At 39.6% G+C, this 72,089-nt stretch overlaps 2 protein-coding genes, 2 long non-coding RNA genes, 1 other non-coding gene and 1 pseudogene across 5 annotated transcripts; 3 read left to right on the forward strand and 3 right to left on the reverse strand.

The window, feature by feature from the left end:
- The first annotated feature begins 1,679 nt into the window (after nucleotides 1-1,679).
- Nucleotides 1,680-3,579, forward strand: LOC141620849 (uncharacterized). Its single transcript, XM_074437611.1, has 2 exons — nucleotides 1,680-2,094; nucleotides 3,125-3,579. The coding sequence occupies exons 1-2, from the start codon at nucleotides 1,680-1,682 to the stop codon at nucleotides 3,577-3,579; spliced, it is 870 nt and encodes a 289-aa protein (XP_074293712.1).
- A 6,912-nt stretch (nucleotides 3,580-10,491) lies between these two features.
- LOC141622186 (uncharacterized) lies at nucleotides 10,492-11,638 on the reverse strand. The gene is made up of 3 exons (XR_012532892.1): nucleotides 11,557-11,638; nucleotides 11,098-11,211; nucleotides 10,492-10,552 (listed from the first exon to the last, which is right to left on the reverse strand). It is a non-coding gene; the product is annotated as an uncharacterized LOC141622186 (long non-coding RNA).
- A 12,124-nt stretch (nucleotides 11,639-23,762) lies between these two features.
- On the reverse strand, nucleotides 23,763-24,170 carry LOC141620850 (uncharacterized; annotated as a pseudogene).
- A 9,425-nt stretch (nucleotides 24,171-33,595) lies between these two features.
- TRNAW-CCA (transfer RNA tryptophan (anticodon CCA)) lies at nucleotides 33,596-33,669 on the reverse strand. Its single transcript has one exon. It is a non-coding gene; the product is annotated as a tRNA-Trp (tRNA).
- Nucleotides 33,670-39,350: 5,681 nt separating this feature from the next.
- Nucleotides 39,351-41,227, forward strand: LOC141618605 (small ribosomal subunit protein uS4m-like). The gene has a single exon (XM_074435702.1). The coding sequence runs from the start codon at nucleotides 39,499-39,501 to the stop codon at nucleotides 40,108-40,110; it is 612 nt and encodes a 203-aa protein (XP_074291803.1). The 5' UTR covers nucleotides 39,351-39,498; the 3' UTR covers nucleotides 40,111-41,227.
- Nucleotides 41,228-49,780: 8,553 nt separating this feature from the next.
- Nucleotides 49,781-51,263, forward strand: LOC141622189 (uncharacterized). The gene is made up of 3 exons (XR_012532893.1): nucleotides 49,781-50,002; nucleotides 50,452-50,519; nucleotides 50,875-51,263. It is a non-coding gene; the product is annotated as an uncharacterized LOC141622189 (long non-coding RNA).
- The last annotated feature ends 20,826 nt before the right edge of the window (nucleotides 51,264-72,089 follow it).

A 72,089-nucleotide genomic window follows, 5' to 3' on the forward strand; every position in this document is an offset into this window, starting at 1 on the left:
CAAGACTAATATCGTGCAAGACAATTCATGCATGATTGAGCTTAAGTAAACGAGTTTATTAAGTGATTTCGTTTTTTACTTGTTAAAGATGAAATCATACTACTAACATACAATTAAAAATGTATTTCGCAGTCATTATATAATTTACGTGTTAGTCTTACAAATGAGATCGTCTTTTTTTAAGCAATGGATTGATAGGCTAAGGTTAGTTATCTAGATTCTATTTAAAGTTTTGTTTGATGAAGTTAATAAGAAATGGGTGAAAATGGTGATTAAAAGAGCCAACTAATAAACAGCTTTACTTCATTTAACTCTGTTTTTTTTCTGGAATAAAGATCCATTTTCTCGAAATTAAAGAAAACAAACAAACACATGCTTAAATTGCATTGATTAACAGTAAACACGATTGGTTAATTGAATAGCTCAAGATATATTTTGTTACGTGATCACTCGATTATGTGAGGGTGTTATTTATTGGGCGTCTTTTGCTATTCCAACTTCAGAAAACCATGTACATTAGTCAACACACCACCCACCAAGTAATTATTATTGTGTGAGACGGTCTCACGTCGCTCGCTGTGAGACAATTTCATCATTTAAAAACACAATTAATTTATAGAAATGGATTGAATTGTCACATATATATGAATATTTGATATCGTCTTATTTTATAATTTCTGTCACCCATAATATTCGGAATGTCGTTAATTCAATATTAAATATTTCGTACTACTATGTGACTAACTCAAATAGTAGTATTATATGCTAACTCAAATACTCATATATACGCCGTTCGATCGATTATACATATCGTTGTGTTAAGTCTTGTTAGAAACGGTTTTAAATAGAATTTGCAAATTAATAGTCCGTTATTTCGAGTTTCTTACAACTATTTCTTCCAAAATAATCAAATTATTATACTCTTTTTATCCAGTTCAATTCGACCTATATGATTTTTGCACGACCTACATCGCTACATACAACAAAGCCATCACATACGGAGTATTACTTTCTTTGATTGAAAATACTCCATATAATGTTACGACTTACGAGCATATTTACATTTTTGCATACTCCGTATTCTTTTAACATATTCACGGTCAAGCTCGAAAACTGAAAAGTGAAGCTAGTAGAATAAATTTTATAAAATAAAGTACTTTTAATTTGCTAAAATTTCCTTGGATCAATTAATTATGTAATTACTACTAGCTCGTAAATACTTGTAACAACTAATTCTTGAAAAACTATATTGTACAAACTACAAAGCAATTAAATTAAAAAAAAAATTAAATCTTAAACACACAAAACCCTTTAAACTTCTTTTTATCTCTCTAGGATAAATAATTATAAATATTAATTACTCGTATAATTATAATCTACAATGTAAAATGTGATACGTAAAAAACTTAAATTCCCAAAGTCATAGGCCTTAACACCTCCATACTACATCATCATATAGCACCTATATTCTTGGACACATCTACCCTTCCTTTGTCTCTAACCTTTTGTATCTCCTCTTCTTTCTTTCATTCCCAAGGGCCAAGACACCTTCCTTCCTATGCATTTTCCCAAGGGCATTTTCGTCTTTTCACTCCAATACACCTCCCTATATATATACCCACAACAAAAACTCACACCCACATAACAATAAAACCCTTAAGACCAAAAAAAACTCAAAAATGGACGATAATAGTAACAACAAGAGTAATGAACGACATCGTTCTGATCACGATAATCGTGGTGACGATGAGGAGATGATGAGGGAGGAGGGATCGGGTGTCGGAGGGTCGAGGTGGAATCCAACAAAAGAACAAATTGAAATGTTAGAAAGAATGTATAGTAATGAAGGTGTACGTACACCAAGTGCGGAGCAAATACAACATATTACAGCACGTCTTAGAGTGTACGGTCATATTGAAGGAAAAAATGTTTTTTATTGGTTTCAGAATCATAAGGCTAGACAACGTCAAAAACAAAGACAAGAACGTCTTGCCGCTGCTGCTGCTTCTGCTAATAATAATCGTAATCATCATTTTAATCTTAATGTTAATCTTAATTACCATCATAATCATGGAATGATTAATCAGTTTGATAGTAATAGGTTTCTTGGGCCTCCTACTCCTCCACCGTTACATCATTATATTAATCTTAATAATAATAATTATAATAATCAAGGTTTTAATAATAATAATAATAATAATAATAATAATAATAATAATAATAATAATAATAATAATAATAATGGTGTTAATCTTCATCATCCTAATCCGATACTTCCTGCTCCTCCAATTGCTCATTACTCTTATCCCAATGGTACGTACTCTTCTACGTTTTATTTTCCGGGTTTTATATATGTCATCTTTACTTTCCGAGATATAATTTTCAATTGCACCAAGAATAATTGAAAAGCTTGTACTAGTAGACCTCTTTTTTTTTTGTTTTTTTTTTTGCAATGAAAGCATAGTTTTATTTGTTTTTACGAGTATATTTTGCTAGTGGATAGTTATACATGAAGCATAATATTATGTAAGTCTTAAAATCTTTATTTTCAATGGAAATTGGGAATTTGTATTGTCATACTAAAACATTAATGCTATGAGTATTTTTCTTTATGGTGTGAAAATTAATCCTTTTTTTTTAATTACCTTGCATACATTATGAACATTATAAATATTTAATAATGTGTGTAGAAAATGTTGTAGTCGTGTGTGTTTATTTTTAGTTTAACACAAATTATATAATCTTACTAGTACGTCTAATGATAATACTAGTAACACAATACTTACTACACACGTAGTGATTATACTTCCTTCGTCGCATTCATTTGATTACTTTTTCTTATTCTTTAAGAGGAGTCTTTTATCAAAGGTAAATAAGTGATTGGGACGGAGGAAGTATTGCTGTTTTAGATCACCAATGGTTTAGCTGCACAAATGATTCTGATCTTAGCTAATAATGTAATTCGTTTTAACTTCTCCAAAATATATGAGTGATATTATGTCATATTTACAACATTTTCTCATATCGTAAATATTAAATAATGTTTCATTTAATAAAAACGTTTTATTTTAGAATTTGTATTGTATCGATTATAATTTGTTAAATCTCTTTTTGTGATTGGCAGTTATTCCAAGCCCATATTACAAGCTTCCACAAACAACCAACGACCTAAGTTACAATCATCATCATCATAATGCCCTAATGAAGAGATCATCATTATCAACAAATAATTATAATAATGTCCATAACCCTATTATGGAACTGCCACCTGGCAATGGAAGGGTCCCACATGGGTCAACGTTGACTGGTTATTGTGCTGCTATGATGAATTGTCACTATGAAAATAATCAAGGTCGTGAAACGATGATCAATTGTATGGGGACGAGAACTCTTGATCTTTTTCCGGTACATCCTACCGGAATTTTGGAGCATAAGCTTGGTATGAGTAGTACTAACAATTCGACCGTGAATTCTCCTCGGGATAGCTCGTCTTCGGATACTAATACCTTTGGGGATGATAAGCACCAAAGGGTGTTTGATTTCTTTTCTAGTGGACATGCTTCTTGTGAGAGCAATTAAGGTCGTTATCGACTTAGTTAAGTATCTTAGGTCTTTTGGGGATTAGAATTTATTTAGTTTTTCGTGGTGCTTTACTGTTGGCTTTTCTAGTTTTGATTTGTTCACGACTCACGGTGAACGGGTGATAATTATTAGTATACTTGTTAAAATCAACTAACTTTGGTTATTTTGGAGTAATGATTAATTAAGGACTTTGTCTTTTGGAATACGTCTATTAATTTCATGCTCTTAATTAGGGTTTTATAATTTAATTGTTATTCAATATTGCATTTGAGTTTAATTTTATTGTTTGCAAATTAAACTTGTTATGTTATTATATTCAATTTTATTTACTTTTCTTAACTCATTTCATAATGTTAGCGACTTAAATATTTAAGTGATTTAATTTGTGAATTATGAAATATAAAATGTAATAACACAAATAATAGAAATCATTGACTTACAAAAAGACGATCCATGTACAAGAAATTGTGCTTCAAATTAATGTTTTCTCTATTAGCACAAAAATTCTTATTTGTGACAGTTAGAAGCTTGTAATTACTCATTGTTAAATTGAATAATGCAAAAAAAAATGTTATAAAATGTTACAAGTATGTGACTATCACAAATAAGATGGGAAAGATCATGGACAACATGACTATCACAGTTAGCTTTGACTAACGTGCATGTTGATCAAAATGGGGATTTGTCAAAATTGCAATCTTTGGAAAATGGAGCTAAAATAGGTATAGCTCACACAAAGAATGGCGAATAGCAAAGGCTCCTTCTGAAATTGGCTGCACATTTGCATGGTGTTTTGGTTTTCTTGTTAATACGTATTCTCTTTAAGCAATTGGAAGCGTGTCAGAAAAGAAACAACATGAATGGCCATAGCATTTTGAAATACCCAGAATGTTATTTATACTCTTATAGACTTTGTAAAAAGTGTTTTCATCTTTGATTCTTTTATGGAAATTGTAACATACTTAGATAATAAAGTGATTGAGCACAAATTGCATAATGAAAAATCAGTAATTATCATGTGAAATAATCTTATGTTGTGAGACGATTTCATTGTGTAAGAAAACAAATCAGTTATTAACAATAAATGAATGTTTTTTTCTACAAAAATAAATTGTCTCATATATAAGACCGTCTTACTTTATAATTTGTGATTTTTTTATTCATATCGTGGTTTATTTTGACGTTGTTAGAATATATTGTTTGAATTTGCCTAATGTACACGTCTTCAATTTTCTAATACGTATTTATTCTCATTTTTTTGTGATAACTTTTTGATTTGAGTTTATAAAAGTTTCCATTTTTTAAAAGTACACCATTACATTAATGAAGCTCGCTATTAGTCAATTACATGGCCCGAGCTGAGATGAATGAGATTATATACGGAGTATAATAGTTTCAAATTACGGATATTTCAGATAATATTTATTTGGTATTTATTTATAATTTAATTTTTCATTTTCTTACCGAACTAATAGTTTGATTCATTACTTTAGTTCTATCAAAAAAGGATAAAGTAATTTATCTCATTTGTGTGAAAATAGGCGTATTTACTACATTACTACACACTCTTGCATGAGTCATTTTACGCTATTTATAAAATACATCATCTCAGCTCGCATAATTTAAGTGTCGTTTTCTTAAAAACAATTCTAGTTATATTTAATAAGGAAAACGGACCAATAGTGAACAAGTAGCTCAAAGTCTAGCTACATCATCATATCATATCATATCATAATTTTGTTGTTTACGATTAGATATGGTGCATGATTATAGATTTATACAAGTAATGTGTATAACCAGGGACGAAGCACAGTACTGGCCCGCTGGGCCATGGCCTGGGCGGACTTTTGGAAAAAAATGAAAAAAAAAAATAGGGATTCTTCTAATCTTCTCCTACAATCTCGCACTGCGTATCAAAGAAAGAGAAGCTTAAATTTGGAAATTAACTATAATATAATTACCATAGTTAAAAAACAAGAACTTTCTATATTATGGGATAAAAAATTATACTAATTGTTACTACTATTTTACTGGAAAACAAAGTAAAAAAAAAAAAAAACAAAATTACTATAAAAAGGGTTATTTAACATGAATACTCCAAACTATCGGTCACCTTCTCAAAATACTCCAAATTTTAATTTAACTCACAATAAAACTAACTATCAACACCCCCTTCTCGTATTACACTAAGTAACCGGCTACCTGTTTAGCAAGTAGCTTCCCTCTTATTTCCCTTACTAACCCACACATGAATCATCCTACTCTTATCATCACCGACTCGCCACATTACTAACACCCGACACAATCGTCTTCATCCACCCCTAACCACCTACGCTGGCCACCTAATCCCCAACTCACTACCATCACAACGACCACCTCATAACCACCCAAACACTTAATTAATATTTATCCCCAAATCGATTTGGGGATCTAGGGTTTCTGTAAAACGACATCAATTGAAACAGGGGAGAAGAGGAGGCAACATGCGTCGGTGTACTCCATAGTGGTGCCGAATAGCAGCGGAGAAGCCGAGCTTGGGTTCTACTGATTTGAGTTCACGCTTATTGGTGCTTGACATTACCGCTGCTGCATCTGGGCTCATAATTACGAGAGGTTCTGGGCAAAGTTCGGTGCCACTGGGGTGTATATTGGTTTTCATGAGGGTTTATGGTGGTTCGATTGAGGGAGTGACGGAGGTGATGTAAGTCTGGGCTGGTGGAGAGGCGCTCTTGTGGTGATCGGAGAGAGGAGTGTGGTGAAGCGAGCGTGGTGATGGAGATGAAGTTGAAATGTAGCTATGGTCCGAATGGTGTTGAATTTTGAATGATTGAATGTTGAATTTATTTAATGAGTAAATGAAGGAAGGGTGCAGTGTTGATGGTGGATTTTAGTGTTAATTGTAGAGAGAATGGCGGTTTAATGGGCAGAAGATGACGACGAGATGGTGGTGGCCATGGTTGTGACTTGTGAGGGTGGTTGAAAATGGTGTAAATGAGAGAAGGATAAAGTTGAGAGGGTGATGTAGTGGTGGACTGGTGGTGATGGATCCACTTAACGCTTTACCTGATTTTATAGGTTACAAAAAGTCTCGAGTATGATACGAGAAGATAAGGTCAATAGTTTGGTTTATTGTGAGTTAAATTAAAGTACAGAGTATATTGAGAAGGTGGTCGATAGCTTGGAGTATTTCTGTTAAATAACCCTTATAAAAAAACCTCAAATCGTGAGTTTCTGCCGTTGATAGATCCAGACTCCAGAGCGCAAGATCAATTACAAATTACAAGTAATTTCTCATCTAATTTATTGTTTTCTTTCATTAAGCAATAGTACTTGAAATTGATAATTGTAAATTCATTTTTATTACCATTATACTTCGTATCTGCAAATTGCATTTGGATGAGAAAAAAATAATAATAATAAACAATATTGGCTAATGAAATTGTATTGGTGATGACAAAATCGAATTCGTAATATGAAATTGGTGCTTAGCTGCTTGCTAATTTGGTTTGTAGAAAATGGTAGAAATTGGGAAAAGGAGTTTAGGTGTTTTAGTGGAATACTGGGTTAGGGGAGGTGTTTAATTGTTTATTAGGTAGGACTTAGAGTTTGTCTATTTGTGTTTCTCTAGAATCCTAAGAAGGGATTTAATTTTAGTCCATTACTAGTTGATTTAGTTTCTTTCGATTTTTTTTTATTTAGAAAAAAGTTTGAAAGTTATTTAATAATTGAATTAGTGTAGTATATTATTTTCTATAGTTGTAAAATTTTAATGGGTAAAATCCTATGATAATTGAGTTTTTCAAGAGAAAAAATGGTCAATTTCGATAAATGAGACAAATGAACCATCGCCAAATACTACAACTAGTGAGGATAATGAGACTACTCATGTTGATAAATCAAATATAATGAGATCGTTGGAACCTTTAAGGATTTGAAAGCTCTATTATAGTTATATCATGATTATAATTTTACGTTTTTTTAAATTATTGTCACATTTTTAATGTTTTCTTATGATTATTTATGTTTATAGTCGTATTGCGGATGGAATAATATTTTATTATATAAAGCCATCGTATAAAGTTAATTTACAGTGAACTGGAAAAAAAAATTCGGCCCTGGACAAAATTTAGTCCGAGCTTCGTCCCTGTGTATAACCAACCTATGCTTTAAAACTGACAAATACAAACAAGCAAAATATAATGTCAGTGATAGCTCTAAGCTGTGACCTAATTTAAAGCAACCACTACTAGGTCACGCTTTACGTAGTTGGAAATTGTGTTCAATTCTGCATGCTTTTTTTACTTAATTTTTTTTTATTAATTTTTGGAAAATGAGTTGGCGTCACCGAATAATACCCAACCTAGTCGACACCCTCTAACATGCAATAAGTAAAAACCCTTACAATAATAGATGCATGTGAGAAGATGACACTCAATCTTAACACCACCGTCCACCCGATAACGCCTTATCATTTGGTACTATTTTTTTTTTTTTTTTGACAGCCATTTGGTACTATTTTACATGGTATGAGTGTATGACTTTCTATGTTGAGAAATGATAAAGAAATCAGGAGGGTGTTTGTTTTGTTTGTATTGTCCTTTAATGTCAGTTGTGTGAAATTTATGTAACCTAATCTAGCTACTGTCTAATGTGACAATTTTATCACATTTCTCAATGGTGACTTATATTGTTATGTGGTTGACTTAAATAGCTATTTTATATAATAACACAAATTACTCTGTATATAATATGACAGGCACAGGCTTATACCATAACACGGTCCTTCCTTTATGTAAAAGCCCATTTATTTATTACAATATATTAATGGATGTTTTTTTCTACAAGGAGATCGTCTCACAATGTAAAATCGTCTCACACTATAATTATTATTGGTTTTGTGAAGGTATCCACTTCAAATTTGGCTAATTTTAAACATAGGCAAGCTTAAGGCTTAAGCTAGTGAAAAGTTTGTTATTTATCCCAAGGGATTTGTGTGCTTACTGGTTAACTATACGGAGTATTTAATAGGGAGTAACTTAACTGATTCATTTTTGATGGAGTTGATAACATCAGCTGCTCAATTAAAACTGTTTTTTTTTTTTTTTTTTCAAATGAGGGAAGATGATACACTTACACATGTTGTATAGAATTTTCATACACAAATGAATAGCAATATGACACGTGGCAAACCATAGTTATCTATATTTGATTAGTTTAGGGTTAGGTTACTCATTTTGCAATTATAGTTAATTCATTAACTACCCTTGTTTACATCATTTAAGGTTAGTTTTTTTTTTTATTTATTTTTCACTTTTAGCAATTGTAATTAATAAAAAATGAATTTCCTAATTTGTCTAAATATTTTAATTTAAATTGGGGTTCATCCAAAAATTGAATTAGTATTAAAAATAATGAATTTCATCAAACTTTTTTCCCCTAATTTAATTCGTTCCAAAATACGACTAAAATTTTTAAGCCGTTCAAACATAGCCATAATTTACCCATAGTTCAATTACTTAGAAAAATCGATTCGTCAATTGATGATGATCGATAATTGAATTCGTGAATTTGATGATTAACCCTAATTGATATCGAATTCTTTTTATCAATAATGATGAACCCTCACTACTACAAAAACCGTCATAGACATCCGACTTTTTCATCAATAGGCATCGGATTTACAACTGATGCACAGTTGACACATGTATATTCTTTATGCTTATGCATCAGTCTTAAGTCTGATGTCTATTCAAAAATAGACATCGACTTTTAGAAATCCGATGTCTATATGTTATATAGACATCGATTGTTTAAAATATCCGATGTCTATTCAACACCATAGACATCAGATATCCAAAAAAACCGATGTCTATAATTATATTTTTCATAAAAAAAAATATTGCGATATTGTTGCCCAAATACATTATTAATCATACACATGATCACATATATAACGAGTAAGCTTTCATGCTCCTCTGTTTATCACTTCTGTTGTGTGTGTAACAACAAATGATTACAAATTACACCACCAAAAAAGCAACTACCCAACCAACTCTCTTTGATCAACCCATGTAGCATCTTCTTCCTCTACTTGTGTGTGTTTGTTCGAACAAATGTAATCCATATTTCCCTATCCTCGACAAGCATTTGTTGGGTATAAGTCCTTCGGAAATCTTCAAAATACTACAAAACAAAAATAAGCATATTGACTAAAAAACAATACTAATATTTGTGAAAAAGGAGAAAAATGGCAAAACGATAAATTAGACCACATGATAAAATTACGATAACTTGTTTGAGATAGAAAAAATTATGCTACCTTTTATAAGTTATCCTTAAAGTTTACTTGAAGAAAATATTCTTAAAAGTAAGATTCATAAGTAGTACATCACAATTGTGCGATAATCCGTATTTCCAAGCAAGCGTCTAAAACTAAATGATTCAACGACTAAACCTCAGGGAGTACTTTACAAATAGCTAGCATATTCTCACACGGACAATCTAAGTCATTTGGTTTGCACAAAGTGAATAATGAATATATAAAGCTTCAATTAGTAAACCAAGAGAGACAACTAAAAAATGAAAACCACGACGCAATTCCAAGCATTAGTGATTAAAACATCTCTTCGACGTAAAATAAGTAAATTATAAAAAGATGGATATCGTACCATGGACCTTCCTTCTCAGTACATAACTCTAACTCAAAGTGGGGAATAGCTTCATCGTAAACTCCGTGCCTCGTCCTCGTCCTGCAAAAAATGATATTTAGGACTATATGTCGTGAAGGGTAACAAACTGACCAGGCCATGGATCAAGAATTCAAGATGGAAGATTTCGTTTGGTTTGTTTTGTAGTACTCCATAATAGTTACTACTAAAATTAAACAGCTTACCCGATTTAAAAAAATACGAAGAGACCAAGATGCCAATCCATAAACCATACCCAAATTCTCCACTGCACCATCTTTAATCTTGCAATACGGGCATGACAGACCAAAATTAGTGCTTATATGACAAACCAACCTAACTAGTACGAAGTATAATGCACGACATTACCTGCTTCTAGCAACAAAATCATACCTTATGCTAAGTAAAAGAGACCTCAAACTAAAATTAATGATGGTACCAAGAGAAAAATACTTGATCCGGGCTCTTGAGCACAAACTGGTCATGGCACAAAAATAAGGCAGAAGAATCACTTAACTAAAAATTATGTGCTTTCCATCTTAAGGAAAAGGGGAGACTGTTCTAAATATGCGGTTGTGGTCGAACAAATATATTTTTTTAGAATATACAAGCACTACAAAGATGATCAAAGCCCAAGTGTTAAACACAACATGCCAACTATCTAAGTTACAACTAAATGATGAATTGCACTATTCTTAATTGCACAAGCAACAGGTGCATAATATACCACACAACGGACTCAAGGTGCAAGCAAAATTCTTCTTAGTTTCTCATACAAACAAGCTCGATACTAGCAGCACGACATAGAAGTATGTCATGTGAAAGGTACCTTTGCCAACTTCACCAATGTAGTTCCTTTCCTTGTCAAAGCCCTGGCTACCATCTTGTGATCCGACCGAAGTTCCCTCCCTCTTTCCACAGTTTGGTCACAGTCCTTTATGCACTAATCGTACGATCAAAAAAGAATCAAATTAAAAACAAGCACAATAATAAAACAACCAACCTCTTTTTTATTCGACAACTACAACAGAACAAGTAGTACACAATCATAATTCAACACCATACTATACTCTTATGGAATATACAAACCGAAAATCAATCGAAAGCAACTTTACAAACCAAGTACTCATTGAACCGTCCACAGTAATCATAGACAAACAAAAGAATCACGAAGTTAGGAATGATTTAATCATTCAAACGATAATCAAGTCCGAAAAACATGGTTAGCTAGTGAAATTAGTAATCTAACCCCGATACATGTAAAGACTGAGAGCAATTAAGAGGATACCAACAAGACCAAATTGGAGAAGAGCATGGACCATAATAGAAGCACCACCAGTCCTAATACTCCCAAATTCAATGCACTTGTGTCCACCGGTACCGAAATACTATCGCAGGTGTTATGACGATATATGGGAGAATCCGAATAACACTATGACATGGTAAAGTGGAGATAAATCTGGGCCGACCCTATTTACACACTGAAATCGAAACTAATAAAAATTGGGATGAAGAAATCAAAAATTGGGGATTCAAACAATCAACTAGCGGAACGATAATAATACCAGAAAATGAATCGCATACACCATCAAATCCAAACGAAAAATCCCTAATTTGGTATAAACATAAACCTAGATCAAATTAAGCTAAAATTAAATAGAATACAAAATAAGTAAACTTCTTTGAAACGGTACCCACAATGTGACGGAGCAGTAATGATGGCGGCAACTTGACGTCGTGGTGGTGTTGGCGAACGATTGAGCGAGTGACGGAGGTGAACGATTGAGGGATGCAGACTTGGGTGTTGTCGGAAGTCATGGAGGGCGGTGATGGTGACTTAGGCGGCGGCGGCGCAGTCTTTGGAGGTCGGCCATAGTGGCGTAAGCGGCGGATGTGAGCTTTTGAGTGATTTGTAGATGGGGATTAGAGAATAATGAGGGAGAGTAAATTGAGTTTGGGTGTAATGTTCTATGAAATATGAATGAAAGCGCTAAAGTACTAAAAAGTTGCCGCCTATAAATTTTTAGATTAGATATACATCGGTTTGTAAATGCTCTAATGTGTATAATGTAAGTTAAAAATACATAAATGAATAGGCATGAGCTTTTGCAAAACTTAGATGTCTACATAAATGAATAGACATCAGATATTTGCAAATATCTGATGTATAAACATATACATCAGACTTTTTGAAATATCTGATGCCTATTAAGAGATGTCTATTACGTATTTTGTAGTAGTGCCTAATTCAATTTTTGGGTGAATTGCATATGTTAGCGTGGAATTAGGGTAAAAATGAAGAAAATTGAAATCTTTAAAAAATGTCGTGAATCTGATGATTAACCCTAATTGAATTCTATTTTTTTTATCGGTGACCCTAATTCGAATTGTGGGGAAAATGAAGGAAAAAAAAAAGAATTTAAAAAATATGTTGTTAGTAAGGTTCGAACACGCAATGTATTAGTAGGGGGTAAGTCTTTGCATTTATATGCGTAACCAATTAAGCAAGGGGTATCAGCACAATTACTAACCAATTTCATTTTATTATATAACTTGTTAAATAATTTTTATTTATAAAAAGTCAAAGTTTCCTATTTAGATGCCCTAATTTTAGGCCAAATTTCTTTCCATTATGGCGATGTTTTTATTTTCCTTAATTAAGGAAAATAAATAACAAGTTATTTAAGGAATATTTTTTGATACCATATTTTTCAATTTATTCTTAATTGATTGGAAATTTCATATTTATATTATATTTATTAATTCTTTATTTTGAGATATCAAATCCGTATCTTTATTTTTGAAAATTTATATTTCTAAATAATTCTGTTTTAAAAATCTTATTTTTTTGCTGAGAGTTTAGGTAATAGGTTTCAAAAAATATTTTATTTGATTGTAGTTGAACGTGGAAGTTGAAACAGACATACAAAGAGATAATATTTTTTGTAAAAAAAAAACCAATCGTTAACTAAAAGATGAATTTCGAGCTTAATATGCCGTGGGAAGACGAAATTCATGATGACAACGATATTGAAGATGATCTTGATAATATTAGGTTAGATGATGTTGATAATAACGGGGAAGATCAACAGGACAGGAATGACGAAGAGGAGGTTGTTAGCTTTAATGACTTTAGCTTAGATGATTTTTTTATGACGACGGCGCTCCTGTGAATAATCAAGCTCACGTCAACGATGAAGTTGTCGGCGACGATGTGGTTGTTGAAGAGAGGTCCTACCTATTTCTAGATAGGATGGGAAGATTTACTTCTCTATCTCTTCTCTAATAGTATAGTCTGTCTAATGGACCAGGACAACAACTTCGGAAGCAGACAAACAAGGCAATTACTTTCCTTGAACTATATATACATACGCCTGCCTACCTACACCAATCATCATTGCTCGAGAAAGCAAGACAGGGCGCATTTTAGTAGCAGATGAGGGTGCGGCTGATGATGGGAATTATGGCTTTTACCCCGAAAAAGGCCGGTTTTCTTAAAAAATTTCATTTTTCAAAACAAAGACGCGATACGAGACAAAGCTAAGACTTTCCCATGCTTCTCGCGAACATGAAATCTCTTCTGATTGGGTTGGCCCCCTTTTTTATGGGCTTTCACTCGTTCCACACCTTTCCGGGTGGAGGAGCCTTATCCAAGTAAAACCATTAAAAGTAGGAGAACATTCAAGTCGAGGTTTTTATAAAAAGAAACGTCTCCTGAGAACACCCGTGTTTTTTGAAGCAGAAAGCATTGGAATGAGATCCCTCCTTTCAGTAAGGGAGAATTTCTTAATTAGGAATAGGCGTATTTTAGCAGTAGGAAGGATAAAGTATGCAGCGTTAATGTCTGCTCGTGTGCGGACATATTCAAGGGTTTAGGCCCTTTGTTTGCAGGATTGGTCCACCAGTTAGGGAGCCCATACTAATATGGCATCCTGTGCTCAAGGCTCAAGTACTACTTTTCTCTCTAATATAATATGATCATCAACACGGGATTAACTTTCTTAATCAAAACAGGCTCGTGAGTCTGTTCACAGGACATTAGAACTAAAGTAAAAGCCGTTATAGCCTACGCAATCTATCGCTCTTTCTCTTTTAAATTCAAAAAGATGGCTTCGCTCCTTGGCTGCGTATAAGCCCTGTTTTCCTGCCCAATTTTTTTTATTCCTATCCCACACAATAAGACAATTTAGCTTGAAACGGCCAGCTTCGGTTTACGTCTAAGAAAAGGCTTCGTTCGAGGGTGGAAAGGAGCACACCATTACGGCTTGTTTTCTCTTTTCCTTTTTCCCTGTTTTTGTGAGGAATCCACGTAGTTTACGTTCTGGAAGAGCTCGCCCGTTAGGGGGAGGGAATTACGTGTTGGAACGAGCATGGTTTCCACGGAGTTATTCTCCTTTCCTTGACGAGTAGATGGGCGGTGAATGTCTTTCCTTCCCGCAATGGGATTACACGAGCTCCTTCGCTTCGGAACCCCTCTTATCATGATTTGAATGAATAGGATTTTACCAATCTAAATAGGAATTGCTTGATAGGACAATTTCAACCTGATCAAGAACCCGATCAAGGACATTTTAACCAAAGGTATTTCAACCCGGTAAGAGTCATATCACGCACGTGCATCCCGAGATGCATTCCCATCATGCCGTCGTTTGAAGGCGTAGTCGTATCGACCCAAATCTTTTGAAGGAAAGGGCTTCGCGCCTTTAATAAGAGTCCTAAAATTCTTTATCTGAAATAAGATTAGTTCCTCCTGCCTCGTATGATTTAGCTGCAATATCACTATCCGTAGAATCGAGGCTCCCAAGGCATCGATGAAAGATCGATCGTGTAAACACCCTCAAAACAGCTTACTTCGAATCGACCTTTCCTTTCCAAAAGCTAATTCGGACAATAAGTTAAGTCGGGTATCTTCATATGTTAACGTTCTCTCGAAAATGACTAAAAGAGCCCTTTTTAAAATAGAAATCCTGGAACGGGTGTCTTAGTGGATGAAAAATGCACATTTGACAAGGAGCATGCGAATTCTTCTTCTGCAAGTGCAAGTAAGGTAAGGAGGATAGGCCTTTAGTATTCCAATTCAAGAAGGAGTCTACGTATGGGTTCGCGCCGACTACGCTATCAAGTGAACGATTCCACTTAAACGACCCATTAATTAAGGTAGAATGCTTATCACTATTGGCTTTCCCCCGAGCACGTGGATTAAATTCCTTGTCTCCGTCGATGATCTGTTCCGCACTGGGCCTCGATTTAGGAGAAAAGTCTCGGATCGAGAGTAGTCTTAGAAGCGAGAATGTTAACGAGTCTACCCTCGATTTAGCGATTAAATTTCTTAAGATTTTAGTGAGATCTCGGTCAATATAAGAAGATATTTCCTCATTTATAGTATAGAGTAAGAATGCTTCATCAAGTTGCATTATTTGGTTAGGGAGGAACTTTCTAAAGAAAAACCGGCTTTAGAGTCGCTTCCTTTATGATTCCCAAAATAAGGTGCAAAATGAGTTTCAGACGCAGCAATTGATCTTTGAAGTAGCCTTAGCCTTTTTAAATGGTAAATGAAGCATTAGAATCCCTTCATCGAGCTCGCACCGATACTTAAAGGTCTAACTCTTCCGCCTATGACCTCGCATACCTATAAATATCGGATTTTTTTAGAATGAGCATCCTGGAAACGTGGATACGAAACTCATTTCTTAGCGACCAATGCTTCAAATGCTTCTTTTGCATCTTCACCATCAAAAGGTTCTTTTTCTTGCTCACCTTGAAGACCGACCTTTCAATACGAGATTTATGTTGAGGTAGAATCTTACTATTTGACAATTTGATCTGAGATCTCCTAATTAAATAAGCATTCTCGAGGAGCATTTTTCGGGGCCGCACTCCCTTAAGGGACAGGGCCTAATCGCTTTTCTTGAGCTTATTTAAGTCGGAAGAAGCTCGTCTTTTCATGTTATTTAAGAGAGAAGGCGGCTCCTTAACCGCGAGGTAAACTCGTCGTTCCTAGATGCATTCTTTACTTAAAGTACTCGACCATTCCTGTAGAATACAGCTTTAGACATAAAAAAGGCCCCCCCATTATTCATGCCCTTTAGATAGATAAATCTTTCCGCAAACTGCCTGCTCCTTTCGAATACGTAACTCGCTAACAAACTAGTTTCGAATACTACACTCGCTTATTATAGAGACGTAACACAAAAGAAAAATTATTAATAAAGAAATTCTTAGAAAGATGTAAGTAATGAAAGAATATAAAATTATTAAGAAATGAAATAATATGTATTAAAGTAAAGAAAAGAAAGATTAAATGAAAGAAAGACGAGAAAGAAAAGAATTAACAAAGAAAGAGAAGAAAAAGACAGGTGCAAGTTTAGTTATTGAGAAAGAATATATATTATATAAGTACTCTCATATATAGAATATTCTTATTAAGATGAAAGTTCTTAAGTATAAAATACAGGTTTGAATGGCTAAAAGCTTTCCGCAAACAACCAACTCGTTTCGAATACTACACTCGCTTACTATAGCGATATAACACTAGAAACTTCTTAAAGAGACATTTACATAGTTGATGTTCCAAGCAAGGCATTAAGAGCTTGTTTTCTAACTAAGTGGTTAGTTTACGTATCGCCCTCTCTCTTAGCTCTCAACTAAGCTTACAGAGCTACGTAGTTAGTTGTGTTACGTAGTTAAGTAGAGACTCTTGTTGAGATACTTTTCTTAGTTAATTAGTGAGACCTCTTTCCTACAATAGGATTAACCCAAGGCAAGGGTCTTTGCCACATCAAATGAGTGAAGGTTATTCATAGCTCTTAGCAGCTGGCTGGCTCGCTCGCTACTTCTTTCGTTTCGACAAGTCCTTTTGTTGTTGCGTATAGATCCCCGGGAAAAGTCTTAGGAATGAATGCACATTAGCAACGTAGTTTATATATTAAATAAAGAACCCCAGGAATAAGATTACACTATAGTACCTCTTTCCTTGGTTTCAAATATGCTCTAACTAGAGTCTCAGAGTCATCAACAACAAGAGTAGTAGTCTCAGTGTACCTGGAATGGAACTATATCCTTAGCATCGATAGCTGCCCCCTCAAGCTGCATGCGGGGTTGCACCGAGAGCTTCCTACGAAGTTGTAGGAGGGGATGTCTCTGTCTCTTTAGATATAGTAGTAGGCGGGGTCTCTTTTCCTTCCCTTATTATTAATTTTAATTAGATTAAGTCGTCGATACGACGCCAACAACAGTATCACCGCTTTCCCTGGCTTATGCTTCTCCTGTGTCTTGTATGTAGGAATGGCACCTTGTTAACTATTAGACTAGGAAGCTCTTCTGTTATTAGTTATTGTATCTCTTGCGCTTGTGAGTTACTTCTTTGGCGCCGAAGACTTGTTTTCCATATGCTATATTCTTTATCATAGGAACATAGTTAAAAAGGCACATTACAGGTCTGATGAAATTGCAAATCTCATTAACTCTTTCTACCATGACGGGTTTAACGATTAGTACCTTCTCTAGCGTCTCTTTCTATATAAGATCTATCTACTCCCGGATATGAACCGCCTGCAACCTCAGTTTACCCGGCATCTTTAATCTTACGTTTGTAATGTCGAAGCAGAGCATCTCGTCGGGCTGGGGGGCTTACTTAAGTTGAGGAAGATCTTTTCCGCCTATGATAGCATTCCCTTACTTTTCCTATAGGGAGCTAAGTCACTGGCAGGTTAGCAGCAGGCTTATTAACCGACCTCCGGAATAGTCTTCGTATCACATCTACTATGGTTTGTGAGAAAGGTGCCTTAATCCTATAGATGAACCAGTCTATCTTCTTACATGTCGCTGCCTAGAGTTAGAGACTAAGGATAAGATAATAAAGTAAGCGTTCCCGTTCTAGAGAGTCATCTAGTAGTTTATGAATAAGTTAACCCAGAACGGGAGTATCCTTTCTTGTGGTATTATTTCTCGAATGCCCTTACTTAGTTGTATTCCTATAGTTTCTAGTTATATAGGGTAGAAGAATCCCTTGTTCTTATAGAGCGTATGCCCGGGATGAACCCGTCTATCTTTTATATTATATAGTAAGGGAGGAGTCTGTTAACGTCCACGCTGATGCAGCATCGTCTTTCCTTGTGTTTATATGTGTCTTCCTTCATAATCTATCTACTGTTCCCCTACCTTTTGTGGGATGCGTTGACACGAACCCTTTCTTCTTTTTGTTGAATGTAATGTCATCTCTTGTTAACTATAATGTGGTACGCCTATTCTTTAACTTCAAACTGGTTTTTTTTATCTAGTGTATAGCTTTCTATAGGAGATCAAATGACTACCAATCTTATATATGCTGCCATTAGAAGACGTTCTATTTTCACTTAACACCCTGTTTCCTTTGAATTTGTTGTTGCCAAGTGCTTTTGCTTTTACTATACAGGCTATTTTAACTCTATTTGCGGTTAATTCATAGAAGTCTAACTAGTAGTAAAGGGATCGTTTAGCCCGATCAGAAAGCCTTGCTTGTACTCTTTTACCTGCGACCTGCCTATCGGATGACAAATAACTTGAAAAAGTTGCATTATACTAGCAGCTTATAAAGTATTCATCAGTAGTAGTAAGTAATTCTCCTATGCACTCAAGTCTTACAAGAGCTATATACTATAAATATAAAAAGGAATGCGCCATCGTCATATGGACTGTCTCAATCAAGTATTCCACTGGCTCCTCTAAAGATCCACCAACTCTTATTCATGGTGAAACACCTTACATAGTTGCTTAGGAAGCTTCTTCTGTATTGTAAACGCCCAATGCCATGGTATCTGTACCGGATGTATCTGATATATCTTCTGTTGTACCTTGAGCTGTCCCTTAAGATGTCTCTTGAGATGTATAAGGAGTTATTGTTTGTAACTTGCCTTCTTTTTGTTAACTAGGAAAAGCAATCTCCTAAACCCTTCCTTTCAGCTAAGTATAAGGGCGGTCGTCCCCTGCTGGAGTTAATGGTTGAATAATCCGACTAAGCTGTAAATAGTGAACGAGATCATCACTAGAAGCACAGATTGATCTTATATACTATAAGAGTTAGTTTCTTGTTTGCACATATATATTAAGCCGAGCTTTCTCCGGGACTATAGTTAATTGGTTGGGCACGCCCTAAGTTCCCAAGTAGGATTTCTAATCTAAGTAAGGTCCCAAATTCTCATGTTATAAAGAAGCTAGTGGAACACTTTCCCATTCATTCTTTAACGTCAAATAGGTTTCACTTATCTGTAGTATAGTAGGGAAGTTGCTGTTCTAGAAGAACCCATTGATAGGGCTACTCTTTCTTAGAGTCTTTGGGCTGCTGACGCTTCATCTATTCCCGGTGTAGTATCCGCTAGTGCTTTCTACAGGGAAAGTAATTGCATCTTCTACTGACGCCGGACCTGCCGTAGCTTGTGTATGAAGCTCTTTTAATTGCGTATATAATGATGTTACTAAAAAACGTAAAGTGCTTAATCTCTTTTTACAGCTAAGTAACCTCTATATAAGAAAGATTTAACCTATTTTAATAGGTCTGTCCATTCGTCGATATGAGTTAGCTTTCGAATGAAATATAGCCAGATATGTCAAATTTAAGAATTTTAGATACCATCTGTGATACAAGGTTTCACTCTTTGAATTTAATTTTGTAGGAGGAGACTTGCATTTATGAGTGTACGAAGAGAGTTCACTTGTCTTCTTATTGAGCATGATAGGATAGCACTGTTATTACACAACATCCTAAGACGGAGGCGGGGCTTCTTCTGACTTAAAGGCGTAATCATCCCTTTTCTTTCGTATGCGTATGTAAGCAAGCGAGGAATTCCTCAATCCTTTGGGCAATCATCGAGTTCAACCGGGGCAGGAAGATCTTATCCTCAAGGAAACAAGGCTCAACTACCTTCCTATCGAATATGATCGTGTTAACACGGGGCCTCAATCAAAAACTTTCTTAAGCAGAACATGCTTTAGAGCCGCCTCAAGGGGTATTTCCCACTAAAAGGTGAAAAGGGCGTTATAGCCTCTGAAATCTACCTTCTAGACGTTTTCCTTGACAAAGCAGGAAGAGGTTATCCCCTGTGCTAATTGTAGAGCAGGAAATACGTCTTACTATTGCCAACTCATTTCATTACGATATCTCGCTAATTGATTACGATATTGCTGGAATCATATCGAACGAGTGAGTGGAAGCATGTAGCGAGTGTGTTGGCGCAAGGAATGAAACGAGCGACGTAGCGAACGAGTGTGTTGTCAAAATGTATGAAAGGAGCAGGTGGCTTTGGGCTTGGTCCTGGCATTGTTCGAAGGACTGTCATCAGCACCAAGCATGAGGTGAACTAGCATTCCTTTTCATGGCGGAATGAACCTCAGTAGACGAGCCCGACTGTCATGTTGGCCAACTGGTCTAGTATAAATCTCACTTAATATGATTAACTGGCATTCTTGTTATGCCTTTATGATAGATGATAGAATAAAGTCGCATTGAAGGATGAGTTCTCCTGTTTGAATGTAACAAAGGGCACGAGCTCCACTTGTGCCACTGATTGCTTGAGTCTCATTTCATCCGGTAAAATAAGAGTGGACTACACTTATGATCAGAATGCCTCTAAGTATGGCACGGCTTCGCCTGCTTTTCTTTTATATGCTACACTAGCTCGAGAACTACTCTCCTGATTGAAGAATTTATGAGCGTACTTGAGCACAGAATGAATCTAAGTAGGGATCTCAGGATGAGTTTCTTTTACGGATACTTAACGCTTTTATTAATTTAATAAAGGATTTAATTAAGGAAAATCGGGTTGTGCGTAAATCACCGGGTTGGAGAAGCTTTTTCACCGAAAAATCCACACAGTGTGTGCTAAAAAACCTACCTTATTTAAGTAATTACCTTAGCAAGAAAAGATGCAGTGGGTACACCAAAAAATCCGTAAAATCAAAACTATAGGAGATGCTCTGAATCTCTTATCTTGTCCCCTGTCTATCCAGTGGAGCTAATAAATCCCCTTGACAAACCAAGAATGAGACCTTGGGCTTCTTCTTCGAAGTTCTCTGGTAAGGAGAGATAAGACCGTAGCTTGGTCCCCACATGCATATGTGCTCGGCTCTTCCAACCGCTAAAGCGCCTAGCGATTAGGATCGTCGCTCTCGGCCAAGCGATCGTATGCTCGAGTCCACTCGTTACAAGCAAGCGTTATGCTCTTTCCAAAGATCTCCCAACCTACCACTAATGGTACTTATTTTATACTTGCTCGCCCATGTTACACTTGTTGGGCACTTGCTACGACTAAGCCAATCTTCCTCTCGTATCGTTCGGGCACGAGGCATTAAGTTCCCCGTGTCCCGTCCAAACGAAGATTCTAAGGCTAGGAATCCTCCGGTTATGAGTTTTCGTCCAAACGCATATGCTCAACCACGAATATCTTTGTCCTAATGCTACGGCTTGCGGTGCAGGGAGTCTGGGTTCCCAAACACGACGTGCAAACGATCTATCTTTATCCTGCTGTGAGAGCTAAACGTCGTGAGATGCCATTTCTGCCTAGGAAAGCCTTGTCTTTATGCCCCGTGGAAGGTCTCAAATGGTTCTCACGTGGCCTTTATCTTATATTGAATGCGTGTTCCTTGTCCTCTTTAGATCGGATGCCTTGGGTTCGATTAAAACCCCTCCCCGCTTGCCTTCCCTGTCTTGTGTTCTTGAAGTGCTTTCGGGGAGACACCGGTTTGCATACAGCCGGGCTTCATCTCGATCAACATTTAAGATAGTATAAACCTCATCAAAGATGTTTGAAGTATACCTTCTAATGAGGTATCAAGGCATAGGAAAGATGCCACGTAAACAGGCTTTGGGAAAGAAGTATATATTTCCATTTAGACCTTTCTAGTGGAACCGTTCTATCCAGGATCAACAATTGCAACGTCTTCGACTTGAACTGCGTGATTTGCCTCATTTGCTTGCTTTTCAACAAGAACTTCACCCACATCCTAGAGCTGCTTGATCGACTAATCTTTTGCCTGGCTCATGCTCCGCACCTGCCTTAGCTCCTGCCCTTGCCGCCCTTGCCTTAGCTTTAGCTGGAGGAAGAGAGGCCTCTTCTTGTTCCTACTTATACTGAGATTAGTACTTCAAGAAATTCTTAAATAAAGAAGCTTACCTCTAACTAAAATTATATTCTAAGAAGGCATTCATCCATCCCTTGATTGATGTGCTGCCCGGGAAGAGAATGAGCCGGTACTTCGCCCAAGAACCTAAGAATAGGTTAAAGAAGCAAAGTAGGAAGAATAGGAAGAGGCATTGCAAAAAGGGACCAATCCAATCGAACTGACCAATGGTTCATACCCTACTGAGTCGTCACGTAGCGAGCGGGTGAATAAAACGTAGCAAGCGGCTAAGCAAAGTCCGACAAAGTCCATAGAATCAGACCCCACCCATCAGACTAGACCTAACAAGCTACGTCAAACTATTAACAGAAGGGCAGAGAGAGAAGGAAACTCTCTCAATCTCAACTATAAGGGAGCCTTAGCAAAGCAAAAAACGAAGGGGTCAATGAGATCGAATAGCAAAACCACCTTTAAGAGAAAGAGTGAGTGAAGGGGACAACATACGAAACCATGAGTGAGGACCACTAAGACAAAGAAGAAAAGCACGTGGCAAGCTCAAAGGGAGCTAAGGTCTCGCCTTAAAGAAGAAGCTCAGAAATCGTACCCCTCTTTTTTTCATTTCTTTTCTCTTTGGTAGGGAAGAGGACGATCCGTAGGATACGTTGGTTGCAGTTCCTTCGGGTCAGGGGTGGGCCGGCCATAGGTTCGAATCCTGCCACCTTTCTTGTGGATCATCCTGTGGTTACCGGATGATGGGAATAACAAAGCAGAAATTTTAAAATGAGCACGAAATGTCAATATATGAATTGTTTCATTATTCGTTATTTCCGGGTCTTTTCATTTCATTCACTTACAGAAGAAAGAACCACCGGCGTTTGGTGCAAAGACCCGCATTTTGGTGTATTCTTTTTCTTTCTTTGGTCTTTTGTTTCGTCATATTTCTAATAACTTATCCAATTACAACGTATTAACCGCTAATGCACCTTTCTTTTATCAAATCTCAGGGACATGGTCTAATCATGAAGGTAGTATTTTATTATGGTGTCGGATCCCAAGTTTTTATGGATTCCTTCTTTGTTACCGGGGTCGATCCCAAAACCATAATGTCTCAAAACGAGGAGGCCATAGAGAAAGTCTTCTTTTTTCCTTTGTCTTAAACTTCGTGAAGAACTCCATTCTATCTCTTCCTCGTTATGAACAAAAAAGTAGAGTTCTTCACGAACCCCAGTTGTACACTCCCTTCGTTCTACGAACTCTTGTTGATTCTGAACTTTGTTCGCGAAGGAAGCGGACTTTTGTCGGGCCAGCTCTTTTTTATGCGCCGCTTTACCCTAAAAGGAAAATGAGCTTTGCTCTTCTGGCCGCGAGGCGCTCTCGTGGTTTGCGAGAAGGAAAAAGGACTCATCCTTTGTTGCATCTGGCACAAGATGATAAAGAGAGAGCTTCGTCTATCGATGAACATCGGATTGACGGAGCTCTTGGCATTGCTTTGTTTTTTTTTCCTTTCTTATCAGCGAGTTCCGATCCTTTTGTTCGAAATTTCTTTGTTCGTACCGAACCGCTTGCAGAATCAAATCATGTTCCACAAGATCCTATATCAGCAATACACCCCCTTGTATTTATGCCGGAGACGTTGCCAGTGCTATGGGCTTTGGCTTATGTAGATCAAAAATGATGAATGAGATTGTGGCACTCTACTCGCCGCCAATGCGGAAGGATGCCGCCGAAAAGAATGGAACGCTACTTTGCTCTGCTGGATGCGTCGGATCCCGTATAACAAGCGAGCTCTTTACCCTTAAATTCAAACATGTGGGCACCAAATGCTATCCTGCTTTATTGTTGCGTAGCAAAAGAAGCCTGCTCATGCCGCTTCGGCGGCGCTTTTTCGCCTTCTCTTGGCTCGGACAAGAGCGCTAGTGGACACGGCGGGGGGGGGGGTTACGGTTCAAGGCGAAGCCTTTCTTTCGTATTCGTAATGGAAAGAAAGAGACCACTACTTTGCCTCTTTGTTGGACCGCCACGAACACAAAGTGGTCTCGACCGTGACCGGAAGCTCTTAGAATTTGGATCTTGATATGTCGGTGCTTTTTAACCGTAGACATCTTGCCAGGAAGTTGGTGGGCTCATCATGAATTAGGTCGGGGTGGCTGGTGGTTTCGGGATCCCGTAGAAAATACTTCTTTTATGCCTCGGGTATTATCCACAGCTCGTATTCATTCAGTCATTTTACCCCTTCTTCATTCTTGGACTTTGTTTCTTAATATTGTGACTTTTCTATGTCGTGCCTTAGGAACCTTTTCAATACGGTCCGGATTGCTAGCTCCCGTTCATAGTTTTGCTACAGATGATACACGAGGAATCTTTTTATGGCGGTTTTTCCTTCTAATAACCTAAGCATGTCTATGATTCTTTTCTCTCGGATGAAGCAAAGGGCATCGGTCCGTAGAACCTATAAAAAGAGATGGTTGTAGTGCGAAGTACTCTTGTGCACTTACGTCACTTGGCTCGCGCGCAACCTCGTCCCCTTATGTTATGGAAGAATTGAGCTTATTCTTTGGCCGCTTATTCAGAGCCAACCTTTTCTAAGTAACTCGCGATTTCGTCCCGCAACTAGAAGAAGTTCGGGATCACGTGGCGTGATTGAATGTAGAGCGATCCGCTCTTTGACCTTTCTTTGATCGTAGATTATTTAGAACTTCGGAAGATGGTCAAGGTAGCTTACTTCCAAGCCACTGCACTAGATGCGCATGTAGTCTACGTAGCTTTCTTTCGATCCTAGCGTAATTTTCTTTGTTATATATTATATAGAATTTTCGAATGAATGGAGAATTACGTCGCCCTTTGATCTACAGAATAAGGCCTACGAGCTCTTTGTTTTATGGCAGAGATCTCTCCACACCAAGGAATCGAATCACACTGGATGGAAGCCCTCCCTTTCCTTCCAATTCCTTTTTTCGCTCATGACCTTGCCTTCGATCGAAATCCAAACAGCCCACGAGACTCAATGCGCAAACCCCGGCGCACATCGTCGTATCATTGCATTTTCCCGGGATTTTTTCTTGTGATCCAATTTCCCTTCTAAATTCAAATTTTAATTTGAAAAAAAGACCCAAAACCCGTGTTTTAGGCTTGTTTTTGAGTAGAAGAAAGATTGGAAAGAAGAACGAATTAGATAACAAGTCCAACGACACGCCTCTTTTCCGGATGGCGATAGGATAGGCGGATAATCGGGGAACAACCTAATTACGAAAGAGAGACAGACGAGCCCAACCAAAGTGGATAGAGTGACCAAGCCAAGTTAGTAGTTCCCGGTCAAACCCCCTTTAAACCCCTCGTAACACATGACCAAAGGTCGGCCATTTCGTGGATGGGCGGTGGATCGATTGGTAAGCCACCATCAAGCAAGCAACATACGTTCATACTTGTTGCAACGGATTCTTTTCACGAGTGAGTCAAGCTACATACCGAAGAACGAGTGAACGAGCTCCCGTTGCTCGAGGTTTCCTATCCTTTCCTGGTCCCGAGTCAAAGTATGTACTCGGCTATATTATTTCGACGAACCAGTCCATCCTCTCCCTTATCTTATGTTCGAGCATAATGAAGAAAGTCTCCCTATATAAAGAGTATCCGCGTAAGACCTCATACGAACTATCTCATTCACTCTCAAAAGAAGTCTTCGTATGAAGATGAAGAAGAAGGCTAGCTATACAGGGGAATCTCTCTATATATGAAAATCAATGTACATCGACCCTTTCCTTACCCCGACGGTCTACCTTTCTTAAGGCCCTCAAACTCCTTTTTTTTTTAAAGAGCATATGAAAGCCGGGGACTCCCGGTTGATCTTCTTCCGACTTTTCCATTGAAGTCTAGTTCTGTTCTTTCTCAAGAACTCACTCCAGCATCTGAAAAATCTAACTGACCAGTCTTCGCTACTTCATGCCGCAACTTGGAAGTCTAGCTACCTATCCGTCTCCATCTCTGGCAATAGCTCTATCCACTCTGTCCAAGCAGTCGAGTTTCGCTTCTTTCTCATGCTTCTTAAAAGTGAGTCGATCTTGATTTGTTCTCCTCTCCCTTCTTGTCTTGTTACTTATATGCGAGATCTGAACTCTATGATTCGATTCTTTATTCTATTCTAGAATTTAGCTTTATCAAATAACCGAGGATTCGAACTGAATAAGAGAGAGAGAGAAAGACTTTCCGCGTAAGAGCTCTTCAAACCTTGTCCTATCGAAGCTGCGCTGATACTCCCTCTAGTGTAAATTGTAAATGGGTTTTAAAGTAGAATCATATATGAGAGAGAAAAAAAAAGATTTGGCAAAAAGGATAGCCAAGAAATATGCCTGCTTTGGCACGGGGATCTTCTGTTTTCTTTATGCCCAGTGGGCTTGTGATTGTGGGAAAAGCAAAGGCAGCCACATGGGGATAAGAATAAGTGGGCTTAGTATAAAACTTCTGGAGAAGACTTTTCCAGAGAGCATGGGTTAGGCATTTTTTTTATTCAATAGAAAGTTGTGAGAATGCATTTTGCCCCAAAAAATAAAGGGATAAAGGTGCGAAGCGGATTGCTTCATTTTTTTTCATGAATGAATATATATAGTTAATAAAAAAAGATGAGACAGAGTCCACAAGGACAGATTTCTTTATATTAGATGCCACCCTTATAGAAGATGCGACTAGCGCATTGTACTGGCCGTAGAGGACTCAATCGTCGATTGAGAGGAGCCCCTCGCCTCACTCGGAAACTCTTATCACGACCTCTCTCATGTATTAGGGGAAGGCTCACCGAGATGATAAAAAGCTGCCCAGAGACAGGGGTGGGGATGAGGCTCGTATCCCGTAACTTGTTAGTAGAGTGAGTTTCGCTGAAATTCCACATTAACTTGTCTCTTTTATTTGTCCCGTAAGCAAGTAAACCTTTCCTCTTTGCTTTGGTTCCCAATGTGAATTTGATCATGCCACTAGGAATTATTTCTATCAAGCCACTTACTTTTTCTATGTGGTAAGGAAAGAACTCTTGCGGGTGCGCATCCTCTCCGAGGGATTGCTCCTCTTCTTCATCGCCTGGTGGTTGGTCGGTTTCTTTGGGAAGTCTGTTCGGCCCATTCCTCAAACGAACATAGTGGTAAGGATTGAAGCAAATTGGACTCTACCTTGCCTTTACATTTTTCGATGTAAAGTAGGAAGGCCCACTTAGAGGTTTCCGAACGGTCACGCTTTACCGCTTTACTTACTTTAGGCTCTTCTCGATTCAATAGTTGTTGGGTCGTTGGCTCCACCTGTTATTGCAAAGTGTAAAGCTGTTGGCGCGCAACAACTACTAGTAGTAAGCCATACCCTTCGGTATCTTCGGGGTAAGCTCGCTACGCAGACCGGCTTATCTTTGCCGCCATACTCCCGCTTCGCATCCGCGTTATTAGGAAGTACAAGCCGCGCCTTATGCTCCGCATCCTTATCCTCATCACTATCGTGCGAGGGCCGCTTTGCGCCGGCAATGCGCATCGAAGATGTTCCCGGTGAACAAGAAGTCAAGCCGAGATCAAGCCATTACTTCAAGTAAACACCGAAGTCAAGCAGCTAGAGCACCATTAACGCAACGGGGGGGGGGCTTAGCTCGGGGGACCACATCTCGTCCCCAAAATGAGACGGAGCTTAACCCGAAGGAAGCATTGCCCAATGAACAAATAGTAAAGAAGCCAAAGCATTACAACCGCAAAGGAAGTACCGCTTCACACATAAACCCATACTCATGGAGAGTCGTGCAAACACCCATACTCCATAGAGTCTAAACAACCATTACAATTTGTAATTGAAGTTGACTTGGAACAAGTATGGCTTACCCCGAAGTGTTATTTGTCTCGGCAAGTGTGACCTTTGAGTGGAGGAAACATTGCCCAATGAGCCCGCATACACATGCTTGGAGTAGGCCCCTTTGTCGATCGGGACAAGTAAGTGGTAGGCACACCCATTGCTTCATTGCCCGACCCGCCAAACCTACTTGGGTCGTTGGCTCCATGGCGTCATTCCCCAAAACTGCATTCATGCTCATACGGGAAAGTGGACTGGCTTACTTTCATAGTTGGGCTGTACCTTACTTTATGATGGAAGGAAGGGGAGACTCATTCATATGGGCAGGCAGGAAGAGGGGGATCATTGAGCTGAGGGATTACAATTGGGCGGTGCTAGGGGCGCAACAACTCCGCTAAGCGCAAAGATGTATGTTATTGATCCATTGAGCCGAGCGCAACAAAGATGTATCTTTGTTGAGAGTCCACTTCCTTTGGTTATGTTATGTAGGTGTCGTATCGTAGCTCTGTGAATAAGAAGGCGTATCTTCTTTTTCCTTAGAATTCATTTCACACGAAACGAGATTTTAAGCCCTCAAATCTGTGACATAGCTATCATGCGTTGAGGTCCCCTTAACGCGGTTTCCCCAATACCTTACCTTATATAGGCGTATAATTTATATATGAATTAGAAGCCATCCCCAGAGAGAACCAACCCTATAACCTAGCTTAAAAGTCAATAAAGTCTTCCCTTAACTAATTGCGAGCATTGAGCTAGAGTTCTTTCTTTTCTTTTCGCACCGGGGGGGGTACGTTGCTCAAACCGAAGTGCGATTAAAGGGAACGAGCCAAGAAAACGAAACAATAGAAGAGAACAAAGAACCAATAGCAACCACTTATGCACTAACTTACCTCTCTCGTTCAAACAAAGAAAATAAAAGGATCACTCCACGCTAGATTAATTAATTAGGTAAGATTTGTTAAGTAAGATTTGACTTTGACTTTGATTTTGCATATATTTTTACTCATAACGGCAAATTCATGACTCACTCAAAAAACGAGATTATTAAATGGATATTGATCCGGATTCTCTTTCTTATTCTTCATGTTTTTCATTCATCCAAGCAGAATCGAACAGATCAAAACATTTTCGCCAATGTTGAGTTGGGGTGATTTAACCATTCAGCCATGGATGCAAAAAGACTCGGCGAGTGAACTAGGTTTTAGTATTCCTTCTCGAACTTCTATTTCTTCCGTTAAAGGAGATTCAAGAAAAGATGGAATAGGAAGACGTGTTTCCAGAACAAAGAAGATACGGGTTAAGAAGAGGAAGTTAGCAAAGTTAGACAAGATTGGAATGAGCATAGGAACATGTATTGATGTACCAAATCGGCTAATGCTCCCAGGTTGATGCGATGTATTCCACCGATTGATCGGAAACTTTATTATTGGTATATCGATCGGTCCAAAGACGGATTGAAATAGGAGCGGTTAAATGTAAAGCTTTTGAAAACACAAGTGCGACCAAGTAAATAAGGAATGAGATGAATACGAAGTTAAACGAGCGTCCCACACCCAAAAGGTGCCCCACATAGGTCTTCCCGAAACCCCCGATTACTAAAGTTAAAAGCGTAGAAAAAGCACCCATTTCGTACTGGTTAGGAAGAGTGAAGAAAAAGAGGATGTTTTGTTAATAGGAACAAGAAAGTGTTTATAGCCGTAACGATATAAAGAAGAATACTCATCCGAGCCACAGGAACATGTACATAGAGAATACGAGAATTTCCACCTTGTTGAAAATCTAGTGGTGCTACCCAAAGACTTAAATGAATAGCCATCGCTGTTAAGAACAACCAAGATCCAATGAGAATTTGCGCGTAGCTTTTGGTCTTTGACATAAAAAAAAAAGAAGGTTGTAATAAAGAAAGAGAAAAGGGACTGGGGACCCTTTAGACTTATAAGTCTAAGGATACGTCCCGCTAGAGCCCTAACTAGAATAAAGACGATTGCCCGTCCTTTCGTGCAGGTAGCCACCGAAGCCCGCCTTCTCTTTGTGGGGGATGGCCTTCCAAAACTAATCAAATCGTGAAAGATCACGATCAGTGGTTCTCTTTCTTCACAACCGAGGGATGCCTTTCCCCTTTGTTTTTCCTCTCCCTCTGGTCAAGTCTTTCAGACCTCGACTCAGGGGTTAGATTCCACTGTACCCAGGAGCCTGTACTCGGCCTATCTTATCTCGGACCTTCTTCCTCTTCGAGCTATAAATAGCCTCGGCTTATGGGTGAATAAGCCCAATATAATTGCCCGTACTTAGTCCGCGAGGTACTTTTTTCCCTCGAAACAGCATTGAGGAAGGCTCTTTCTAGACCGTGAGGCCCTGAAGAGCAAGTAGGTCATTTTCGACGTAATAAAGCCAGCAATGCTACTCAAGGCAGCGCTATAAATGCTCCTAAATATAGTAAGTAATGCTCCTAAAGATAGGCTGGAAGCCTACCCAATATAGTAGAATGGGATAAGGTTTCCCGATCGGAAAAGCATGGATCATCGACGGTATCGGCGAGTGCTCAGTTGCTTGTGAGTGCGTCCTTGCGTTTTTCTTCACCCAGTTGTGCTCTTCATTCTCAATTATCAATCGCATACACCCGTTCGCAATCGGGATTCCCCTCTCAGCGAGAGAACCACTCCCGTCTGCAGTAGCAGACCTTTGGGACCGAACACTACTAGTGATGATTTGATCTCAAATCAAGAAATACGAGTCATTAATTAAGAGAAGGAAGAAAGTCTACTATATAAGTCATTCTTATATAAGTAAATAGATGAGAAAGTCTAACCCAACCCGAGAAAATTCGACATAAAATAAAAAAAGTGGGCATTATTAAGGCAAGAAATGACTGGCCAAAAAGCAAGTACAAAGTTTAGTTTTCCCGAGAATTTCGTTGCATCGATGGGATGGGATTATCAGCCTAACCAAAGCAGTGTTGGGGCATAAAATAGCATAATAAAAAAAGTGTTTACCTGCTTACGGTATTTTCGACTGTCCAACTCGATAAAATCACAAACTTTAATTTTTGGCAATCAAATTCGACCTCGAAGCGAAAACCTGAAAAATTGGAAGAAACCCGCGATTTTTGGTGTCTTTGCCTCAGAAATGGGGCTTATTCACCTGTCCTAAAAGGTCAGTAAATCCAGGAACAAATGAAACTTCGTATCTTACGCTAATAGTTGTAAAATTTCCAATCAGCACTTTAGTACGAAAATCACAGGTTTAGTCAAAAGTGACACTGATTTTGTGATTTTATTAGGGAAAATTACTTAGTAACGAAAATCACGAGGTTATACTAACTTTTGAATTTTGAAAATCCATTTCACTAGTAAAAAGTGATTTGCAACGAAAATCACGGGGTTTTGTCAAAAGTGAGACTTTGTTTTTTGATTTCACTAGTAAAAAGTGATTTGCAAGAAAATCCTCGAGAAAATGAAAAAGTTCAAATCCTTTTTTTAATTTATTAGTTAAAATCAGATCACAAGCGAAAATAGCGGGTTTATTAAAAAATTTTCTTTTTAAAGTCTGGTTCACTAAGAAAATCAGGTCATGCCGAAAAAACACGGGTTTGTTTAAAAAGTTTCAAATTAAAGTTCATTTCAAAAGGGAATTTGAGTTATGAAATAAAGTATATAATTTAGTATAAACAAAAAGAAAGAATTAAAGAAATTAGTTAACATAATGAAGGAGGAAATGCTATGTCAGGCTTGAAATTATGGACTTTATAAGAAGAAAGGCGTTTGAACAGGCCTCCTTATGAATATGTGAATATGAAGTATAATCCCATTCCTCAAAGAAAAGATCTATTAACGAGTAACCTCTTTCTAGAACTGTCCCACTTTCTAAAGTTGATTTAGAAGGAAAAGTCACATCCTAAGAAAGCAGACATGCTCTCATAAAAGCAAATCGTCTAATTTCTTCATCCCAGCAGTGTCGCGCCAGGACACTTGTATCCTTAACCGCGCCAACCGCACCCGATGAAAGAACTGAGTCTTTTGCATCGGAAGGGCCGTTCCAAAGGGCCAAAGGGATAGGTTTGAACTTGCTTAGCGTAGTCGGGGAAAAGGTTGCCATATATTCGTGCACTTGGTAGGGTAGGGTCAGTCTCGCTGTTTGCGTTCATGGACGAACAACCCTCGGTACGTCGTTTCCTTCCTGGCGAAATGCGTGCAGTATACAAAGCGCGGGGAACATGCGAGGGTTAAGATTTGCGCAAGGAGACCTATTGTGCAGTCGTTTGGGAGTAGTTTCGGTTGGTGATGATGGAAACGAAAGAAAGTTCGCGCCTATGCCCATTGACGAAGCACACGCCCTAGGCGTTGGGGCGGGGCAGATGCCATCAGCGGTCCTTAGCGACTGGGAAACCATGTCCAACCCTCTATTCCACTTAGGAGCTATAGGAACTACATTGGTTTACGAAGCGGGTTAGGCGTGAGCGGGGGGAATCTATGTCATGGGCCTGTTCCTCTGGCCGGCGGACTTCCCCGATTGGTTCGAGGGGTCATTTTCAAACGCGAAAAGTTGCTACCTCTAATACTAATAATGGCCCTAAACAGGAAAGCAAAACGATCAATATATCGAAGCCTTTCGGTGTTGGATTAGTTTCATTTCTTATTGATCGGGATCTGATCGAAATTAAGGATGAGGTAGACTCTACCCCTAAGGTAAGGTTGGTAAAAAGAATAAATTTTACAGTCAAAAAAGCATTCTTTTCGACTTCGACCTTTCAATGATGGGTTGCTCACCCGCAACGCTTAATAGTGCGCCAGGATTTCCTTTTTGAACTTAAATTCCCCCTTTAGCAAGCTCAGGAACAATTTAATATGAATGTGCAGCCATAGATTATTATTTATTAAATTTAAAAAGATTGGCTTATTTCAAAAGTTTGGATTCTTGCCCTTGTAAGTCTAGCCCATGCCCGGGCATCCAAGTTAGCCCCTTTTACTCGCTTAGATGCTCCGCTCTATCCTTCAATCGATTGAGCCTGTCCTCTTTTTTTCTTCTGAAGCTTTTTCTGGTAAACAGGAGTGAAAGACTTGCTTGACTAATAAGCAGAAAGAGCGTAGTTTTGTCTTGTTTAAAGCTTCTTTGCCAATAAGCTAACGCGGCAGGAGAACTGCCTTCCTCTAAGTTACGAGGAAGTGAAGCTCGCTCGATTTAAAAAATTACGGGAGAGGAAGCATGGTTTATGTTATGAGCTTTGTTTCTCTTTTTAACTTTTCTTTGTGATTTCACGATCAAAGAGTTAGAGAAGGTATGAGAATTCTAATCATTAGTTATGCTATCTATAATAATATAAGGAATCTTAACCTCAATTGGATTGGATAAAGGAGGAGGTCAAATTTTGCTTACTGTTCAAGTTAGTTAAGTCATTTCAGTCTAATTCGACCTAACAAGAAGGAAATCACGCTCTGTAGGATTTGAACCTACGACATTGGGTTTTGGAGACCCACATTCTACCGAACTGAACTAAGAGCGCTTTTCTTATCACAATAGATAAGTATTTAATAACATCAAAGAAAAGGATTCTTTTTGTAACCCAATACTACACCCTGCATACATATACTATCATATATAGTATCATAAAAATAACAAAAAAATTTTCTATGTCCCAATTGAATCGATCTCAATGGGTCCCCCCGTACTGCCCAGAGGAAAAGAATAGGTAGGGATGACAGGATTGGAACCCGTGACATTCTTTATCCTTTACAAAGGCGCTACCAAGCTGCGCTACATCCTTTTCAATTAGAGGATTTTACATAGTCATTGTAGAGACCCCTTTCCCTGTTTTCCAGATATTTTTTTCTCTATCGAGATTCCATTTTTCTTGCCATTTCATTTTTTTTTTATGATATCCGACGATCAAGACAATTCCCGTTAAACTTTTTCATTTCATAGAAGTCTTCTTACGAAGCAAATAGCATTTCCTATTTCTTTGTCCCCTGGACTGGACTTATTATGATTCCAAATTATCCGTCGTTACCGTTACGTTGTTCCCAAGGACTAGCAAAATCGAAATAGCGAAATTCTTGGGTCATCTCAATGGGCTCAGAAACCACACGTTTCTCTGGATCATCATAGCGTACTTCTACATATCCACTCAGAGGAAAGTCTTTTCGTAATGGATGACCCTCGAAACCATAATCTGTTAATATACGGCGTAGATCCGGATGATTGATGGAAGAAACACCAAACATATCCCAAACTTCTCGCTCCCACCGGCCGGCTGATGGAAATAGACTGACTACCGGAGATATTCGTGTTACTTCGTCTGCACTGGTTTGTACGCGAATGCGCGAATTATACCGAGTACTCAGTAAATTATAGACCACTTCAAATCTGAGTTTTCGAGAAGGATAATCAACTCCGCAAATATCGATCAAAACTTGAAACCTTGTATAGGTATGCAATTTGAGAAAGCACAATAATTGAAATGGGTAGTCCGTATTGGTATCAGATCTATTCCCATGTTCTGATTTTTCTATTTTTTTTACCCATTTCTTGGGCAAAGTCTCCCAACTATATTTTAAAATGAATTGGTTATCCATAAAGATAAAGAAAGCTTTCTTTCCGCTTCTTGCTCTAAAATAAGGGAAGACTTGTCGTAAATCTGTTGTTAAATTAAAATGGGCTTGGTCCGACCAAGAAAGGAATGGGAGTTGATGGGCATTGCTCTCTTCTCTTATGATATTTCTAGTTGGAAAGATGAACTCACTGCACACTTTCTATATATCTGTCTTCCTTAGAAGCTGCATGCTATCGGAGAGAGAGCAATGGGAGGTTCAGTCAAAACAAAAGCATTTACCACGCACTCAATGCAATGATCAAGCAAGACGAATCTCTTTACGCAACGCAATTTCTATAAGAGCCTAGCCAGCCCGTCTCTGCAATACTGTGTATGTGTAACAAACCACTTTATGACGAACGAAATTGTTCGTCTTTCTTTCATTTTATTCTCCCAATCCATTCACTGAGTTACTTACGGAATTTAAAATCTTTCAGAGGTTCGGCTTGCTTCTCCCCCTTGGAAACTGGCTAATCAAAAGAGGGCATTTATCTAAAATGGATCCTCAAAAAAGAGAATACCTGTGCGGATATGTTCAGCTTTGGGTTGAAAGGTAAGGAATTTTACTCCGACTAAGATTATTGTCCATGGTGTAGTTGATAATAATAGGCACAGCCCAAATAACCCTCGGGTACAACATGCTACAGATGCCTGTGGATCGCTGAGAGGCGTACATACAATGAATGTTATTGATGCTACTCCTTCTTACCATCTTTGACTGGGGCGACCCTCCATTGATATTGATCTTGGCTTGCTTCTTTGTTCTTGTTTCCAGAGAAAAAAGAAGGCTGCACAGAAGGGGAAAAGCCCTCCTACTGAGCAAGATCATTTTATAATAATTAATAAGGAAGCACTTAACTTAGGGCAGCCAGTCTCACTTCACGCGGCATAGCGCCTTGCTATTTGCATTCATCCTTGTAACTTACCGAAGTGAGGAAAGCCACATTGGGGATCGCGAGTCGGGAGGGTGGCGAAGATATTGTGCGTGTCAGCGAAGCACACTTTCTTGGCCGGGGTTGAAAGCACGGGTTGGAAGCATGAGCGATGAGCTTCTCGACTTCGATCTTTTTATTTTCTTTTTAGTTATGGGTTGATTGTGACCTAGTATAGGACTGATCCAGGGCAATTCAAAGGCTAAGCCCAAGAATTCCAATAGTTCGCTTTTTCGTTTTAGCGCTACTTGGATACTTCAAGCCTATTTACCTAGCTAAGCATAGGCTAAACTAAAGGGGTGGGGGATAGGGGCATGCATGCGTCCAAGAGCGTATTTTCTCGTTGTTGCTTGTAACAGAACATTATTAACGAGAAAAGCGGCTGGCTCTTTTTTCATGCTTCATGTTGTCGCCTTCTAAATCGATGCTTAAGTCGATCCACTTGCATTGGTGGTCTCTCTCTTCCCTCATCGCATGCGCTTCGCTTCGACCAGGGTGCTTTTCTTTTAAGCTGGCTTCTTTCTTTGATTGTCCGGTACCTTCCCTCGATCTGGTCTTCTGTAACAATCTGATCTTTCACTTTATTATATTATCTATTATGCTATTCTTTTGGGGATCCTAGGTGGGGAAATAGCTATAGCCAAGTGGTTCAGAACAAAGAGGAGTGGAGCAGACTCATTGGCTACGGTTCCGGCCCAGAAATAGTCCAATTTTCATTGACCAAGCCTGAATGTGAATGGGCTGCTCCTGCTCTTGGTTTCCGGGGAAAATGGGGTGACAAAGAGCAGCTTGCTTCATTGGATCATTGCTCGACTCGATGGGTACTTCTACAGGTTTGCCGGACGGAGAAGCTCTTGTTTTCTTTGTGCTCTTTCTTAGAAGTCTTTTGTTGAGTAATTAGGAAGAGTCCATTGGACAATTAGAACAGTCAGTTAGATAGAATGAGAAGAGCAGTCTTTCGACCGTACCTTTCCTCGAGGAGGCAGATAACTATAATCCTCGATAGCCATCCATGGGACCGCTCGTTTACTTAAGAAAACAAAGCAGGGGATGGGCTTGACTTCCCACTGAGTCTTCTTGGGATTCTTTTCTCATTCTAGTAGTTCTCGCGGGAAAGGCTGGTTGTTCCCCTGTTCCAAAGGCTGCTGCTGGTGGGGCAAGCATATATCTATCTATCTATCTATCTGAACTCGTGAAGTGCATAGTAGTAGAGTAGATTGTTAGAGCATAATGCATACATAGATATAGTAGGCGGCGACGAAGACATGGGACTGTCCGAATGACTGATCTCAGTTTGTTGGTGGGTGGAATTCCCCTATTCTTCTTCTTCGGCCGAGCTTCTTGTTACAAAGGAAGCGAGTGATCCACTTGGAAGGCGTGATGTTTGGCAACTTCAATCAGAGCCAGCACCCACACTAAGATGTGGTGATGTCTTAATGCGACGAATGATGGCCACGAGTGTCAAGGAAGAGCGGTCTATCTATCCCTCTTTCCTCTTATGTTCTTTTTCCACGAGTTATTACCTACCCCTTCTTTGTTTGCCAGCCTAGCGCTCTGATCTTAGAGTCTGAGAGAACAATCACTTTCACTTTCTCGGAACAATCACTTTCACTTGCAAGGGGTGAAGGCTTAGGGCTGAAGGCTTAGTTAGGGCTGAAGGTTGAAGGAAGACTGACTTCGAACGTGAGTCAGAGGAGAGGGTGGGCAGGCACCTATTCCAGTCCAGGTCCTGGGAAAAAGAAGACATATCTCGAGCAACTGCACGAACAGGACTTCAATTCCCGCGTCTGCTGGACCAGAAGAAGACTAAGTTGGCGCATTACCAGACCTTTTCCTAGAACAGGGGACGAGTGCAGCGGAACGAACGAGCCGGCACTTTAGCATTTGCGGATGCTGGGGCTCCCTTCGCTACTTATAGCGGCGGGTCCACCAGCAAATTAAGCAAGTTGAGCGGGTGAAGTCGCAGTTCAAAGAAATGCAGTGGATGAAGTTATCGAAGAAAGCCTAGGGAAAGTGGAAAGCCTTTCATCGAGCCAATCCAGCTACTTCTTTATGTTCATGCTCTTCTGCTCCAGCTAAAGCTACTGCTCCAAGCACCACTACTGATGAGACTCTCTTGCATTTGCATGAAAATGCTCCTTGATTACGAGTTGGTTTGGGCAAATGCGGTAGGGAGCTTGCCACGTACGACTCTCCGGAAAGACTTGCTCGTCTTCTTCCCTTGTCCATTTTTTCTTAGAATATAGCGAGTGCCCACTCGAGCCATTTAAAAGTAAGTTTATCTCTTTTTTCGTAAAAATGTGCTGAAACTGAAGTTCTTTCCTTTTTTTCCTAGTCTCCGATCACCCTCGTAATAGATAATGCAATCACACTTTTTTTTCTTAAGATTTGATCTTAATTAAATAAGAATATATAAAAAAATATATATGTGATTATAATAATAATATATTATATTAATTTTTCATTACTTAAAAAAAAAGTGTGATGCTTCCTTAAAAGAAAAACCACCAGACATCTCGCCATTCTTATTATAAATGCGAGCCGGCTGGCAAAGGGGGGTTCGAAAGCGCGTAAGATATGTGAGTTGGTCAGATGTGAATTGCGAAGGGAAGTAGGATCACAAGCCAAAGAGACGGCAAAACGCTTTCTTATAGGGGACACGATGCACATGAAGCGAGTTCAGGAGCTTAGCAAGAGGACTTCTTGAGCTTAACTTGCACCCCACAGGTCTTTTCGGGGAAATCCAACTCAAGCTGTTTCGGGACAAGCCCCCTCCTTTCTTCCGTTTTAACCCAAGCCAGGGAATTCGGGACCTAAGCCGCTCCCTTTTATGGTAAAGGACTACTCGGGGTATACATTCTGCCTTAAAAGGTGGACTTTTCAAATGAAAAAGGTCAGTGAACCCGGCAAAATAGGACTAAAAGCCATTTTACTACTAAATCTCAATTCTAAAACGTGCAAAATCAGTAAACTAACTGCCGGCTCGCCCTTATGTTAGAAAGGGACTACTCTCGCTCGGTCTTTTTCATCATTCGACGATTTGACTAGTGAAATGGCCAAATCGGATGTGACTTTTGACTAAACCCGGGAAAATTCGACATAAATTGGCCAAACAAGGGGGCTTTTTCGGGATAATAGGGGGCATTCTTGGCCTAAAAAGCATGGATTTCTCGCATCTGGGGGCATTGATCCGAAACTCGCCTACGGGCCTTGCGCTCTTTTTCTTTGTGTTCTTTTTGAATTAGACTCACACACCTAAGACTATGATCCTGGCTCAGAAGGAAGGCTGGTGTGTTGACAATCTTACCGAGATATCCTAATTGATCTAAATGAGTTTACTTGTTTAACATCATGAACAGCATCATTATAACCTTTCTTTTAGGCTCATTCATAGATATGCGACTAGTTAAGAATGCCTTATGATATGAGAAGTACCCCTACTCTAAGGGCAAGCGATCGTATTCAATTTGATGTGCAATGGGATAAGGCTTCTTTTAAACAATAAGCCGCATCATTGAATGGTAAATTCAGAGTGTCCTTTGTAACAACACCACACACATAATCTTTAAGTTATTATAATAAAGTATATGTGATTATAATAATCAAATTAAATTTAAATTTTCTTTAATTCATATTAAAGTAAGAAGAAGATAAATATTCATATAAATATCATATTAAAAATTCTTATTATTATAAGAATTTTTTAAAAATTAGATTATTCTTAAATAACAGAATGAAATTCATCATTGGTTTCTTTAATTAGAAATAATAAATTAAATAAGAAGAATAATTAACATAATTTAAGAACATAATGAAATTCTATTATATTAATGAAAAAATCATAGGCAAATTTAGGGGTCGCCGGTTCCGAATGTGGAGAAGAAGCAAAACAGAACGGTTCCGCCTACTCAAAAAGAAGAAGGCATGCCGCCTACTACTAAAATCCCGGTTTTTGCAAAAGTTACATTCTTCTATGCAAGAAAAAGACTTAGAAAGAACAAAGAAGTTTAGATACAAAAAAGTATGCTTAGGCAGTTCCTTCGCTGAGCGCAACAGAATGAAGAGGCATTTTTCTCACTCCGTGACCTTGACCTTATTCTTATCGAAGAAGAGAAGGAACGATAAAAACCTAAATCTTCCTACTCGAACAAGAAGTTCTATAGGTTACAACTATAGTTATTTGATCTATTGCTCTGCATCCTCTTATCAGTTTAGTATGAAGATAAAGAAGAGAAGGAAGAGAAGAAAGAATTTAAAAAGAAAAAGGATAGAACTACCTACTCATTATTCGGAGGTCAATCATAGAACACTAAAAGCTGTGGTATCTTATGGACCTAACATAGATCACATCCCTCACGACATAAGATTGAAAGATCCAAACCTTCCTCTTCGGAGCGGAAAGGGACGTGGCCAAAACATATAAAGATCGGCGTAGTCGCTCATAGGGACATATCTATCCGGATAGAAATAAAGACAGGGATCCATCTAGATCTTGATTCACTCTTTTAATTTTCTTAATTATGACTTTCTGGGTCGGAGCGTAGCTTTATAATAAATAATAAGCGAGCAGAGCCCAGGAAAGAGGGAAGCCCTCATAGAGCAGTCTTCTACTTCTAGGCGACTGCTGGCCTGAGAGAAGGTGGCCTCCCTCGGGAAACATGGCCCAATTTCTCTTCTTTCTTTTTGATTTCGGGTTTCTTTATTGCCCAGAACGCTAAAAGGTGGGGAAGAAGCTAGCCGAACCTGGGCACATAAGAAATTCTCGGCGTCGAGAGAGATTTGAGATCGTAAGTAACTCAGTGAATGCTCTCTAATAGGGGCTTGGTTTAGAAGAAGGAAATGAAATATGAACAACCGCGCTGGTCGTACGTAATAGATCGACTTTCATGCTAGTTCTTGCTCCAAACCAGCATGAAAGTTCCATTTCAGTGAAGGACGACGTACCATGATACTTTCTGTTTTGTCGAGCCCAGCTTTGGTCTCTGGTTTGATGGTTGTACGTGCTAAAAATCCGGTACATTCCGTTTTGTTTCCCATCCCAGTCTTTCGCAACACTTCAGGTTTACTTCTTTTGTTAGGTCTCGACTTTTCCGCTATGATCTTCTTAGTAGTTTATATAGGAGCTATAGCCGTTTCATTCCTATTCGTTGTTATGATGTTCCATATTCAAATAGCGGAGATTCACGAAGAAGTCTTGCGCTATTTACCAGTGAGTGGTATTATTGGACTGATCTTTTGGTGGGAAATGTTCTTCATTTTAGATAATGAAACCATTCCATTACTACCAACCCAAAGAAATACGACCTCTCTGAGATATACGGTTTATGCCGGAAAGGTACGAAGTTGGACTAATTTGGAAACATTGGGCAATTTACTTTATACTTACTATTTTGTCTGGTTTTTGGTTTCTAGTCTTATTTTATTAGTAGCCATGATTGGGGCTATAGTACTGACTATGCATAGGACTACTAAGGTGAAAAGACAGGATGTATTCCGACGAAATGCTATTGATTCTAGAAGGACTATAATGAGGAGGACGACAGACCCACTCACGATCTACTAAAGGTATCGGAGATTGATTGGTTCAAATCCAATTCGTGAGATGGCAGTGATCTTTAGCTGGTCATGGCCATTAAACCTTTTTAAGGGCGCTAGCGCGCCCCTATAGAGTAAGGCTTTCTGAGCTCCTTCGCCTAGCGGAAACCCCTGCTTGTTGTTTTAAATCCCTTATTGTGATCAAATATTTTGTTTTTATTGAACCTACGGGCAGAGAGGGTTGATCCCTCGAAAGGGACGAGCGAAAGAGATGTAGCGAGTTTGTTGGCCAGCCCAACCGTGTCAAAAGGGAGCTTGGAATTTTAATATTTTACGACTGTCTCCTGAAACCACAGAATGCGCATAAGGGCTGTTCGGATGGCTAGGCTAGTATTGTCCTAATCTCGTTAAATGTTAAATAAGGCTTTTAGGATAGTACTTGATCACAGAATGAATCTTAGTATGTCTCCGCCTCTGACCGAGCACACGGATTGGATAGATTGGCTGGTTGCTTCGAGCACTGATTGATTGCTTGTCGGGAATGGGCAGGTGGATTGGTCGGACAAAAGGGCATGGGCTTGGCTGTTACGAGTTGGCTGTTGGCGAGCAGGTTCTCTTCGTTGGCTGTTAACGAGTGCAGGTTGGCCAAGACTCCTATTCTACTCTCCTATTTTCATGCGGCTAAACCCTGATCCTTTCGTGGTAGAATGAAGTTCAGGACGAGCTGTGACTATTCTACGAGACCAATCCCCTCGATAGGATTGATGAGACTCTGCCCTCTGGAAAGAGTATGCTTGGGCTCTCGCCCGGCGACCAACTATTGTATCAATTCCCTTTTCTCCAGTGAAAGCCTAGTCATATACTTAAGGAGAAAGCTTCGTATGCATCACCCGATGCCGTTGTTTATGAATCCGCTTGAGCCATTTCTTGAGATATAGTAAATGTAAGCTCTAGTCCTTCCCTTGTTATTGGAACTAGCTAGATGAACGGCGCCAACTGCCTATCACACATCACCAGCCCTATCTAATGTAAGGGAGCGCTCTATAAGATATACGTTCTTTTGAAGGGATGGTAGGAATCTAAGTCCATTCTACCGCTTAATGACCATTAACTGCTTTCCAAAGCTTGACTTTTAAATTGAATCTCTAAACTCGCAAACACTTTTATACTCTTTTCTTTTGCTCGGAATCGTTTCAACTTGCCAAATGTATTGTCTCTAAATGGTATAACAACCAACCGTGCCATTATGCGCTCTCATATGCACTTAACTAGAACACAGGTATTAAAATAGTTATATACTGTAATAACGCTAGGAACTTACCCAAATAGCTCCTTATAACGCTCTAACAGATGACCTAGTGTCTTTCCCTGCGAGAGAAGTCTTAAAGCCCTTATACTATATGTAAATTTCCACAGAAGATGTTTCATCATGCGACAACTAACTATATGTCCTTTATACTCTGGATATAGAACTCTTAGAACCAGTAGAGCGGCTGGCTTTGTTTCTGTAGAACTGGCTAGCTTAGCCCGATTCTTATTATATATAGGAAAGGATATGTCCATACCGGTTAGAGCTTTGTGTGATGGGAAGTACCTTGTTTATATTAGATAGGGTGCACTAGTAGGCTCTAGCAACCTAAGTGGGAGCATACGTTACTGTATCTCATGCGTATGATGTATAACTAGTTAGTGTACTCGTACCTGTATCTGATGCCGCGTAATCTCCTTTGTCTTGTTCTAATGACAGCTTCTAACACGAGAGGGATTCTTCAACCCCTGGTTGTTTCCGTCTTACTTAGATGTTTCCTTTACTTTCTTATATATAACTTTCTACTAAATCTTGTGCCTTTCCTTGAGCTAGCTAGCTTAGCCGGTTCATATTTGATTGTGGTCTATTAGAGCTACCTGTTCCTTTCCTCCCGATATAGAATTCTCATACGTCTATCTTTTATGTCTGTCTATCTGCCTAGAGTAAGCAACTAAGAATATCATATAGTAAGTAGAGTAGCAAGCCAAGGCTCTTGAATAAGTTCACACAGATGCATCATCTATAAGAAGACTAAGGCTGGCAAAAAAATAAGCAAAGCAAATAGGGATTTCTCTCTGCAGGATGAGTAAGCTAATAACCTCTTATATAGTCTTTCGCGTTTATCTTATATCCGAGGACATCTTTCCCTATGAAACTTCCTACTACGATAGCATCTGTTGACTTGTCATAACATAAGGCCTCTCTTCTGCTTTCTGAAACTCATAAAAAAGAAACCGAAGGCATTTAGCTGAAAAGGTAAAGAGCTTCTTGGGCGAGGTAGAGCATTATATGAGGGAGTTGCATATTGCTTTTTAACTACTATAACTGTTTATTTGGATGGACTTCTTTCTCACGTTTATGATGTAGTACCCTTTGTTTGCGCTAGCTCTTGTCTTTCTTCTAGTGTTTACGCTGGAAGCCCCTTGTTATGAGCTAGCCATTTGCTGCAATCTTGTTATGTACGATACGTTTCAATTCTAAGGACCTACATAGAGCTACTTATAAGAACCGCTATGATCTGCTTATTCTTGTGGAACATATACATGCGTGCCTTACTTATAGAAAGTCTTTTATATCTAACAGCCTGCTCTTTACAGGCATTCCTCTAACATCTTCTCGCTTCGAATGCTACGCTCGTTCGCTCTATGAGAATAAGATAAAAGAAAGAACATATAATATAGTAAGTTAATGATGTAGTTAAAAGACAGGTTATGAATCCTAGTTTGCAGGCAGACTTCTTTCAATGAGTATTATCATATATTTAAGTGAAGAAAAACGTATGTATAGAAATGTATGTATAAATTAGACATACATAACATCTTTCCCTCAATCTAACGCGTACCAAAGCTTTCTCGATCCTTGAACTTTCATTAACTTATTTGCTCTGAATGAAGAATAAAAATATTCTTAAACTTCATTTAAATATAAGTAACATAATAAGGGGATGCGTTTTAAATCGAGACATCCCAATGCCTGCCTGTCCATAAATAACCATACATAACAACGGTTCACAACTACTATACAGCCCATTCAAATTCGTAAGTGGATACCGTGTAAAGATGCGCCCTCTCACCTGACTTGTGGCTTTTCTTCGACTCTACTGGTTGAGCGAGAGCCTATAAACAAAGAAACTACGACAGAAAACTTCCCGAATATAGTTGGTTTTACCAGTAGAAGTAGCTGTACCACGAGTTTCCCAATCAAAGAGTACTTCATAGGCTTCAAACTTATGTTATAATGGGAGAGAAGACCCTACAAGGGAGTTAAGGAAGACTTTTCGTACACATAAACATTAACAGGGGCAGTATCCACTAGTGCTTTATCCGCGGGTGCTTTCAATAGTCAAAGTTCTGACTTCTTTAACTGTACCTTTCTCTAGAGCTTTACCTAGATATGTCTTTGGAACTGTAGTAGTAGATTTATCTTGAGAAGTAGTAGGAGAAGCCTATGATAGATATGTAAATGGTAAACCGGATGATAAAAAGCTGCCCAGAGACAGGGGTGGGGATGAGGCTCGTATCCCGTAACTTGTCAGTAGAGTGAGTTTCACTGAAATTCCACATTAACTTGTCTCTTTTATTTGTCCCGTAAGCAAGTAAACCTTTCCTCTTTGCTTTGGTTCCCAATGTGAATTTGATCATGCCACTAGGCATTATTTCTATCAAGCCACTTACTTTTTCTATGTGGTAAGGAAAGAACTCTTGCGGGTGCGCATCCTCTCCGAGGGATTGCTCCTCTTCTTCATCGCCTGGTGGTTGGTCGGTTTCTTTGGGAAGCTGTCTGGCCCATTCCTCAAACGAACATAGTGGTAAGGATTGAAGCAAATTGGACTCTACCTTGCCTTTACATTTACTGATGTAAAGTAGGAAGGCCCACTTAGAGGTTTCCGAACGGTCACGCTTTACCGCTTTACTTACTTTAGGCTCTTCTCGATTCAATAGCTGCTGGGTCGTTGGCTCCACCTGTTATTGCAAAGTGTAAAGCTGTTGGCGCGCAACAACTACTAGTAGTAAGCCATACCCTTCGGTATCTTCGGGGTAAGCCTGCTACGCAGCCAGCTTATGCTGCCATACTCCCTGCTTCGCATCCCGCGTTATTAGGAAGTACCAGCTGCGCCTTATGCTCCGCATCCTTATCCTCATCACTATCGTGCGAGGGCCGCTTGCGCTGGCAATGCGCATCTGAAGATGTTCCCAGTGAACAAGAAGTCAAGCCGAGATCGAGCCATTACTTCAAGTAAACACCGAAGTCAAGCAGCTAGAGCACCATCAACGCAACGGGGGGGACGGGGCTTAGCTCGGGGGACCACATCTCGTCCCCAAAATGAGACGGAGCTTAACCCGAAGGAAGCATTGCCCAGTGAACAAATAGTAAAGAAGCCAGCATTACAAACAGTAAAGGAAGTACCTGCTTCGCACATAAGCCCATACTCATGGAGAGTCAGGCAAACACCCATACTCCATAGAGTCTAAACAACCATTACAATTTGTAATTGAAGTTGACTTGGAACAAGTATGGCTTACCCCGAAGTGTTGGCTGTCTCGGCAAGTGTGACCTTCGGAGTGGAGGAAACATTGCCCAATGAGCCCGCATACACATGCTTGGAGTAGGCCCCTTTGTCCGTCAGACAGTAAGTGGTAGGCACGCCCATTGCTTCATTGCCCGACCCGCCAAACCTACTTGGGTCGTTGGCTCCATGGCCTCATTCCCCGAAACTGCATTCATGCTCATACGGGAAAGTGGACTGGCTTACTTTCATAGTTGGGCTGTACCTTACTTTATGATGGAAGGGAGGGCAGACTCATTCATATGGGCAGGCAGGAAGAGGGGGAGCATTGAGCTGAGGGATTACAATTGGGCGGTGCTCGGGGCGCAACAACTCCGCTAAGCGCAAAGATGTATGTTATTGATCCGCTGAGCTGAGCGCAACAAAGATGTATGCTGTTGAGAGTCCACTTCCTTTGGTTATGTTATGTAGGTGTCGTATCGTAGCTCTGTGAATAAGAAGGCGTATCTTCTTTTTCCTTAGAATTCATTTCACACGAAACGAGATTTTAAGCCCTCAAATCTGTGACATAGCTATCATGCGTTGAGGTCCCCTTAACGCGGTTTCCCCAATACCTTACCTTATATAGGCGTATAATTGATATATGAATTAGAAGTCATCCCCAGGGAGAACCAACCCTATAACCTAGCTTAAAAGTCAATAAAGTCTTCCCTTAACTAATTGCGAGCATTGAGCTAGAGTTCTTTCTTTTCTTTCTGCACCCGGGGGCGGGGTACAGTTGCTCCAGTCGAAGTGCCAGATTAAAGGGAACGAGCCAAGAAAACGAAACAATAGAAGAGAACAGCAACCAATAGCAACCACTTATGCACTAACTTACCTCTCTCGTTCAAACAAAGAAAATCAAAGGATCACTCCACGCTAGATTAATTAATTAGGTAAGATTTGTTAAGTAAGATTTGACTTTGATTTTGCATATATTTTTACTCATAACGGCAAATTCATGACTCACTCAAAAAACGAGATTATTAAACGGATATTGATCCGGATTCTCTTTCTTATTCTTCATGTTTTTCATTCATCCAGCAGGAATCGAACCAGATCAAAACATTTTCGCCAATGTTGAGTTGGGGTGATTTAACCATTCAGCCATGGATGCAAAAAGACTCGGCGAGTGAACTAGGTTTTAGTATTCCTTCTCGAACTTCTATTTCTTCCGTTAAAGGAGATTCGAGAAAAGATGGAATAGGAAGACGTGTTTCCAGAACAAAGAAGATACGGGTTGAGAAGAGGAAGTTAGCAAAGTTAGACAAGATTGGAATGAGCATAGGAACATGTATTGATGTACCAAATCGGCTAATGCTCCCAGGTTGATGCGATGTATTCCACCAGTTGACTGGAAACTTTATTATTGGTATATCGATCGGTCCAGCACGGATTGAAATAGGAGCCGGTTCGACAGAAAGCTTTTGAAAACACAGTGCGCCCAAGTAAATAAGGAATGAGATGAATACAGAAGTTAAACGAGCGTCCCACACCCAAAAGGTGCCCCACATAGGTCTTCCCCGAAACCCCCCAGTTACTAAAGTTAACAGCGTAGAAAAAGCACCCATTTCTGTACCGGTTCCGGAAGAGCGAAGAAAAAGAGGATGTTTTGTTAATAGGAACAAGAAAGTGTTTATAGCCGTAACGATATAAAGAAGAATACTCATCCGAGCCACAGGAACATGTACATAGAGAATACGAGAATTTCCACCTTGTTGAAAATCTAGTGGTGCTACCCAAAGACTTAAATGAATAGCCATCGCTGTTAAGAACAACCAAGATCCAATGAGAATTTGCGCGTAGCTTTTGGTCTTTGACATCAAAAAAAAAAAGAAGGTTGTAATAAAGAAAGAGAAAGGGGACTAGGGACCCTTTAGACTTATAAGTCTAAGGATACGTCCCGCTAGAAGGAGTATGAATAGTTAGATGCCAAAGATAAAAGAGTGAATTTTAAAAGAAAGCTAATTATTTAGGAAAATTTTACATTTAAATACGCTCCTTGTAGCGGGACGACAATGAACTGTTTAGTAAGTGGATTGCTCAGAGATATCATTGTGATTAGCAACGATATTAATAGTACCATTAACCAATCCAACGATATTAGCAACGAGGGTACATTGAACAAGTTCCCAATTGTCGACGCTAAAAGCATCAGTTGGCTTTGTAATAGTACCATTAACCAATCCAATTTTTCTGCGAGATTTGAGCGCCATCGTCATGGAATTTTTCCAACCTCCCAGTTATCAAGACGTAGGACAACATTAGAAATCTTTGCATTCGGGACATCATGCGACCCGAGGTAATAAGGGTTTAAAAAATCGATTTTTGGGTTAGGAAAAGAGTTTTCTTCATCGCCAGACATGGCGCACTACTACAAAACTTGTTATGGATGGACATCAGTCGATGGACATCGGATTATCTGGAAAATTAATGTACATAACATGCACATCGGTTGTTTGCAAAAAACTGATGTGCATATAATTATATGTACATCGGCTGCGTTAAAAAACACATGTCCATTATTTCTGATTTTAAAGGACATGTGATATTTAATAAAACTCATGTCTATATAAAACTCATGGAGATGGGACATCACATTTAACCGATGTGCATCTAAAGTGAAAATTATAGGCGGCAAAATATTTAATATCCGATAAGGTTATTAAGGGCCACACAATCAGATCTCTCGATTCATATCCTCAATTCCTCATGTCGCCTATTCATTTCCTCAATTCAGCATTTCTCTCACAATCATATACAAAGGTCCTTCAACACCATCGTATTCTGCCTATTCATCTCCTTCAACTGTCGGCCGCCAATTCATCACCTTCAACGCGATCAAATTATGTTGCCAAATATCGTCACCTACCTTTACCCGATACCGTCTTTGTCTCATCTACCAGGTATGTGTTTTCAATCCATTTTTATATTTTTAAAATAAAAATAATTGCAATTACTCTTTTTTCCTCTTTTAATCTAATTAATATTTCAATGAATTCAATTTTTTTTAATCATTTTAGGGATTAGGGTTGGGGTTTTCTAATAATCTTAATCGAATATTTTAGTTCAGGGATTTGGGGTCAAACACTTAATTCTTTTACTTCTGAAAATGATTTGTGATTATTCAAATTTATTTACTTTGAATTATTGGGTTTGATGACTGTGTATTTCGGCATTAATTTGTGATGGTATCCTTAAACAACACTAGTTTCACCATGCTACTCACAACCCTCCTATGCCCCTCTCATCAAACCATTTGGGTCTCAAGGATTACGCGACATGTCCAAAGCTGATAACAACTGGACCCCCAATACGAATCGTAAACAACTCAAATACGCGAGGACATTGTTGATTGATAATTATGAGGACATTGTCATCAATAGGGGGTTAATAAGACGAGACAGCTCGAGAGCAATTCGAGATCAGCTCGGTCAAAGCTCGGCTCGGGCTCGGGATCGGCTCGAAAGCTTAACGAGTCAAGCCGAGCAAAGGCTGGCTCGACTCGAAAAGCTCGCAAGCGGCTCGAACTTGTGTGATTACATAAGATATTGGTCATATTTTATAAAAATATTTTATCATGATTATATTTTTGTATCACACGTATCAAATGTCTCGCTGATTTGCCAAACATTTTTACATATAACTTTCGAACCTTATTATTGAAAATATCGGAACCAAAAAATAGAAAAAAAAAACAATTTTATATAGGCTCGATTTGGGCTCGAGTTTAGCTCGAGCTCGCGTTAAAGCTCGCAAGCTTTATAATAAGCGCATTTTTTTTAGGCTCGGGTAAGCTCGATTTTTGGTTCTTGAGCACAAGCCGAGCAAGGCCAAGCTCGGGCTCGGCTCAGCTCGTTAACACCCCTAGTCATCAACAACGGTATCTCCTTATACCCCTTCCATCCCATTCTTTTCTTTCTTCTCCCCGTCTTTCTTTATGTCCTTCATCGCTTTTGCTTCTCAATGTTTCAACTAATACACACATTCTAGTCTAGACACACTGTTTTTGTCTAATCTCATCAATCTACTTTACTACTCACTGCTTTCTCTACGGGTCAATCTTAATATCAGTGCCTCCAGTTGTTGTGCGCAATGATGAATGGACGTGGGAACAAGCGTGTTTCTATATATACTAGGAGAAAGCCTTTGATAACATTGTAATATCTCCTGGACCAGGTTCCCCAATGCATCATTCTGACATAGGTAAACCTACTTAGCTACTTAACTCGTTTCTCTATCTAAGGATTCCATTCATTTTCGCTTTTATTTCAATGCCGTCATACATATGCTACATCACTTATACGTAGCACCCATCTTTTGTATGAACCATCCTTCCTTTGATTATTTCAATCTTGACTTCCACACTTATTATTGTTGAAAAAATGAAAACTACTGTATATTACTCCCTCCGTTCACTATATTTCTTCAAATATGAAAGAAGGAATGTAAAGAAATCGCTTGCACAAAGGGAGTGGCAATTAGAACCTATCGATATATCTGAATGCTTCTAGTCACATACGGAGTAAAATTTAGCAGAAAATTTCTTTGCAGGCTTCCATATTGGGCCATATATTTTGAAGCACACTATTCCATGACATGTACTTTTAGAATTGCCTGCTGCAAACTTATTTCCTGTACTCCTGATATTTCAGGATTGTGTCTCCAGTTGCTGCATAATTGCACCGACATACCAATTTTAGGTGTTTGCCTTGGCCATTAGGTATGTCTTACAACCTTTTCATATCAATGTTTAGTATAAGTTATCATTCTGGCTTTCATGTGGACTAAAGTATGAAATAACATGTACTATGAAATAATGCACGTTTCATGTCGCGTATTTCAAATAGATGTATCATATGGTATTTATATAGTAGGACTACTTCTTAGTGTGTTAATAGTGTTGTTTGATCTTACATGTATTCTATTTTATTTCTCTCTTTCTTTCCTTATATTATCTTACACTTATTTATAAATCTAAGTGTAAAATCGTCTTATACAAGTATTTGCTTTTATAAATTATAAGTCGGCAAGTTTCATTGCTTATTTCATTTTTGTGGGGTTTAATCTTTTCCCAGGTCTCAGCTTTTACGTGAATCCCTTGCTAATAATTGGGTTATGAAAATGGATGACGATCATGGAAGAAGTGGTATGTAAGATATTTTCAATGAATGAGGCCAATTTTAATGGTTGCCTACTGGAAAGCAAGGTTTCTCGATGAATGAATATAGCATTAAGAAAATGTACAGTCTGCCATTTCAAGGCAGTAAAACGAAAGTATTATCCCTTTGTTTTAAAAAAAGATTGATCATGATTTCATTTAGTCTTGTTCAACTAATCACAGTTTATCCTGAATCAAAGTTTACATGTAAGTTTTAATAAGATTGAGACCTTTTCTAGCACCTCTTAGCTTACATATAAGTCTTGAGCCTGCTATATTTAGGTTATAAAAGAAGTGCCCATTTTGAGCTAGTATCATGTGTACCATAATTTGTTTTTGTTTTTGTTTTTTGCAGGCCCAGGTGTATCAAATCAAACAGGTGGTGTTTAGAATTAATTAAAGTCACTATTAGGAGTATTGCCTAGAAATTTTTTGATGTGAAATCAAGTTTAATTATGCTACTTTGATCATGGAGAAATAAGCTAATGCATTCGAGTAGAATATAAGTGTTGCTCATGGAAAGTTGTTGATGGGAGAGAAATCATGGTCCAGTTTGCCAAGTATGGTCCTAATGCTGAAAAAATGTATGTTACCTGTTTTGTGTGGATTTTGCGCAAGGCGAAATCTGGTCAGGGTAGAGTTGTGTAAGGTTAACTAGCTCTAGATAGTCTGTCGGTCAGGTTGTCAGGGCACAATATAAAGCTGTAAATAAAATAACAACAATAATAAGACAAAGAATTTTGTACGTGGAAAACCCTTGAATGGGAAAAAACCACGGGCACCAAGCCAGGAGAGGATTTCACTATGTAATTTGGGAGAATTATTGTATGATAATAACAATGCTTATATTTCTCTATATATTGCGTATACTTCTTCTTGTGTGAGAACGAGATGATTCCAATATCTTCAAAGTGTTCCTTATATAGGCTTCAATCTTGAACGGCTGCTTGATATGGTATTAAATGCGGATTATTCTCCATTATTGTCTGTAGTAATTGCTAATTATTCCTCCCTTGATTACTGTATTTACTGCGAGATCTTCTCACTTAATGCTGCATACATAATCCTTCTATAATACGCGTATATGGTCTAATATCGTCCTGATATTTTGACCGTTGTGCTCTCCATGGCATGGCGCCTATCTTCATGTGTCCTGATAGCCTGACACCCTGACGGCCTGGCAGTCAGGTTTAGATGAGATACTGATCAGGAAGGTCTGCGGATTTCCAGGCCTAACAATTGCCCCTTATCTCCTTATTTGCAGTGAGTCAGGACGAAAAAATGAGGAGATAACTCTATTTTTGGGAAGATTACCCAACGGTTAAGTTATGCCCAGTCAGTTTCCTGTAACGGCTATTTTACTGCTATTGATGACGCGTGTAATATTTACTGCAACTTCTTTAATGATTATCCACTTCCTTTGAGGCTGAAACCCTAATCTTCTCCATTATAAATACCTGCGTGCTTAATTAAGTTGAACTCACCAAAGCAATTCTTCTTATTTCTCTCTTTAATAATCTTTTTCTTCAGCTCTCTTAATTCCCAACTTCTTCAATCTTCGATCAATTCTGCATAATCTTTCAAATAATGGCTGCAAGAAAGAAGTCTGCCAGGGCAGCGGTTCCTGTAACCCCTCCTCCTCAGAATCCTGAGGAAACTTCTTCTGAAAATCTGCCTACTTCTTCTGCTGCTCCATCTCCCACGATCAGTAAGCCGAGTGATTCTCCATTGGAGATGATCTCAATATTCCATGGTGATTTTCAATTCAAGCCTACGAAGGCTTTAAATGAGGATCAGTCTCCTGTAAACCGTTTGAAGCCTGAGTTTGAGAAGATTTTGAAGGATAAGGGGATCATCTCTGCTGACGCTGAAGTCTGGATCCCTGAGAATTCTCCCATCAGGGCCGGCTGGGCTTGTTTTGGTTGGTTCTGTATTCATGATTGGGCTTTTAGGGCAGGTTGTAAGCTTCCTTTTTCTCCCCTTATGATTGAGGTTATTAAGGAGATCGGTGTTCCATCCTATCAGTTAATGCCAATGGTGTGGAAAGTTGTGTGTTCCATTGAGAATCTCTGTAAAAAACACAATATTTCTTTTTTCCTTGATGATTTGAAGGCTTGTTATGCCGTTAAAACAAATAGTCCTGGCCGTATAAGTTTTAAGGTCAGGGTGTCTACTACTCCTCTTTTGAGCAACTTGGACAGCGGCCATGATAAAGGCTGGGCTGCTGGGTACATGTTTGTCAGGACCAATTCTGTGGGTCCTGATTTGACGTATTTAAATCATGAGGCTTGTGTTGTTGGTGAGTCTTTTGGTTTCTCTTTTTGCCCTGCATATTTTTACTTGTTAGTGAAAAAAATAAAGTGAAATTTATAATAAGTCATACCTCTTATGTGTGCAGTTGATGATTGGGTTACTGAAACTGAGTATCCCACCCCAAATATTTCTGCTTTCCTTGCTATCCCTCCTTTGAAGAGGTCTTGGCCTCTCTGTTGTAGGGTTGGTCACCTTCCTCGCTGCTTGAAGGCTGACGGTTCTGCCAGGCCGGCTAAACCTTCTGGGGCTGTTAGTGCCACTACCTCAGGCAGTAAGTCTATCTTAGTCTTTCTCTTCTTTTTGCTTTGGCTTCCTGATAATGTTTGGTTTATATTGCTAATATAGTATTTCGTATTGTAGCCACCAGGTCATCTACTCGCCTTACCAGGTTTGGTATGGCTGACCTTTCAACCAGGCTGGCTAAGATCAAGGAGGAAGGTTCCCAAGGAAGCGGGAATCTTGAGCTGTTGTTATTGATTTGGTGAGCAGTCCCGATCTTTCGCTAAGGTTCTTGTTGTACTGCCCCCTTTGAAACGAGTTCAGCAGCCCAAAAAAGGAAAATTGAAGATGTTGACATTTCTGCCCCATTTAGGGAAGTGAGAGCCAGGGTGGACAATATGGAGGCTGCTAGGGTGAATATCAGGGATTACGCTGCTTCTAAATCAGATGTCATGCTCATCCTTGACCCTGTTGAGACCGCTACTCAGGCAGTTGCTTCGGTGGATCATTCATCGACCTCTTGGCAGTGCTTTGGTCTTTGTAAGGGAGGTAGGCTGGAACAATTTTTATGTGTGTTTTGTTTGAGCAATTTTTATTATTGGGGTATATTACTCATACTTTTCTCTCTGTTTTTGGTCAGGGCGCTGCGACCTATCTCTATAATGCCTATCAGGCTACTTCTTTGGTAGCCAGGATTGATCTGATGAGATCAGATTATGATAGGCTGAAGTCTGTGATGGATTTTGCACGAGCCGACCTGGCTGCTAAAACTGCTGACTTAGAGAGGGTGCAGGCTGAGAGAGATGCTGCTAAGACTGAGGTAGTTTCAAGCAAGCGGCTATTGCAGGAGGCCTTGGACAGAAATGAGGAGCTCACCCAAGAGAGGGATGACTTGGAGTTCAAGCTAAATGATGCTTCCCTCTACTTTTATATCAAGGGAAGGGCTGCTGCTATGTCAGAGCCTGTTGAGGCCAGGGCTAAGTGGAACCCGAAGTCGAGATGGCATTCGCTTCAAAGTATCCCGACTCGCATAATATGGAAAATGAACGGAGGTCGACTCCCGGGGGAGCGGGATGACGCCGATCCGGCTAAAAGTAGGCAGCAGGATGTTGATGCTGGTACTGTTTCTAAGGAGAAGCAGTAATTTATTTTTTCAGTTGGTATTTTGGCCCATCCAGGAGGGATGTCCCTGGACAAACAATACTTTTCTTTTTCTGTTTTTGGGTCAGGGAGACTATCCTTGGCCTTTATGAATATTTTGACGCCTTTGCCCCAGGGGGTAAAGGTTTTTTTTTATTAATATAGGTATGGTGGCCTTCTTTTGGCTTATTCTGCTTTTGATTTTGCAATCCTTTGTGAGTTTCATCCTGTTGGGCCTGTCAAACATTTTGATTGAATAACCTGCACATCATTTTCGTTTTATTTTGTTATTCATGAGTAATTCAACCAAGTATAATTTTTTGCTATAATGGTTGAAAAGGTGGGAAAACTGGCCTGTCAGGAGGGCTTATGTCCCCTGCCTAACTGGAGGGCTTGATATTCGGCCTGTCAAGAGGGCATTTTAGACTAAGTATTTTGGAGAGAACACCCTTACACCTGTCTTGCTGCGTCTAGCCGGTTGTAATCCGTGGCAGTAAACCTAGTCAGGTAAGGCAATTATTTCATACCTGATTGGTCCTGACATTTACTGTATCTTGTGGCGGTTACCAACTCGTCAGACACAGTCAAGTGCAGAATTTTTGTTTCAGAAATATATAGTAGAGTAGCCCTCAATCCTGAATATTTATGCATATAATCTTTTATCATGTATAATTGTTCAGGATTCAAAAAGTAAGTAAATAGGTTAGTTGGACAGATATAAATTATAGACAAGGCATGTAAAACATGTAGTTCATCAAGTAGCACGTCAGGTTGAGTAGTGATTGAATTTATACCTGATTGTAGCCTGATTTGATATTTACATATGGAATAATTTTAAACGAGTTACATTCCAGGATCTTGGGATCATTTCCCCTTATAGTGTTTGGAGCCTGTATGCTCCTTGTCCAACAATTGAATCAATTAGGTAAGGGTCTTCCCATGTGGGAGCCAGCTTGCCTGCTGATTTTTCTTTTTTATTTGGAAATACCTTGCATAGTGTTTTAGCAGGATTTTCCTGGAAAGATCCGGCTTGATTATATAGTAATCAGGGTATCTAGTTCTATATGACTGGAATAATACGAGTAAATAACAAAGGAAGATTTAAGTATAAGGAATAACGTTTTTATTATCTTGATAAACCGAGTACAATATTGTATGTATATTTGAATATTCAAGAATAAAAAGAGATAAAGTGTAAATTAATTGACTAAGATTGAATGCCTTTACAATTGTTAGATTTTGCTATTTATAGTTCTACAAATGCTACCGTTGCCTTTTTCTTCAACGTCTTTCTCCATTATAGGAGTCATTCTTGGGATTAATAGGGCATGCTCCCTATTTACTCGCTTGACCCGTTCCAATCTCAACCAATTTATAGCCTTTCCTCCTCTTTCCGTTCACATTCGTAGATTATATAGTTTTAAGTTTGGACTTGGTCTTCCTTGAGAATAGGGCACGGTTATTTGACTTATACAATTATATTTCTTGCTTTATCTTCTTAATCCAGCCTACTTCAATACTCTGCCAAGCTATTCCATACCGACCATCAGGCTCTTCTTCCAGGATTTAGTGGCCTGCTTGTTATAATATTTCTCAACAGCTAGATAACAGTTAGATTTTTCCGGTCCTCGTCTTAATCAATCAGCCTTGTTAAGTCAGGCCAGGTTATGGTCGACCCGGACTAAATGGGCCTAACAATTGCCCCTTGACATTTTACCCGTCTTGGATCCGGCCAGGGGTGAGATGTCAACTTTACCGGTTAAACAATAAGAAGAGTCATATTTATTCGGTGGATCGTTAGACTCCTACTTACCGTTGAACACCGCAACGGCTAAGTGACATCATGTGACAGTTTTGCAATTCCTAGGTTTTTCATGCCGTTATTCATCTCCTATAAATACGGTATTTAGGGCAAGGTTATTTTTCACCAAATTTCCTCCACTTTCTTTGCTGAATATTCTTCTGAAATTCTTCTGAAATTCTTCTGAAATTCTTCTGAAATTCTTCCCTTCTTTTCAGTAATCCTGTTCTGCTATTTTGTATTTTCTCGACAATTTCAATCATAATAAATCAAACACTTAGAAATATGGGAGCCAAAAAACGTCCTGAATCCCAGAGAGCTGCTGCTGCTTTTGAGCCTGAACCCACAGATATCCAAGAGGAGGAGGTAAGGGAAATTGACCCTCCTGCTCGTCTTTGTGGCTTTCAAGTATCGAGGATTCTGTTTTTCTTGCTCTTCAATCTTTGGATCCTTACTTTCTGAAGAGAACTTATTGAAAACAAATTATGACAAGATACTAAGGGAGAAGAAAATAATTCTGAGTCGACCGAGGTATGGATTCTGAATCTTGTCGATCAGAGCTAATCGGGTGTCACCTGGTTGGTTTCGTATTTTCGAATGGGCATTCAAAGCAGGCTGTAAGTTACCTTTTACTCCCTTAATGATTGACACCATTCGTGCTATGGAGGTGTCACCTTTTCAGATTATGCCGATGGTTTGGAAACTTGTTCATTCCATAGAAAATTTATGTGCTAAACACAATCTTGTGATTACTCTTAATGATATCAAGGCAGTATATCATTTTAAAAATCCTGTTGTTGGTCGTTTTAATTTGAGAATTAAGTCAAAGATATCTCCATTAATTACTAACCTGGACTCTGGAGATGACAAGAGTTGGGCAAAGACTTTCTGTTGATCCGGACCGAGACTGCGGGATCGAGGCTTTGATTATCGAGATATCCTCCTTTGGAGAGTGGTAGGTTTCTGTACTCTTAATTTGTAGTTATATTGAATGAGAGTGAGGCATATAAGTCTTACCTGTATATTTTGTTCTTGTAATGTTTGTAGCTCCTGATTGGAATCATGATCCTCTTGACGAGGAGGCTGTTGCAAGGATAGATGCTTTCCTCTCTATTCCTGAGGAAGAGAGGACTTGGCCAGCTTGTTTGGGCAGGGAATTGTTGCCCCGGTATATGAAGACCAAGTTGACTGGGGTCAGAGTACCCAAAGGCAAGCCTAGTTCTACTGCTCTTTCCTGTACGTCTTCTGTATGCTTTTATGTTGGCCGTTATCTTCCTGTCGTTCTTTGCTTGATATTCACGTATATTTTTTATATATTCAGTATTTAGGTCTTCTGCTAGGCTGGCTAGCTTTTCTGCAAAGGATTTGAAGGTGGGGTTGCTAGGATTTTTGAGCGAAGGTCCAAGAGCCCGGGAAGCTAGTGGGAGCGACAAAACGCTTGATATCCTGGTTTCGAGATTCACCTCTTCAAGATCCTCCCGGGGTAATTTCACCGGAGATTGTCCAGGCTCAGAAAAGAAAGAGGGAAGATGTTATCTTGGCAGAGGAGGAAGGAGAGAAAACGGCCTATCCGGCTCGGCCACTCGGGAGTATAAGGCAAGTGCCTACTAGGATTGATGACATGGATGATGCCCGGGCTCGGATAGATGAGTTTTCAGCAAAGATGAGCGACCAGCTATTGTCTGCTAGTACCCTTGAGTCGTCTACCAGGGTGGTTTCTATTTTGACTTCTTTTGTAACAAGGGTCTTGAACTTGCTTCCCAGGCTAGGGAGGTTAGTTGTAAAGGGATATTTTTAATTGTTTATGTGCTTTTTGTTTTACCTTGTATTTGGCTAATTGATTTTGTATGTATGTAGGGGTTGGATGCGGGCTGGCTCGCTTGTCGGCTTAGGGACGCCTGAGGCCAAGGTTACTAATTTGGAGGAAAAGCTGGATAGGCTAAACCGTGACCGCACACATCCGGGGGTAATGAAATGGTACTTCAATCTCGGTTGGGGACAGGTAAAGAGGCGGTCGGGGCTCTTTGTAGTTTGTGAGGTAGCTGCAAAGAATCCGAGAATTTGTCAGGCAAGAGTTGGAAGGTGAGAAGCGGGCAATGCGGGATCAATTAAGGAAAAACGAGGAGCTTCTTTCTTTGAAAAGGAGTTGGTGGAGGCGCGGTTGGCGATCTTTGCTCAGTACTTCTTCGGGAAAGGCCGGGTTGATGCTATGAGAGATCCAGAATCCGACCGGCTAACGGAATCCGGACCGGGATGAGATGGCTTTGGACGCTCGTATCCGATTTGGCGAGTATGGGTCAAGAAGAAGAAGTGGATTCTCCTCCTTCCAAGGCAAAGTCTGGTGATCGGGAAATGGTGGATGGTTGTGAGTCGGTTCTTGGCTCAAAAATAACTTAGTTTTCTTTTTGGGTTTTGGTCTATCCGGGGGAATGTCCCTGGGATGAATATTTAGAGTATATGCTAAAATTTTTTGGCTCATCCAGGGGGGATGTTCTGGAATGGATGGTTATTAGGTAGGACCAATTATTTTGGGTGAATAAATATTTGGTCTTTGTTTTGTTTCTTTTTGTGTTTTGACAAGGTACTTTTGTGATGTTGGACATGTCTTGGATCGGCCGATTATTCGATGGATTAGGCCGAGTTTTTCGATTGGATCGAGGCCAGATTTTGTCTTTGGATCTGGAGTTTAATGTGTTATGGGTGGGGTTGTTGCACATGTCTGGAGGGCTTATGTCCCTTGCACATGCTGGAGGGCTTATGACCCATTTATGTTATCTGATCTAGGAATAGATTTTCCAGGTTTGTATGTTATGTTGAGCTCAATATTTAAAGGCACTGTTTTTGCAATTTGAATTTTGGATATCAGTTGAATATTTGGTGGGGGTGGCCCCCAATCTTTAAGATTTGTTTTAAATAAGATGCAATATGTAAAACAAGTGTTGAAGATTTCACTAAGTAAATATGAGAACATAGATAAGTACTTGGGCACATAATTTGAAGAAATCATATACGGCATTTATTCATATAACTGCAAGTATCATACATGTAGTTTTCAGGCAAGAAGTGTTTAAAGTAAAAAGTTATACCTGGATTGTGCGATATATTCTATATGTGAAATAATTTTAAATGTGTAATATTCCAGGCTCTTGGGATCATTTCGCCGTCCAGGGTCTGTAATCTATAAGCTCCCTGGCCGACTATTGAATCAATCAGATAGGGGCCTTCCCAGGTTGGGGCCAATTTGCCAGCATTCTTTTCTTTTGTGTTTTGGAATACTTTCCTGAGAACAAGATCTCCTACCCTGAATACCCTGGCTTTGACAGTCTTGTTGTAGCTTCTCGCAACTCTTTCTTTGGTATCTTCGCTAATCGATGCTCTTTGCATCTCTTAGCTCTTCTGTTAAGTCCGGCTATCCTCCATTAGAGGTATATTGTTTGTTGTTGTGTTCAGGCTACATCGGTGATGGAATGTCCACCTCGGTGGGATTATCGCTTCACATCCATAGACCAAGGAGTAGGGGGTTTGGCCTGTGGATGTTTTTGGCGTGGTTCTGTCAGCCCAAAGGACCAGGGGGAGTTCTTCAGCCCATCTGCCTTTCCTTTTTTCCAGCTTTTTCTTTATGCAGCTGATTACCACCTTATTACTGGATTCTGCTTGACCGTTGGCTTTTGGATATCCTGGTGTGGATGTTACCAGATTGATGTTCCATTGAGCACAGAAGGCTGCTGTTCTTTTTCCCACAAATTGCGTGCCATTATCACATACTATTTCAGAGGGGATGCCATATCTACATATGATGTTGTGTTTAATGAATGCTATGACATCCTTCTCCTTAACTTGCCTGTATGATTGACTTCTATCCATTTGGAGAAGTAATCAGTCATTGCTAACATGAAAACCTTTTGTCCGGGCGCTTGAGGTAGTTTTCCTACTATATCCATGCCCCACTTCATAAATGGCCATGGTGCGGATATGGAATGTAGTTCCTCAGATGGCTGATGGATATATGGTCCGTGAATCTGACAAGCTTTGCATTTAGAGCTAAAATCCAGGCAATCGGCTCTCAAGGTAGGCCAATAATAACCTGTTCTGAGTACTTTGCTTGCCAGGCTTCTTCCACCTTTGTGATTTCCACAGTATCCTTCATGGATTTGATAATATCTCGCTCGCTTCCTGTGGTTCCAGGCACCGAGGTAGGGCCCAACTGCGATTTCTTAAAAAGCACGTTGTCAATAATAGTATATGAAGCGCTTTTATTTTTAGTGCTCTGGCATCTTGCTTATTTAAGGGAAGGATTCCCTGTTGTTGTGATCATAGTAGGGTTTTGTCCAAGAATTAGCAATGTAGATTGGGAAACTCTCATCTTGTTTATTTATTGCAGGTTCTAATAAATGCACGATGGGTATTTTGTCGAAGTCAAGGGGACTAAAGTTGGATCCTAGGCCGGCTAAGGCATCGGCCTGGGTATTTAAATCCACGGGAATTTGGTCAATATTGAAATTTTTAAATTTTGATTTTAGCATTTGAACAACATCTAGATAAAGCATCATTTTGGGGTCTTTTGCAGTATATATCCCATTTACTTGGTTGGAGATGAGGAGGGAATCGATGACGTACCTTTAAGTTTTGCACACCAAGGTCAACACATACCTTTAATCCGGCTATCAGGGCTTCATATTCTGCCTCATTGTTGGTGGCCTCAAATGCACGACTTATAGCTGTACTATCTTATCCCCCGTGGCGATTTTAGTACTACTCCTAGGCTGTGCCCCTCGTGTTGGCTGCTCCATCGACAAATAGGGTCCACTCTAGGTCTGTTTGGTCATTTGGTCGGTTTATTCACTTCTTTTATTAGGTCGGGTTCTAGGGTCGGACTAAAATCAGCCACAAAGTCTGCTAGTGCTTGTGCACTTAATTCTTTGTCCTTGGTTCGAATGTTATATTGTATGTGCTTAGCTGGGTGACCATTTGCACATTCGTCCAGGACAATTCGGTTTCCTAAGTACTGATTTTATAGGAAGATTGGTTCGACTATTATAGGGTGACTTTCAAAATATGGTCTTAATTTTGTGCAACTCATAATTAAAGCTAAAACATATTTTTCTAGTAGGCCATACCGATTTTCGCATCCATTAGACTTTTACTTACATAATAGACATGTGGAGTCTTGTTATCCGTCCGCTTCTTTGACCAGGACGCACCGACTTGTGTGACGTTTGTGGTCGATGTGCAGGTATCTTGTCGGGGTTCATCTTTATTTGGTTTTGCCAGCAAGGGGGAGAGGATAGATATATTTTCAGGTCTTCAAAGGCGGCCTGATGATCAGGGGTCCATTGAAAGTCCTTGTTCTTCCTTAGCGAGGTTATAGAACGATTTGCATCTTTCGATGATCTTGAAATGAATCTGTTCGGGGCCGCTATTCTTCCGTCGAGCTTTTGTATGTCTTTGACTGTTTTTGGTGGTTCTAGCTCCAGGATAGCTTTGATCTGTTCAGGGCTGGCTTCTATTCCTTTTTTTGTCACCATGTAGCCCAGGAATTTGCCTGCTGAGACTCCGAAGTGGCATTTTTGTGGGTTGAGCTTCATATTGAATTTTTCCAATATTTGAAAGGCTACTTCCAGGTCTTTGACGTGGTCTTCTGCCTTTTTTGATTTGACTACCATGTCATCTATGTAGACTTCCATGGTGTCTTCTATCTGATCTTTGAACATCATGTTGACTAGCCTTTGGTAGGTTGCACCTGCATTTTTTAATCCAAAGGGCATAGCAGTATAACAATATATACCTCTTTCAGTGATGAAAGCTGTGCTTTCCTGGTCTGCTGGGTGCATTTTTATTTGATTGAATCCGCTGGAGGCATCCATAAATGTTAACATTTCGTGGCCTGCAGTGGCATCTAAAATTGCGTCGATGTGTGGCAGGGGAAATGGATCTTTTGGGCAGGCTTTATTCAAGTCGGTGTAGTCTACACAGACTCTCCATTTGCCATTTTTTTCTGGACGACTACTACGTTTGCAAGCCAGTCAGGGTACATTACTTCCCTGATCATTCCCATGTCTAGTAGCTTGTCAACTTCTTGGTTGATGATTTCATGCCTCTCTGCAGCGAATTTTCTTCTCTTTTGCTGTACAGGCTTAAAGGATTTGTCAATATTTAACTTATGAGTAATAACATCAGCATCTATAACAGTCATATCAAAATGTGACCAAGCAAAACAAGACATTTTAGTTTTGAGAAAGCTGACCAAGTTTGGTCTGATTGAGTCGGGTGCATCTGACCCTACAAGTACTTTCCTGTCAGGGAATTCTGGATCTAATATGACTTCTCCTGTTTCCATTTGTGATTGTGCTACATATTCTTCCCTGACAGGTGACTTTAATTGCTATGCAAGGGACTTACCTGACTTTGAGGGTTTCAAAGCCTGAGTGTAACATTCCTGAGCCGTCCTTTGTTCTCTCTCGATGGTGGTTATCCCCATTCTCGTTGGAATTTTCACGCATTGATGGTACGTTGATGGGATTGCTTTGACATTGTGGATCCATGGTACGCCAGGATTACATTATACGAGGATAGGCAATCCATTACTCCAAATCTCTCATATGAAGCTACGCCTTCCACATAGGTAGGCGGTGATTTCTCCCAAGGTGTTCTTTGTTTCTCCATTGAATCCAACCAGGACGCTGGATTTCTTGATGATCTTCCCTTCGTCTATCTTCATAGCTTTAAGGACGTCAAGCATCACCAGGTTGATTGAAGCGCCTCCGTCTATCGGGATTCTTGATACCTTTCTTTGTGCCGATTTGCATGGTGATTACCGGTGTCATGATGTAGATCGATATTCCTTGCGGTGTCCGAGTCATCAAAGGTAATAGCGGGCAATGACTTGGGCCTGGAAGGAGGTTGAAGTCTGGATTCCCTGGATATTCTTTTGGCGGTGAGTGGTCGGACCACAGATTTTCGATCCTCCATTTATGAATTTGACTTCATAGATGGGGGGGAGGAGGAGGAGGGTCTCTGCTATTTCCTGGATCTCTCTTGTTTTGTTCTTCATTTTTGTTTTTTGGCTGTTGGATTAAGTCTTTCAAGTAGCCTTTCTTTAGAAGATATGCCACCTGTTTCGAGTGGATGCATTCTTCGTGGTGTGTCCGATGTCCGATGGAAGTCACACCATCTTGTTGGATCTTTCTGGGGTTGTCGGATTTCTTTGGCCATCTAACTGTATCTCCCGGGTTTTCCAGGCGTTTGATTAATCCTGCAGTATTAATAGAGAAGTTATATTCGGGAATAGTTGGAAGGCTAGAAAGGTTACCTTTGTGTTCTTGTGCCATATTGACTTGGATCGTTCGGGCCTGGAATAGGGGTCTTTGATCGGGATTGTTTCCTTTTCGGTAGGAACTTTTCTGTTAGTGTGTCCATAGCCTTGCTTTCCTCCGGATGAGTTCGTTCTGAAATTGAGGTCTTCTTCCAATCTGACATGCTCTAAAGTGATGGATTGAACAGTGGCAAAGGTTGGACATGCTTTCTTGGTCAGATCTGCATAGATGTCACTTTGTCAAGCGGGACTCCTTGCTGAATGCTTCTCCATTGTTTCTTCATCGCATCCGGGAATGGCCACCTTTTCTTTGACAAATCGGCCGGGAATTCTTTGAGAGATTCTTCAGGAAGTTGCTTTACCCTGAATAGGTTTCTTGGGTCTCTTGGCCATATCTCTCGCTACTTGCGAATTGTTGATTGAAGGCATTGATCAATTCCGCAAAATTCTTGATACCAACATTTGGGAGATTGATGAACCATTGTAATCTTTGCTCCGGTCGGGGTTGTACCAAAGCCTTTGCACATGCAGACTTGCCTGAGTTCACTGGGTATTGAGGCGACCAACATTTTTGTTTGAATATGGCAACATGATTTTGTGAATCGGAGGTTCCATCATAAGTTCTCATGGATGGAACAAGTAAATTTCTTGGGAAGATCAATCTTTGCAATTTCATCTGCAAAGGGTGAATCTGCAAAGTTGTCAACTTCTACTTGATCACGGGGTCCGGCACTCCGGGTATATTTTCTATTTTGTTGTGGAGTTTTTGGATTTCCTGAAGCATAGCCATCATTATTCTTTGCTTGATTTTTTTGTCTCATCATTGGGAATGGTGGAGTCTTAGGATAATGTATCCTTCTCGGGGTTCCAAAATTAGAGAAGTCTATATTTTTGATAATGGATGAGAATGGGGTTCCTGGTTCAAATCTGGTCCTGGAACCCGAAGCCTGATTTTCCAATTTCTTTTTCAGGCTAGACTCAGATTCCTTGACCTATTGATTTCGCTTGATCGATTTGCCTTCTCTTGGATTGTTTCCAATTCTTTGATCTTGGCAAGGGCAGCCGCTAATTGTTGTTTTGCGGTGAGTTCTACCATTTTTGTGTGTGAATATTAAATGAAAGATGATAAGGAGAATTTTATTGGTTGAAGAACTAGATGCCCCACGGTGGGCGCCAATTGTTTTAGCGGGATTTTCCTGGAAGGATCCGGCTTGATTATATAGTAATCGGGGTATCTAGTTCTATATGATTTGGAATAATACGAGTAAATAACAAAGGAAGATTTAAGTATAAGGAATAACGTTTTTATTATCTTGATAAACCGAGTACAATATTGTATGTATATTTGAATATTCAAGTATAAAAAGAGATAAAGTGTAAATTAATTGACTAAGATTGAATGCCTTTACAATTGTTAGATTCTGCTATTTATAGTTCTACAAATGCTACCGTTGCCTTTTTCTTCAACGTCTTTCTCCATTATAGGAGCTGTTGCCGGATTAATAGGGCATGCTCCCTATTTACTCGCTTGACCCGTTCCAATCTCAACCAATTTATAGCCTTTCCTCCTCTTTCCGTTCACATTCGTAGATTATATAGTTTTAAGTTTGGACTTGGTCTTCCTTGAGAATAGGGCACGGTTATTTGACTTATACAATTATATTTCTTGCTTTATCTTCTTAATCCAGCCTACTTCAATACTCTGCCAAGCTATTCCATACCGACCATCAGGCTCTTCTTCCAGGATTTAGTGGCCTGTTTGTTATAATATTTCTCAACAGCTAGATAACAGTTAGATTTGTCCGGTCCTCGTCTTAATCAATCAGCCTTGTTAAGTCAGGCCAGGTTATGGTCAGACCAGGCTAAACTGGGCCTAACACATAGGATAAAGTCTCCTTCTTTAAAGACCCTGATCCTGACGTTTTTCTTGTAAGTCATGGCGACTGTTTGTTGATATGATGCCATCCTGATCTTGGCAGCGTCTCTTAATTCTTCTGTTAGGACCAAGTTATCTTGCATTAGGTCTTTGTTTGCTTCAACATTGTTCAGGTTGTACCTTGATGTTGCTTTGTACTTCTGCAGGAATGACAGCTTCACAGCCATACACCAGGGAGTAAGGTGTTTGGCCTGTTGCAGTTTTTGGAGTTGTCATGTCTGCCCATAGTACTAATGGAAGTTCTTCGGCCCATATGCCTCGTCTTCTTTTTAGCTTCTTTTTTAGGCAGCTTATGACTACCTTATTGCTTGATTCAGCCTGGCCATTGGCTTTTGGATATCCAGGGGTTGATGTTACCAGGTTGATATTCCATTCTTGGCAAAATGCTTTGGTCCTTTTCCCCATAAATTGAGTTCCATTATCACATACTATTTCTGATGGGACTCTGTATTTGCAAATGATGTTTGTCCTGATGAAGGATATTATTTCTTTTTCTGTTACTTGCCTGAAAGAGTCAGCCTCAATCCATTTGGAGAAGTAATCAGTCATAGCCAACATGAACACTTTTTGTCCTGGAGCTACGGGCAGTTTTCCCACAATATCCATGCCCTACTTTATGAATGGCCAGGGTGCGGAAATTGAATGGAGGAGTTTAGATGGCTGATGTATGATTGGTGCATGAATTTGGCAGGCTTCGCATTTTGACGAATATTCTAGGCAGTCAGCCCTCAGTGTAGGCCAGTAGTAGCCTGTCCTGAGAACTTTGCTCGCCAGGCTCTTTCCTCCTTTGTGGTTGCCACAGTGTCCATCATGTATTTCTTGAAGTACTAGTTTGGCTTCGTCAGGCTCCAAGCATCTCAGGTAGGGTCCAGCCTGCGATCTCTTGAACAGAGTGTTATTGATGATGGCATAAGTTAAAGCTCTAATTTTAAAAGCCCTTGCCTCATGTCTTCCCTGAGGCAGTTCGGAGAAACCAGTCATAATAGGGTTTAGTCCAAGAGTTATTGTCCTGATTGACAGGACTGACTTGTTCAGGTTTGCTGATGGCTGGTTCTAATAAGTGCACAATTGGTATTTTGTCGAAAACAGTGGGGGTGAAGTTTGAACCTAGGCTGGCCAGAGCATCAGCCTGGGTGTTCAGGTCTCTTGATATTTGATTTATGTCAAATAAAACAAATTTAGCGGTAAGGTTTTTTGCATATTCTAAATACGAAATCATTTTTGCATCCTTAGCCGTATAAATTCCCTTTATTTGATTAGCAATTAGGAGTGAATCCGTTTTTACCTTTAGGTTTTGAACACCGAGGTTTAGACATACCTTTAAGCCTGCTATCAGGGCTTCATATTCTGCTTCGTTGTTCGTGGCTTTGAACTCACAGCTTACAGTCTGTGCTATCATATCTCCCTGGGGCAATTTAAGTACTAATCCTAACCCTGTCCCCCTGGCGTTGGATGCCCCATCTATGAATAGGGTCCATTCTTGGTCTGGGGTTTTATTTTCTAGTTGGTTGACCTCTTTTATCAGGTCTGGTTCTAGGTTAGGGCTAAAGTCAGCCACAAAGTCTGCTAGGGCCTGCGATTCGATCGTTGCCCTGGGTTCAAAGAAGATGTCGTATGTGCTAATCTGTACTGACCATTTGGCCATCCTACCTGAAAGTTCAGGCTTACGTAGGACATATTTTATGGGTAAATTGGTCCTAACTATAATGGGGTGACTTTCAAAATAAGGTCGCAATTTAGTACATGACATAATTAAAGCTAAGACATATTTTTCAAGTAGTCCATACCTCAACTCAGCATCTAGCAGGCTTTTACTTACATAGTAGACTGGATGTTACTGACCGTCCCTGTTCTTTCACCAGGACTGCGCTGACTTCTATGTCAGTGACAGATATATATACTGACAAAGGCTCTCCCTTCTCTGGCTTAGCCAATAAGGGTGGACATGATAAGTAGGATTTTAGATCCTGAAAAGCTGTCTCATGTTCATCTGTCCATTGGAACTGTTTATTCTTTCTGAGAAGGTTATAAAATGTTCTGCATCTCTCAGAGGATCTTGATATAAAACGGTTTAGGGCAGCTACCCGGCCTGTCAATTTCTGGATATCCTTGACAGATTTGGGTGAGTACTGTAGTTCCAGGATGGCCTTTATCTGTTCAGGGCTGGCTTCTATGCCTCTCTTTGTGACCATATATCCAAAGAATTTGCCTGCAGAGACTCCAAAGTGACATTTTGCAGGGTTTAGCTTCATGTTGTATTTTTCTAATATCTCAAATGCTATTTCTAGATGCATCACATAATCTTCTGCATTCTTGGATTTCACCACCATGTCGTCTTTGTATACTTCCATGATGTCACCTATTTGGTCTTTAAACATCATGTTGACCGGTATTTGGTACGCTGCCCCTGCATTCTTGGGCCGAAAGGCATGGCGGTGTAACGATATATGCCTCGATGTCGTAATGAATGCGTACTCTCCTGGTCGGCGGGGTGCATCTTTATTTGATTGAATCCACTTTGGAAGCATCCATGAATGTCGGCATCTCGTGGCTCTTTGTTGCGTCTACCATGGCATCGATATGAGGCGGGGGAATGGATCTTTAGGACAGGCTTTGTTCAAGTCGGTGTAGTCTACATAGACTCTCCACTTTCCATTCTTTTTTACGCACACAACAACTACGTTAGCCAGCCACTCAGGGTACATTACTTCCCCGATCATCCCCATATCCAAGAGTTTTTCTACTTCCTCGTTAATAATATTATTTCTTTCAGCTGCAAATTTCCGCCTTTTCTGTTGTACAAGCTTAAAAGATGGGTCAACATTGAGTTTATGTGTAATTATATCAGCGCTAATTCCAGTCATATCAAAATGTGACCAAGCAAACCAAGATGACTTATTTTTAAGGAACTTTACCGATTCGGGCGACACTATCGGTGCGTCGGATCCTATTAAAACATACTGTCGGGTACTCGGGGTCTAGCATTACGATCTGTTTCCATTCGGGAGGTGCCACATAAGTGCTTCGACGTGGTCTTTGTAATTTCTATGTCGGGACTTACCTGCCGTGGAAGGCTTCAAGGGTTTGTGTAGCATTCTGGGCTGTCTTGTGATCCCCTTTGATTGTGGCTATGCCCCAGTCTGTTGGTATCTTGATGCACTGGTGATAGGTTGATGGTACGGCCTTGACATTATGAATCCAGGGCCTGCCCAGGATAGTGTTGTAGGATGACAGGCAGTCAAGGACTCCAAATTTATCATAAGATGAGACTCCTTCCACGTAGGTTGGGAGGTGGATTTCTCCTAGGGTACTTCTAGTTTCTCCACTGAATCCTACTAGGACACTGGATTTCTTGATGATTTGGTCCTCGTTGATATTCATGGCTTTCAGTACGTCAAGCATGATCAGGTTCACTGAGCTGCCTCCGTCTACCAGGATTCTTCTTACTGTGGCTGTTCCAATCTGCATAGAAATTACAAGGCCATCATGATGAACATCAGGGATGCCCACTAGGTCACAATCATTGAAAGTGATTGTTGGGACATGATCCGGCTTGCAGGGTGACACAGTCCTTGGCATCCTCGCTATCTTCTTTGCTGTTGAACTTTAACCTTACCTTGATACTCATGAGCCAGGTTAACTTCTGACTGATCTGACCTAGAATATGGAGTAGGTTTATAGTTGTTTCCTTTGTTGCTCTTCCTACTGCTCCTTTCATGATCCTTTGGTTTACTGGGTGATCCAAGTTTATAGCTTTTATCTTCTTCCAGCCTGATGAAGGCAAGAGTCTTGGCCTGAACATCTTCAAAGGTGTGGCATGGATACTTAGTGAGTTCACTGTATAAGTCACTATATGGTAGTAACCCCTATCTGAATGCCTCCACTGCTGTTCCAACATCACACCTGGGTATGGACACTTTCTCCTTGTTGAATCTTGCAATAAATGTCATGAGAGTTTCATCAGGCTTCGGTGTAACTTGGTAAAGGTTACTGAATCGTTTCTCCAACTCCATGCTACTCGCGAACTGGTGGTTGAAACTGTTTATCAGGTTGGCAAAGGAATGGATGCTCCCAGTTGGTAGGTTGATGTACCATTGCAGAGCAGGGCCAGTCAAGGTCGTTCCAAATCCCTTGCACATGCAAACTTGTCTGAATTCGCTGGGAATAGATGCAGCCAACATTTTCTGCTGGTAAAGAGCCACGTGATTTTGTGGATTCGTGGTTCCATCATAGGCCCTCATGGATGGAACTGTAAACTTCTTGGGTAGGTCTACTTTTGCTATTTTGTCTATGAAAGGCGAATCAACATAGCTGTCAGGGGAAGCTTCTTCCATGCTGGCATGTACTCCAGGTATCTTATCGAATTTTTCATTGAGTTTCTTGATTTCCTGAACCACTGCCATCATGATGGCTGTTGTGGATTCATCGGGCTTCTCCTTATCATCTTTTAGTTCATCATCACCATCAACATTAATGGATTTAGGAATACTTGGGCTCCCAAAACTGGAAAAATCAATATTCTTAATGATTGATGCAAATGGGGTTCCTGGTTGGAATCTAGAGCCTGCCCCTTGGGTTTTTTCTAATTTTTGCTTTAGAGCTGACTGATGGTATCAAGTTATACCTCGCAAGTGCACGATTTTATCGTTGTACACTTTAGAGGGTCGATCCCACAAGGAGTAGGTGGACTACTAATCGTTCTAATTCACGAGCTTAGCTAAGTCAAAATAAAATAGATTGTTTAGCAATATAAACTAAATAAGCAACAACTAAATTCAAAGAGAAAACTAAAAGGAAAGATTTGTTACTCAAGATATAAAAGGACTAGGGCACGATTAGGCTACAAACATTCAAGATTATCGTGTTAATTCCGGCAATAAGTCACCTTGGGTACACAAGGCGGGGGAAAACGCCTCTAACTCGCCTATTTATTCCCTCCCGGACTCACAATAGGACACTAGGCCTACCGACTCAACTCCCTCCCGGGCTCATGACTCGGAATCTCCTATACAACATTCTAAGCCCCTAGGAACGCGCGCCATCCCCAAGGTAGTCGATTTATGCTAGGAGTCATTAAGTATATGATAAATTCCCGGCCTTCCCAACCCTTTTCCCAAAGGTGAAGGTCAAACCGGTTCCCAAAGGCACCCTCTTTAGTCTCTCCCTCCCGGGTTCAACCCAAATAGGCAAAGGATGTAAATGGTGGGTCAACTTTGGACCTAACCAATTCCCATTGGTGGACAAGGGTCATCAATCAACCAAATTCCCAAATTACAACATTAACAAAATAAATCCTAAGGTAAACCCCACCAATTTCCCCTTAATGACTATTTAAATGGAATCTAGCATTTTAATCACTCATGTAAGTGCCCAATCACACCCTAGTAAGGATACTACTCACTAATCATGGTCAATTTGGCAAGACAAGCAATAAAGGAGGATACTTTAACAATAAACATGGTGATATTATGATTTTATGATAGAGCATGTAAAGGTGATAAGAGATGATGGAAATCAACTAATAAGGCTAAGAGTAAATGAATCAACACAAAAAGACCCAAGCTTTATCAAATCTATCAAAGTCTCAAGCTTTATATGAACAACTCCAATCAAAAGCATGAACAACAAACAAGAGAGAGAGAGATTTTGACTAAACTATCAACAAACAACAAGTCTCAACAAATTCCAACAAAAAAGAAATCCAACAATAACAAACAACAATAGAAAACAATTGAAGAACAAGGGAGAAAAGAGAAAAAGGAAAGAAGCAATACCAACTATTGAAAGGATGAACAAATAGGAAGAACAAGGTAAGAACAATAATAATAATCTTTGATTGATGAAGAATTATTGTCAAGTTACAAAGGATTTGAGTTTTCCTCTCTTAACCTTACAAATTTCTTCTCAAAACTAGGATTGGATCCCTAATTTTCTGGGAAATTAAGTATTTTTATCCCTCCAAAAAGTTAGGTGAGAATACAAGAAGAAGAAGACGAAAACTGCAGCCGAGGGAGTAAATTGTACCCGGGAGGGTACAATTATGCCCGGGCGGGTACAATTATGCCCGGGCGGGTACAATTGTACCCTCCCGGGTAAAATGTCAAAATGGGCTAAAAAAATGCTAAAAACGCCAAACGGGTAAGAGGTACCTGACCGGGTAAGGTTGTGCCCGGTCGGGTGTCATGGTACCCTCGGCTGTAACTCCTCATAGTTGCTTCCATTCTTCGAGTAAATTCCGCTCCAAGTTCCGTCCCTCTTACATTTTCGAGCATGGAACCTACAAAAGGGTTCATAAGTACGGGAAAAAAAAGCTGAAAAGAGGTCTTACACTAAGCATGAGGGAAAAGAACTCTGACTAGGCTAATACTAACTAAATGAGTTCATAATGCTTGATTTATCATGACAAAATGG

This window comes from Silene latifolia, chromosome X (genome assembly GCF_048544455.1).
Source record: "Silene latifolia isolate original U9 population chromosome X, ASM4854445v1, whole genome shotgun sequence".
NCBI classification, from domain to species: domain Eukaryota; kingdom Viridiplantae; phylum Streptophyta; class Magnoliopsida; order Caryophyllales; family Caryophyllaceae; genus Silene; species Silene latifolia.

What these genes read in the sequence shown, in the direction of transcription:
- LOC141618605 (XM_074435702.1), top strand. Translation starts at nt 39,499, where the DNA reads ATGAAATTCTATTATATTAATGAAAAAATCATAGGCAAATTTAGGGGT.
- LOC141620849 (XM_074437611.1), top strand. Translation starts at nt 1,680, where the DNA reads ATGGACGATAATAGTAACAACAAGAGTAATGAACGACATCGTTCTGAT. An exon ending in AATGATTAATCAGTTTGATA is followed by an intron (nt 2,095 to 3,124) that starts GTAATAGGTTTC and finishes TGTGATTGGCAG; the next exon opens with TTATTCCAAGCCCATATTAC.